The sequence below is a fragment of the Amblyomma maculatum genome, chromosome 5, assembly GCF_055883805.1.
Source record: "Amblyomma maculatum isolate TAMU_Amacu chromosome 5, ASM5588380v1, whole genome shotgun sequence".
In the NCBI taxonomy this organism is placed as follows: domain Eukaryota; kingdom Metazoa; phylum Arthropoda; class Arachnida; order Ixodida; family Ixodidae; genus Amblyomma; species Amblyomma maculatum.
In genome coordinates, this window is record NC_139348.1 from 48,786,158 (window position 1) to 48,858,246 (window position 72,089).

A 72,089-nucleotide genomic window follows, 5' to 3' on the forward strand; every position below is an offset into this window, starting at 1 on the left:
CCCGAATTTTTGCTGCCATCTCGAAACTGAACCCGAACCGCAACAAATCGGAGGAACCGTTTGATGGCAACTTACCTTCATTATTTTTTTCTTTTATTGCTGCTTGTAAAGCACTCTTCTCGCTTATTTCCAAAGCGCCAGTGCGCACCGCAAACGTCGCAACTATACTGAATAACTGTCACATGCAAAATGGTGACGAGAACAAATAGAAATATATTTCTTGATACATCACAACGGACGCGACAAGGGGGTCCGTTGGGCTGTATCAAGAACTATGAAACACCAACTCGCCCAAGTATCAACATTAGCGAAAATATATTGCTTCATGTCACCACTGCGTATCACCCTCAGACGAATGGCCTTACGAGGCGTCTTAACCGCACACTCACCGACATGCTCGCAATGTACGTATCCGACAGTCATCGCGACTGGGATATTAGTCTGCCATTTGTCACCTTTGCATATAACTCTTCGCGTCATGACACTGCTGGGTACTCTCCGTTCTATCTTCTCTTTGGAAGAGGCCCCTTACTGCCCTTCGACACTTTGCTTCCCGCCGCTGGCCCCGTCACAACCTATGCCCGCGATACCATCGCCCGAGCCGACGCTGCTCGCCTGATTGCTCGTCACAATCTCACCATCTCTCAACAAGCTCAAAAACGCCGCTACGACGCTCACCACCGCGATGTGCACTATCCTCCCGGATCTCTTGTGTTGTTCTGGCTTCCGTGCCGTCGTGGGGGGTTGTGTCAAAAAGTTCTGCCCCACTACACAGGTCCTTACCGTGTAATACGCCCAGTGACCGACGTGACCTATGAGATTTCACCGCTCCACCGAAAGTCACCGACTTCTACACCCACTTCCGAAATCGTACATGTCACCCGCCCAAGGCCATATTACTCCCCCTCCACATCGCACGCCTAATACGCACCGGGACGTTGCCTTTTGCCGACGGGGGTAGTGTTACCTGGAAACGCAGGACCAAAGTGATGTGCTCACTGACGAAGACGACGACCGAGGAACACGGGCATGACAAAGCGTTGAGAAAGAGGACGACGCTGGCAGAGTGGACACTGCACGGCTACTGAAGTCTCAGCGTCGAGTTCAGCCCATCGCAGTGCTGTTACATTATGTACACCCCGTAACAATATATTGCTTCATGTCTAGCACCATTGCAATCTCTGGTGTCGGGCTATCTTATCCCGAACACGGGTTGCCGCTGCACTGCTCAATGGAGCAGTTGTTCAATTCTAGAGCATTCCTCGACAGGGAAATAATAGCATATAATTCCTACGTTGATTTACATATTTAGAAAAATAATTATATAATCATGCACAACTCGAAAACAAAGTCATGAATCTGCTTAAAAATGTCACGCAAATCATTTTAATTTCCTATCGTTCGACGACGCCGCAATGGGTCGCATGGCACGTTCATAGCAGCCGTGAGCGACGCAACGCCATTATCTGAGGGCTCAACAATGACGCAACGCCACCAGATGCAATTTGGTTGACCGAGACTTCAGAATAACAAGCCGACGCTGACGGTGGGAAGGCCGCTTTGGGCAGTAATTTCCTGGTCTGTTCTTGAGTTGTATCTTAACTTAGCCCAAAGATGTATCCATACGTCGATTTCGCCTTTTGTAATCTCTCTCTTTTGCCCATAGCCGTCTATCCTGGTTTTATATCTTTTTGCAAGTTAAACTATGCGAGGAGGCAAGCTCCTATGTTCAAATTTGAAGTCTGGATGGAGCAAGGAACTGGGTGGAATTACCGGTAGGAGTACAAATTCAAAAGCTCTATTTTGGTTTGGCCCGCCGGGGTGGCGTAGTGGTTACGGTGCTCGACTACTGTTCTCAAGGACGCGGGATCTAATCCCGGCATCGGCAGCAGCTTTTCGAGGTAGGCGAAAAGCAAGGCGCCCGTGTGCTGTGCGATGTAGTGCACGCTAAAGAACCGCAGGTGATCGAAATTTCCGAAGTCCTCCACTACGGCATCTCTCATAGCCTAAGTCGCTATGGGATGTTAAACCCCACAAACCATCTATTTGGTTAGCTAATGATTCGGCCCCCACGTAGAGCTACGGTGTCGAACACAAAAAGTTTTTCATCGCTTTATCCGCTATCGCTGATGCGAATACCTAAGACCGTCTGAAAAGTGGCACTGAAAGTCAGAAATGCCCTATTGCGAGAAAACGTAAATAGCTTAGTTCACGGGATGCGCGGTGACGATGGAGGTCGGGACAAAAACCTTAGAGGGAAGAGGACAATCGGAGCGAAGGAACCTGCGACTATACTCCGTTTCATACATCAGGTGCAACGCAGCGAAAGCTACGCAAGTAGTCCGGCCGCAAGAAAAAAAGAAAGAGGTGTATCACTACGCGCTCATTTTGTGACCGAGTGGTTTCTGCCGAAATGGGCTTTAGTATTCAGACCATATACGTTTGCAATAACTTGCTTCGCGTGCCTGGACACCTTCGCAGTGCGGATCTTATAGAAAAAAATCCACCCCGAAGAGGCAGCCGAGATCTCTGCGTTGCGCAGCGCGAAGGGCACCGCGCGCTGGCATGGTTGCGGGCCAGCGAAAACGTGACAGGAACGAAAAGGACAAACAAAACATACAAATTCACCAAATCTGATCTTTTCTTCCTAGAAAAGGTGCGTTAATGGCGTTGATGGCAAATGCTAGATGTATTAAGCTTCCAAACAAAGCTACTATTATTTCCTGTCGTCAAGAGCAAGCACTATTTTTCATCGCGGATGCGGGGAGTGCAATCAAGAGCTATAGTTTGGCGGTGTTGCACTTGATGTATGAAACGGAGTATAGGCCCTAAGGCAAAAACACAAAGGAGGGATTGGTAACAATTGTGGAATCGGTGAACTGCAGCGTGAGGCCCTGGATATCGTAATACGTTGACCAGCCAGGAAAGATGTCGAGCAAAACAACATTTGGTCAGCACACGGAAGAGGATTAGTAGCGATCAAGTAGCGCTACAGGCGGAAGCACATTATTCCGCTAAGAGCTTACAAGCTGAGGATGAGCTGAAAGCATTTCTTAAGGAAAGAGAAGAAGACTGCCTCAAAGGACTCTGAGACAACAGCAGTTCTCTGAAAACTGAGGAAGTACAGAGGCTGCAGTAGGCTTTTGAAAAGGTGGCCAGAATAAACGAAGACTCGAGCGTTTTGAAATTTTGGGAGGAGGCGAAGTTGCAGCCCCCAGAACTGTATCCAATAGCTACAGTAGCGCTGCTGTGCCATCTATAAAAGTCAGTGTCGAGAGAGCATTTTCACGACTAAAGTATATCATCTCCTGTCATCGAACTAGGATGACCGTCAACAACTCTTGACAATGTCCTCTTCCTTCAGTATTTTTATCCTGGCAAACAAAAAAGCTGGCAGCATGTACAAAGCACATAATAAAATGTTTATGAGAAGTCATGATGTGATGACATGCTTGTTGTAAATTATGCGACTAATTATTATCATCATCATCATCATCAGCCTGATTATACCCACTGCAGGGCGAAGGCCTCTCCCATATTTCTCCACTTAACCCGGTTCTGTGCTAGCTGCATCCACTTGACCCTTGCGAACTTCTCAATCTCATCCGCCCACCTAACTTTCTGCCGCCCCCTGCTACGCTTTCCTTCCCTTGGAATCCAATTTGTTACCCTCAGTGACCATGCGACTAATAAACATCGCAAAGAAAAACACACCCGTATAGTCTCAAAGTGGTTCTAGAAGAAGTTGTATAGCGCGCCTATGTAGGCAACCATGACGCGCAGTAAAATATTTATCGCATCGCGTTTCGGCCACAGGAGCGAGACAATTAATCCGGTTTTCCGGCAAACACGATTGACTCCAACCCCAATACGTGGCGGAAGGGACTTTTGTCTGCGCTTTTCGGGCCACAACACACGGGTGCCTTTACGTTTCACCTCCATATAAAGGCGAAATGCAAAAGCGTCCGCATGCTGTGTGATATACAGTAAACGCTCGTTAATTCGAACTTCTACGGACTGTAAGATATGTCCGAATTAACCGAATGTCCAAATTATCGAGATAACAACAACAAAAAAAAGAAACATGCACGATTTTATCTCAACATACCTTTATTACTTAAAGTAATCACGGATGCTTGTCTGCTTTCCCGCAGAAACCCGCGCGGATACTATTTTCCTCAGTCCTTCCAGGTGCTCAGCAGCGCGCATGCCATCTGCAGTGCCCCAACAAAATTCCTCTAACACAACGAGGGCCTCTGCTGCTTCCTTCACAGTGCGAGGGGGCCGAGGCTGCTCCTCTCGTAGCCCCCCTTCCTCCTCCGGATCTTCGCCGTGCTGTACGTTCCGGACAATTTCTTCCTCAGTTAGAGAGCCGGCTGTAGCAACGCAGTCATCAATGCTGATGTAATCGACGAGTGTCGCCGCATCCGGCAGCACACCTCCGAAATCCGGGCAGTCATCTGCATTGTCGTCTGGCGACACTTCTGCCACTGTGTCTTTGCAGGGCTCAGGCAAAACGAAGCCACTGTGTCGAAAACAGCGATGACGTGCGCAAGCGTGTTCTTCCAAACGTAGGCAAGAATGTTGACCGCGCTCAGAAGATCCACGTCGTACTGCTTACCGACTTCATTGCACAGTAGCATGCGTTCCAGCACGCGCCGGCGGTATTTAGTCTTCAAATACTGAATTATACCTTGGTCCCTCGGTTGGAGGGCCGATGTAGTGTTGGGCGGCAAAAAAACAACTTCAATATTGTTCAGTCCGGTGGCACTGTTATGTGCACTACAGTTGTCAAGGACAATTAACACCTTGCGGTTCTTCGCGGAAAACTGTCGGTCTAACTTTTGTATCCAGCCGCGAAAAAGTTCCGATGTCATCCAGGCCTTTTTATTAGCCCGGTACTCCACCGGAAGAGCAGGCACGTTCTTAAAGCATCGTGGCTTTTGTGCCTTTCCAATGACGACAAGCGGCAAGCGCTCTGTCCCTGTCATGTTTGCGGCTAAAAGAACGGTGACTCGTTCTTTACTCCTTTTTCCTGCGATGCAGGGATCTCCTTTCATTGTCACAGTCTTGTCAGGCAATGCCTTAAAAAAAAAGTGCTGTTTCATCAGCATTAAAAATGTTATTTGGATCATATGCTGCGATATGTTCCAGCAGCTGAGCGTTCTTCCAGTTGTTGGCGACATCTTCGTTGACGGCACCTCTTTCGCCGCACACAGTCTTGAAAACGAGACCATGTCTGTCTCTAAAGTGCGCACACCACCCTTCTGATGCTTTGAATTCATCGATATGCATCGTCAGTGCAAATCTCTCTGCCTGCGCCATGATGAGGGGTCCACTCAATGGGAGGTTTGCATCACGCGAGTTGACCACCCACCGAAGCAAGGCTTCTTCCAACTCCGGATGAGCTGCTGTTCGCAGACGCTTTCTTGACGCTTGGAACTTCTCGCTGTCGAACGCCTGAAGAATTTGTTCATTTTTTACATATGTGCTTGAAGTACTCCTTTTAACGTAATATCTTTTCATTGCTTCTTGTCGGGAGAGACCGTTCTTAAGGGCCCGCAAAATTTCCACTTTGGTAGCCAAGTCCTTGGCCTCGTAGCTCTTCGGCCGTTTCGCCGGTGTTGCCATCGGGGCGAGTGCGGTGATACCAGCGCACAACAGAGAAGCAATGAGCCGCACTAAAGCGAGCAGTCTTCAATACAACAGCGTAGCGCACCGACAGCAGCAAAACGACAAAATGGCACCGCCAGTAACGTCGACTCGTGAAAAAAACAAGAAAAAGCGCCCATCCAACCACAAGTCGAGCCAAGTTGATTAATTGATGTCCATGGCGACGCTGCTTTTGGGTATCGCTATTACACCGCGTTCATCTTATTTTCGTTTTCGAGCCTCGGAAGCTGCCCGAAGTTGTCCGAATTATCCGTTGTGCGGTCAAATCCGTCCGAATTAACGAGAGTTTTGTCCCATAGACTCCTATACATAATTCTGGGGACCAGGCGCGAAGGTCGAATTAACCGATTTTCCAAATTAACGGGAGTCTAATTAACGAGCTTTTACTGTATAGTGACACATATGGTTTACAGATTGTTAGTTTCGGGGTGTATGCTTGGTTCAAGCTTGATCTGATTTCTTTGCACTGAAGTCCTTTGTGGAAGCCGGGCGTAGCATTGTTGTGCATGTCATAGTAGATGATTCCCTCTAGACTGAAATTCATAGGAAATTTTGTGTACCTGGAAAGTACAGGAAGCATCTTTTTATTTTTTTTTTTCAGTGCGTGAAGGCTTTAGTTTGTTGTGTGCCAATGAAGATGATCATTTTCCCTCATCTTGCTCCAATCATCGGTCACTCATTATAAACATTTTGCTGAGGTCTGTGAAACCAAGTGGAGCCCGTCACATCCGACGACAAAAACAATAGACGGACTATAAATTTCCAGCTTTTATTATATACTGGAGCAGGAAAAAAATTCAGTGTTAGTAAAGTGGATTAAAAAATACACCCGAAGTTTTTTTTTTTTTTTGAGCCCGTTTGAACCGGTTTCGGTAGGGCCGACCCGGTTCGAATCGTAACGGAATGTATCTCCGGACCCGAACCCGAAAGACATGAACTCGAACCTGAAAAACTTTCGGTTCGATACCCTGTGTGGTGCACGGAGTCGCGTTCCGCGTACGCCGCAGTTTGACTTCCAGCCACGTGATTAGCGACGCGCGGCCAAGCGGTCTGTTTTCAGCCCGCTTCTTCGCGCGTGTGGTGCACGGAGCGGGTGCCGTTCCATTCTTCTGCAGCTGCTTCGCTTCTTCACGACACACACCTTTTCCCACACACCTGGCAAACTTCATTCCTACCGGTACATAACTCCACATATATACAACATTGCCTGATACAATGCCACACAGCCTTCCAACCCCCAGCCTACCCTTTCCCCACACCACCACCGCTCACCATATGACTCGCCTCTTGGGACCTCTTCCTTTACAATGGCCTATACACCATCGTGTAGTCTAGATCTGGCTGTGGTGTCCTTAAGGCCCGCAGACATCCACAGAGGAGTAGTGCGCTTTCCCTTTGTCTACTTAGGTTTAGCCGTGTTAAACCTTTCGTCCAGTTTTATTTTTCGATTAAAATTTAAAATGCGTACTTTCCTAAAGCTAGACACTGTATGATGACGTGAAATTGGTGATTTCAGATCAGACCGAAATTTTCGCCTCCGACGATCCGCATAATACACTCTTACGTGGGCATATAAAATACTGGCTATTTTGGTGAAGCTCTTTAACGTAGCCGCGCGGCTAGTACAGCCATTGCGGTCACGCGTGTTCATTTATTGTTAACTTTCACAACGCGGCGCAATTCTGATTCCTCAACATTGCGGTGCCCCATCTTTCTCTTTTACCTCCATTGTCGTTACCATCATTTCTATGGCCCTCGCGAACTCCCTATTCTGTACTTTCTCCTATTAAAGGCACCATGTGTTTCTTGCTCTTTCCTTGCCCTCGAGTTTGCCCTTTGACACATTTCCTCCACTCAGCTCCTGCCTTCACGAGCTATTTCAGGCTTCAGGCGTATGTGCCACTGACTGGAATTACATGTGTTGATCTGGACTCCTTACCAATCGTACGGTCCTGTTATCTTCCAATGGGATCAATTCCTTTCAACACAAGCGCAGTGCCTCATTCGGCGGTGCTTCGAATAATGATGAAAAACATTTACTCAAACTTTGAAGGTATCTATTTATTTCCTGCATGAGATCAAGAAGCGCAGCACCGCCGTCCTCGTTCTGGCGGTACAGCGCGTGCGCCGTCTGCACCTCTTTTGTCAAGGTGCGGCATTAGTCCTGCACGATCGAGTTCTCGCCCATCGTATACACTCGCTCCGGAGGAGGCGCAGAAAAAAGTGCAGCGTGGCGTACGTGCCGCTCGCCAAGAGCAGACGACGCTGCGCATCGTTCTGCAGAGCTTTGTAAAGTCCGTCTCCTTCAGAACGCGGGCGGTTAGTCACTAACCAATCCGCGATTGGCTGCGTACACAGTGTAGTTGAGCTGCATGCGGTCATTAACATTTTGTTGTGGTCATAAGCAGTACTACATGTAGTTCTGGCCACATATATATTGCAGTACTTGGTCACGATACGGCACTTTCGCGCGTTCTATGCAGATTTTTCCTTTTGGTATCGCGTTGTATGGCACTGGTCTTGATCGAATTGATGGGTAGCTGCTAACAGAAAGCAGTTGAAGTCGAGTCGAATTACCGCCGTGCCAGCATGACTTGGCGGCTGAGTGAGTGAGAGACGCAGTCATGCTATAGCGTGAACGACTGTGCCACATCAAATTTCTCGCCAAAGATGTACACGGATGTTTGCGAGTCAGTGTGTGTACACTGCGCAATGACGCATGTGCATCATTTCAGCAGCGGTGCTTTTGGAGTTGAAGACCGGAACCCTGGAATTATCGCTGGTGAACCAGTCAAGCGTCTCGTTAGGCAGTCTGATTTAAACTCGTGGCAACTGCTTACAACATTCTCATATCCAGGTGCATGAATGGCATCTTGGCAGACCGATATAACGATCGTGCAGCCGCGCGTACGTTCATCAGTTGGTAGCAGTCAACGTCACTGTCGCCATAGTCGTCGTCAGTTTCCGAGTCCACGGCAGCTTCGAAATTAGCCATAGTGATCATGGCAGGCGATACATTGCTATGTAATGCGCGCGCATAGGCGTCTGCTAGGTTTCACAGTCCTACACTTGCATACTCGTTTTGGCACCTGCCGTCGCACGCCGTATCTTAACTGGCACTGCACACTCTAGTGACCACTTGGCACAGCCGTAGAACTATTCAGAACTAGTGCAATCTATGCAAGTCAAATCGAAGAGGCCTTTATTATCTGAGATAACAGAAAAGTTGACAGCAGTGCAGCTTTGCAAATCCCTAAAGTGCCACACCATTCACTTCTTCAAACTTATTTACATGTATTTGGGAGCTGGTGAGGTCATGGTCAAATCCTCTTCGGGCGGCGTCCAGGCCAGGAGCAACGCATACAGGACAGTCGCCAGCAGTGCGCTGCATTAATTCAGATGCTCTAAATGTGGCACACCGTGCACTTTCTTCCTGAAAAATTGTTTGCATGTTCCGGGGCGTGCTCAGGCTTGGAGACTACACTAATGCCTACATTACAGCTGACAGCAGCGTGGCTTTATGTTAATCCGGACGCCTTAAATGTGTTGCCACCTGGATTTGTTTTTTTTTTTTTTGTTTTGCAATTTCTCTCCGAGTGGCGCCTCAGGCCGGGAAACTAGCAAGAGCTACAAGTTTGCAGGAGTGTGGCTTTGTGTTCATCCGGGCACCATAACATATATTATGGTGAGGCAACCCAAAAGTAATAGAAAATAAAACAGTGGCACTGTTACGGAAAGAAAATGAAAGAGGCTTGTCCTCATGCACGGGAGATCGCGGCACCAATGGCGCACACAGCAGCAACAGCCGTACAGGCTAAAACGGCGCGAGAGGCAGCGGGCGCGGAGCGCGCAGCGAAAACCTATCCACCTCTATTCCCCCTATCCTGGGGAACAAAACCTTCAGGGTTAGGCAGACCTCTGAAAAGAAGGGTACTCGTCCCGTCTAAGTCAAAGCTGCACAGCTTGTTCACGGAACGAAGTCGCCAGTCTACTTGAACTAGAGCCGGCCCCGCCTTCAAGTCGCAGCTGTACGCGTCGCCACAACATGAGGCGAGTACCTAGCCCATCTCGGTTCACTTTAGTATGTTGCTTCCCTGATCAACCACGGGAAACTGCCGAGGCACTACCCGCCAGAAACTGCACCCCTGTTATTTATTTCTTTACAAAATACTGCACCCCGAGGGCCAAGCAGAGTGGGGAAGATTACAACAGCCAAGATAAATTCCATTCATGAAGACCGAGTAAACACGACTCGAAGTACATGCCGATCCCGGTTCGAACTCGAAGGGGGTCGTGAAATAGTTTCAATGTGTAAAAGATGTCTTCAGATGAGCTTCACTATAAACCGGCCAGAAATGTGAACACGTTGTATCGTATGTAGCGATGGGCTACATGAAGAGATGAGGTGTTCACCAGCATACTAGTCGCCGACCCAAAGTGCATGCGCGATATTTGGTAAGACAGATTGTAACGTCGGAGCTCGTGCCCCGCACACCTCACGTGTCTTGCGGCGTGGCAAAGTGGCACTCTTGTTAGGGATTAGAGCTGCTGCGGGCGGTAGAGAAGGCAGAAGCTGGTCACAATAGGTTTATTCCTTACACCGGCACACAACAGACGCAGTAATAACTCAGCTAAGGCGCCGTACTATTGATTTCTTCACCAGTGAAGCAGACCATGCTAGAGGCACCGCAAGTCTTCGGTCAGCAAGGCTTGTTTCACAGCACAACAGCCGGCGCATCGAATTCTGGCTTACCTGTATGACATTAGTGCTGGGTTGAAAACAATCCGCAGACAGAAGGGTGCTCTCAGTCTCCTCGTCAAGCGGTTTTACAGCGTCAACGCTGACAGCTGATGCCCAAGTCTGCGGAGCCGCCTTCTGCGAAAACTGAGGAGCGCATTTTGGAGAAGAGCTCCTTGTGGGGCACGGCACACAGTACGAAATGTCGAATGTTCCCTGAGAGTTCTGAGTCGAATTTTCATGGTGACATTCCGAGTTCGATATCATCAACAATTCGATATATCCGGAATCGACAGTATAATGAGAATAAAGTTGTAACACTACGCCACTCGTTTCTTGCAAACATTTGCATGCATTTGGGAAGCGGTGCATTTGGTGGTGGGTGGGGTAGGCAATTATCTTTGGGGGACGTCCTCCGGCCAAGGGACTAGCAAGACCTACAGGATAGTTGAGAGCAGTGTAACTGTTATTTCGGACACCCTAATCACAGAAAGCACCGAACATTAGAATACTATGTTTTAAGTTGCCTGTACATTGTCTGAAGTCAGTGTGACAAAAACAGTACGATTTGAAATAAAATTATACTATTGTTGACTTTTAAATATTGTTATTAGGTGTTCTGCGTTGTATAATAAACAACATTTTAATGTTATAAAAGGTTTGAATATAATCCTCTACGTAATATTTGAATATAACTATAAAACAGCATATATATTCCAAGCATAGAGTCCCAGCTCTTTTGCCCACTTCATTCCAGTAAATGTGTTGAATAACTTTTGCAAATAATTTGTTTAAATGACACCTGCCCTAGACACCTGCCCTAGAATGCTACAAAACCTTGTTTTTGTAATAAAGCTTTGCAGATTTATACATTCCCCACTATCACGGGACAACCTTTTTATGGACATAAAAGCTTGACTATGCTATTTGTTCAGAGGTGAGCGTACAGGAGTTGCGCTATACAATGAAGCTGAATATGTTTAGTTTTTATGCCACCCTCTTTGTCGGTTTTTTCATCTTTCTCTTCACGCTGTATGCCATCACGGGTGGTGGGTTTGCATGATCGTGGTGGAATGCTTTTATCATTTTCAAAAATGTTATCTTCCGTACACGTTTAAATGCTTACCGAAATATTATTGTAACGCTCATATGTAACATTAGTAAAAATTACAAAACGCACAATAATATCAATGAAATATTGTTCGACTAAAACAGACGTTGTAGCAATGTTTCAGTCCTACCTGGGACAGTGGCACTGTTACTTTGGTCCATGATGATGAGCATTTACTGAAACTTAATATTTAGGAACTGGTGAGGATAAGGTAGGTTGCTCTTCGGGTGGTGTCCTAAATTCGCGAGATTAGCAGTACCTAGAGGGTAGTTGACAGCTATGTGTTTTTCCAGCTGCTGACAGATCATATTCTCCAGTCCAGCATTCTACTTCCCTCTCACTGCACAGTGGAATGCGAAGGGGTTGTTTAAGTTATGCACAAATAGAAGTGGCATTTATTAAGGCGAACGACTTTAATGTTTAATGCCTCCTCATTGTCAGCGGGAGCTGTCGGCAGAGGGTGTCACGCTTTCGAGAGAGAGAGTTAAAAATAAATAAACCTTGCCTCCACCGAAAATTGTACGTGGATCCCTTGGATCCCCAGCCAAGCACTTTGCAAACTGCGCCACGCCCCAGATCGTGAAGTATTCATCATAATTCCCCTTGTCTACAGTGAGTATAGCGGGATTCCGCGAGTGACAGATACTGTGCCTTTAATTTCCTCTAAACGAATTATAAAAAGCAGGTGAACTTTGATGCGTTCAACGGAATGCTGATTGTGTTCGACAAGGGGTGCGCCATTTACCGTCACGACTGAAGCTGACCCCGCTGGGCGTTTATATATTTATTTATTGCAGTTTGTAGCAAAAATACAATTTTTTGCCGTGGGACCGAGGCTAAAGGTGACGTACAATTCACCTGACTGGGCCTTCGGCACCACAATTGACATGTGCAACACAACGCAGCAGGCACAGAGCAGCACAAAATAGTCATATGTGAGAATGTAATACAAACACAAACCAGGGGAAAAACACATAAAATTCAATCTTTAACATACATCAGGGTAACAGTGTCAACAGTAATTGGTATTACACAACGGAAATAGGAAACCAATAATCACGTATGTTCCAAAAAGTACATCTTAATTTTTTTTTAATGTTAACAAGGAGGATGATTCTTCAAGTAGATAAAATATGTCAGGATAGCAGTTCAAGAGGTTAGGGATTTGCCAGTGAATTAACTGCATACCATACCCGGTCCTTATGCGAGGTTTTATAAAGTTCACATTTCTAAGGACGTAATGTGGATCAGTGTTGATAAACGTAGTTAAAAACGCATTAGTGTCAGTTTGATATAGGCGTCCGTGCGGCCCCTTTCATTTGGCGCTTCCTCGATAGCCGCACCACACAGCACAGAAGCAGGCCCAGATGTCTGGGAGGCGTTAGTACATCAGGCATCAGCGGCAATTCAAAGTGATATACAGGACAGAAAAGACGCAGTGTCTGTTACAATTATGTGCAGACACATGTACCACGCCGTAAAGGAAAGGAGGAAGGTGGGAGTGAAAGAAGAGAGGGAGATAGAGATGCCGTAGTGGAGGGCTACGATCCACCGCGCTATAATGGCTTTCACCTCATAGCTCTTTAGTGGTGCAGAGTGCCCTCTCGAATGTTTTTTGAACAAGTGTCAAAAGTACTAAATTTTCTGCAAGGCAATGCACTGGAAGTGTTCGACTGCTAAAGCATGATTTGTTTTACTCAGCGTAAAGTTGTTTAAAAGAGCACTGAATCTGCGACTGCTTTTATGTCACTATCCTCTGGGCTTTATATCCCGAACTTCTATACAGATGTTAGAGCCAGCAAACAGTAAAATAAATTTCGGTAAGTAATCAGCTGCAGCAACTAATTAAAGGCAAGTACATGAATGATGAAAAAAAGCAGGAAGATCATATTCTCCGTTTATTAAAGTAAATTAATTCAAAACATTGCATCCATCTTCAAATATTTGGGACAGGTCTAAGTCCTTCCTTCCAGACACCCAAAATGTTGCCAAGAGGATGCAGTAGACAAAATGCTTCTTTCTTCTATAAGAATAAGTGCAAGAATCAAATATAATACTTTGTAATTATAAAATGTCCGAAATGGAAGCAAACTACTCCAGAAGAGCACTGCGTACAGCAAACTAACACATTTTCTTATTATAAATGTCAAACATCCTTGTGTTGACAAAACTAGCAAGCATAGAGTGTGCTGAAGTGCATGAACAGTGAAGTCAGGAGAAAGATGGCTAGCAACAATGATTTTATTTCTAATGGATCTCATTTCAACCAAAAGCAGTGCTCAGCCCAATTCTTATCCCAGCAGAAATAATGCACTCCAACTAAATGCTAAGAAACACGGCCAGTATTTGCGAACCAATACATATGGTTATGAAAAACATATGTTTAAAGAAGGAACTACTATAGCTGCAGGTAACCTTAGGGCCCCACATTAAGGCCTCTGCAGCACAAAAAGACGGATGGAGATAAATATTATCAGTCAGGAGCCACAACACACCCGTGCAAATGAAACTAAACATATGCAAAGTGAAACTGGAAAGCCTTGCAAAAATCCCACATAAATGCAAGATTCCTTGCATGTCACACGCTTTTCTTTTCAGCTTGAGAGATGAGACCATGCCTAATTTTTCCCACAAAAGGTCACCCCATGCAAATTTTTCCAGAGGCCAATTTTTCATTCCCTCAAGCCTCAGAAGCCAGAAGAGTGCAATCTACAGAGCAAGCAACTGAGGGACCTCTGAGTAATGATGCCGTCTATAAATTTACAAATTCACAGATGGTACTTCTACAGTTTCACTCTTAATGACTGAGACCACCTAACTAAGAAAGAATGCAAGCGAAGCGTCGCTGCTCAATAAATTCAAAGCAATAAGCCCGTGATCAGAACTGTGCAAACAAGAACGTTGCGGTGCCCCTACATGATGAAAATTAACGTATGGAAATACCTTGTCGTGTAGAGTTCCCACTTTTGGGAGGTCGCAAGGCCTTTGAAAAAGTGACGAACTCTACAAATATGAGTGCAAAGCACAAAAACAGCAGGACATATATTCACGTTTTTTTTTCAACTGAGCTAAGGAGTGTAGGCATTGGTGCCGATATAGTAAACCTAGCTATAAGGCCGGCACCAGGGTTGCCATAACGGACGATTCTGAAACAAAATCCATACCATTCCATCAGAATCAATGTCAGAATCATCTAATTATGCGGAGCCCAGATTCATCCTCGATATACCTCCACAAGTCTCAAGTCTAGCGCAAAGTCTAAATTCTGCCTCTTTTTGAGAAACTGCTCCGGATTCCCACACTCAGGGGTTTAAGCAGACTGTCCATTTGGAGCAGACACGGGACCAGAAAAATTTTCTTTTTGGAGCAGCAAAAGTCAGATTTCGGAGCAGGGCAATTTATAGGCTATATCGGAGTAGGCTGACGGTGTTAAATGTTACTGAGCACATTTTCTCCTCATACCTAAAGAAAGCTCTATTTGTGCTTCAATAAAGCAGAAAAAAAATGCTACATTTAGCCTGAAGTTCGAATCGAAAAAATTGCAGAAAACTGTTTGTACTACAGTAATTTTGCCTGCATGACAGCTGCCTGCATTTGAGATGAAAAACAAGTAAAAAAAAGATAGCTATTCCCTGTTTCGTCGAGTGGGAGGGTTGAAGGATTGCTTCAAAACGGTAAAAGCCTCCCTATCTGTCACATAAGGGGCAGCATTTATATTTTTATAATATTGCAATCAACCATATGTAGTATTCTAGAAGAGTTGATTCAGATATGTCATCGTATTCTGTGTGCCTCTGCCTTGTCGGTCATGTCAAAAGCACGCGTACGTGCGCGTTCTCGTTGCGGGGTAGTTAGACAAACCCCTTCGCAGTGCGCGAGCGGGGGCGTCCTTCTTGCTTGTTTTGCAAAGTGAGCCCTTTCAGGACCGAAGTTGTTGGCGTACGTGCATCCTCTTTTGGTTGTGGCTTACTTTTTCATCCGCAACATGGCGGCCATGCAGTGTGGAAGTTGCGGGACCTACGGGCCCATTCCTGTGTGTACACTTGTTCGTGTTTGTTTTTACGGACCCTGACTTGGGGAGGGACCTATTGAGTGGGCGTGTTTTGTGCACTGTCAATCGACGGCTAGAAAAGAAGCCGACTCGGACCCAACGGCAGTTTGCCTCTCGCCTCCAAGCACTCCGGGCTCCCAGAACCGCCGCCGCATCGTACCACGAAGACTTCGTCCCAGGACTCCGGAAGGACCATTGCCTTCGAGAGCTCCCCATCTACGTCGTCTTTGTGAGTGGAGGGCCGCCGCGCTCGTCGGACAATATGCTCGTTTCCTAATTTCCTTTGAACTTTTTTACACTCGTCTTATCCCATTTTAAACGTCTATGTTCAATTTGCATGTAGCTTGATAGTGACAGTTTTGACGGATTTATTTGTAATTGCTAGTTTTCCAGGTACGCTGCCTCAAATGTGTTGTTTTAAATGCCTGTAAAGGCTTGCGCCGTATAATCTTCTGTATAATACTGAGAATATATAGCTGTTTTTTCATCATTGACTTCGTGGCTCTGTTCTCATTCGCAACGCTGAACATAACCAGCTAACGCTGGACGTCAAAGTTCCAACCCCTTTGCCTCGGTTCGAGAAGGTGTCTCGCACCCCTTCCGGAACTGTGACACTATCATTTCGCAGTGCTACTCGGCTGCATTGATACTTCTGTACAAGCCGACCCTTTGCGTTTTGAGGATGCTTCACCGCATAATGCGCTGCGGCAAAGCGCGCAATGCGGTGAAACTGAGTGTGATCAACTGGAAGCAAAATGTGGACGCACACGTGGGACGTATGTGTTAGAACAGTGGAATTCCATCCTAAAATAAAATGAACAGCGACGGCCCGAGCAGCTTCCGATGAGCACGTCCATGGCAGCCGCGGAATAGCATGCAGTCAAGGCGAATCCAAAACTATAGGATTGAGCAAAGTAGAGTTCTGGGCTAGTTGGTAATACATGATATGTGGGAGGCTTAGCGCGGAGCAAACAAGGACAAGAGAGGCACACAGGACGAGCGCTAACTTACAACTGAAAATTGGAAGAGAAAATATACGAACTCGAGGAAAAACAAAATATGTGCGCATGCTCTATAAAGCCCTGAATTTGCATGACTGGAAAGATAATTCAAGATAATCTAGGGCCACCCAAAGGTAGATAAAACAGAACAAATAGAGAAGAAATACCGGAAGCATACAAAAAAACTTACACAGCATTTAAAACGATGCTTCCTTTTTCAACAGAATAACCGACGTTTCACTTACGCACTTATCGGTTCCTAATCTATGGATGAATGACGCCTCAAGAAGCTTCCTTGCTAATTGCACCTTAGACCGACCAAGAACTTTTGTTTGCCCGAAAAGTGGATGACATTTTCAACTTAAACAATGCCTAGGCAGGTTATTAGATTGGGACGATTGAAACGATGCAGCATGTTCCCTTAAGCGCTCATTTAGACATCGGCCAGTCTGGCCTATATAGGCGCGGTCACAGCTTAGAGGCACTTCATACACAACACCCACCTTACAGGCAACGAACTTAGTTACATGCTTTACACTACATGCCGGTTTCTGGTGGCTAGGGCTCGTCAGAGTATGAAGGTATGAAAAGAGCGAACCTGCACTCAGCACTGCCTCTGATATTAGACAGAAAAAGAAATACGTGGTGGTGCCTTACGTTCACCGCGTAACGCACAACCTAAAGAGAATAGCGGGAAAGTTCGATGTAGACGTTGTTTCCACGGCACCTCGAAAACTGTCTAGTCTGTGCGCTCTGATGAGCCTAAGCCACCAGAAACCGGCATGTAGTGTAAAGCATGTAACTAAGTTCGTTGCGTGTAAAGTGGGTTTTGTGTATGAAGTCCCTCTAAGCTGTGGCCGCGCCTATATAGGCCAGACTACCGATGTCTAAATGAGCGCTTAAGGGTATTTGCTGCATCGTTTCAATCGTCCCAATCTAATAACCTGCCTAGGCATTGTTTAAGTTGCAAATGTCATCCACTTTTCGGGCAAACAAAAGTTCTTGGTCGGTTTAAGGTGCAATTAGCAAGAGAGCTTCTTGAGGCGTCATTCATCCATAGATTAGGAACCGATAAGTGTGTTAGTGAAACGTCGGTTATTCTGTTGAAAAAGGAAGCATTGTTTTTAAATGCTGAGTAAGTTTTTTTGTATGCTTCCGGTATTTCTTCTGTTTCTTCTGTTTTATCTGCCTTTGGGTGGCCCTAGATTATCTTGAATTATCTTCCAGTCATGCAAATTCAGGGCTTTATAGAGAATGCGCACATATTTTTCCTCGAGTTCGTACTTTTTCCCTTCCAATTTTCAGTTGTAAGTTAGCGCTCGTCCTGTGTGCCTCTCTTGTCCTTGTTTGCTCCGCGCTAAGCCTCCCACATATCTTATAGGATTGAGCTTTGTTTCGGAAATGGCGAACTTCCGATCGTCATCACACCTGATACAGTGCGCACAATATGCGCGGGCTCAACAGTTACATGCAATTCAGGTTCAGAGAGGGTATTCGCTGGCGGAGCGAGGCGTACCTCAAAGTGTCGCCGAACACCGGTGTGTCTGCCCCGCGCCGCCCATGATTGACATCTACCCTGCTGGACGCAGGCGAAGAGCTGCGATCGCCGTTGCGCCGCATCTAATTGAACTCGCTTTTCGCACCTCATGGTGGGAACAGCGCCAACACAGGACGGAGCGAGAACACAACACAGGTGAATGTGTCCCCTTAAATGGGCATCAGCTGCAATCACGCTCCTATTTCAAATTATCTGACCTTCCAAATTAACGAGAGACGAAGCAAAAAGAATTTTCTTTGGTACAAAAACTGCATGAACATTTATGCTGTATCCCATTTAGCAGAATTATGTAGGACTGCAACAATTCGAAGGATTTTTGCTTGAGTTCATGCAAGAAAAAGAGAAATGATAGCTACTACAAACGGCAGTGGAATCGATTAACTGTTATTGATTTCAATTCGCATTTCTTCCGTGGAAGCCGTGGCGATAACAGCTTTATGACGAACACCTCGAATGAAAGAAATGTGTGGATGCGATTGCATGCTTTTCTATAGTGAGAGCCCAGTGTTGCTCAACTATCGATATTAGGCTAAATTTTGCGTTGTATACTTGCGATGGTAAATCATCGCGTAAAATGCAGTTTTGGCGCAGCTTGGTGCAACAAGTCAGATTGGCACAGAATGGTGCGATTGGCGCAGCAATTCCCCCCTTGAGCACTGTTGACACAGAGTGCAGGACATCTTAGCGTTCCCAGTTTTCTTGTGCAATGAGGAAGACAATTGCATAATATAAAACTGAGCTAAAGGAGCTTCAGTGTTAAAGCCGAATAAAGAAAACTTCACCCTTCGTACGACGGAAGCAGACAACACATGAGCCACAAATACAGGCACACACCGTGCAAGACTATTTACCCCAAAACCTTTCTCGAGTCTCGATATTGCACCACAATAAAAGAAACATTCAAAAGCCACCTGAACAAATAACTTTCTCTGCCCCTGCATCTCAATTATGAGACGCACTCAAAGTTAAAAAAGAAACACTCACAAACATTTAGTAGCACACAAAAACAATCAATGGCCAAGACAATGAAGAACTTGCTGAATTTACAATAGGACAGCAGATCGCTGCCGTACAAAACAGAAGAAAGCTCGCCCCTGCGACTAGGAAGGGCAAAAACTCAAGAAAAATGAATCGTCCCAGAACTCAGTGCAAGAAAGAAAACGGGTGTTCCACAACAGGTGTCCATCAACTCCCCACAATGCACCCAACTCCCTGGTGCAAGCGAAATTACGCAGGAGAGGAAATCCTGCTTCGGTGCCATGCTCCGGCCGCTTTTGATAGAGGGCCATAAACTTGACTCCATCTCGCAAAGTGGCCACAGTAGAGGAAAAACTACTGAGGGAAGGTGCCAGTGTTCGAGGAGTGCCCTCTTGCAACATCGCAAGCTAGGCACATGGATATGGCAGCTACCAGGATGACCACTGGAAAACGTTAAACCCCAGTTATGTTTGCATAGTAGAGAATGAGGTACCTAGAAAGCCAATAACTGCCACACAGCACCCTTTGAAGCATCATACATGACGCTAATTTACATCCACCATGCTTCACCTGCTGCTTTCCTGCCCTTGCAAGCATGCCTACTAGTTGGTAGTCACCTGTGCATGTTTCCCTTTATGTGATGTTATCAGACCATCGGCTTGCACCATTGGAGTTCCCACATTAAGACGCTCTTGTAATATGAAGTTGCCCTCTCACGTACCGACAGTATTTCCACTACCAATCTATCCTCCGAATATACGACAATCATTTTGCCTGCAATGATAAGGCCTCCGTAAAGGAAAGCTCCGACCCCACGTAATTAGCACTTTTGTTCCAGATCTACTGCTGATGCAGTGTTTTTATTTCTCTTTTTTTTTCTTTTGTTGTGGTGGCCACGAATGTGCCATCCTACCGTATATTCTCGTGCAAGGGCACCAGCTTTTATGTTGCAAAACCTGGATGTAGATGTAAATAAGCTGTTCAAGGCTGCATTCTATCAGGGCAACAAGGAATGAATGGCAAGTGTCCGCCATGAAAAGACTCTACCAGACACCTCAAAGAAAGCATCCTTTGCGCATGTGGAACTCAAGTGTCTTCAGGCAGCATTTTAAAGAGTTTAAAAGTGACTGGAGTCTCAAATGAACTTGATGGTACAGAAAATCAGCTTGCCTTCGAATACGTGTGCTTGCAAGAAAACGGACCAGCCGGTCTCTAGCACCGAGGCCACCGCCACTGACCGAGAGAAAACCTCAAGTTCGAACACCTCCATACGGCTACAATTAGTGTTGTCTTGCAATGCAAAAAGAAAGAAAAGGATAGTTGCTTTACGTGAGACACACCTTTAAAAATGACACCCAATTTTTGAAAAGGAACGACTTGGCCCTTGCACTAGTTTATACGGTATTTACAGAGGTGTGAGATGGAAAGCGCGCGCGTGTCTGACATCATAGCCGCTTCAGGGTGCGTTTCTTTTCTTTGGCCAGCTTGACAGCCTTGCTCTGTGGCGAGGAGCCACCCTTGTGCTTCGCAGGCCGGGCATGGATCTCAGTCATCATTCGTGCCCTCCGGCAGTAGTCGTCATACCTGCAGAGAAAAGGGGGCAGAAGGAGTGATCTAGAAACGATCAATGGTGGAACGACTCGAGCAACGGCATATTTAAAACCCTGAATGTTGAAAAAAGGCGAAAAATGTGACACTTTGCTTCAGACGTTCCTTATGGTTTATGTGTTTAACGTGCCAAAGCAACTCTAGCTATGAGAGACACCGTAGTGAGGGCTTGGGAAGATCAGCCGTAAGACATTCAGCTCAACACACCGCACAAACAATGCTGCAACATCGGTACAGGGCTGCGCTGAAGCAACTCTGGCTATGAGAGACACCGTAGTGAGGGCTTGGGAAGATCAGCTGTAAGACAGTCAGCTCAACACACCGCACAAACAATGCTGCAACAACGGTACAGGGCTGCGCTGTTGCCGTGCCGCTAGACATGCTCACAGGTTTAAAACATTGGACGGTACTATAGACAAGCTTGTTTTATGTGCAGTCCTTGAAAAGTGATTTTGCGTAAAAAACAAGTTTTTGAGTGGGCCAGCTTAATCTTACGCTTTACGTAATCGGGAGCAGGCACAGCATACACGCCAACATTCGCCAAGCTTGGTTCACAATAGTAGTGGTTAGCTTCGTAACGAGCACCAAATCCTTTAATGCGATATAAAGGCAGCGCAATATCAAAAAGACACTGTTAAGAGAAAATAGAAGACACGAAATGCGTCACTTCACGGCAAACCCGTGCGGCAGTGAATGGAAAGCATCTCTTGTAGCAAGTCCCGCGTTTGGTAGCTGCCTTTACAAGTCCTTCGCTGCACGTTTGTGTCTGCGTTTGTGTCTACAGTTACCATTATAGTTGCGAAATATAAATGTAAACTGAGGCATCCTCATGGTTACCTGTGGCACTCATCGCTCATGAAAGTTCAGCTGAGCGGGGTCTTTCGCAGTTGCGCTGGCTGCTACTACTGGTGTCAACAACTTCCACCATGCAAAACATATGTTGCAAGGGTTGCTGGCACGCTCAAACAAAACACAAAATAGAATCAAGGTGCCAGACAGCTTTCACAAGCAGCACGCAGCAGCCAGAGTACACTGCCACTACCGCACCACCAACGGCACACGCACAGCCCAAGATGTTGTCGAGTAGAATCTGTGTGGATTCTTCCTGTTTGGCTCATACAGGGCGCATCTAAAAAAGGACGATGGTAGCCCTCAGGCATTGAAACTAAAATCGCCTATAGACAGAGCTCCACTTGTTAGCAGGGTCACTTAATCTGCACAGCACCTGGGGCATTAGGGGACATTTTTGTTTACAAAATGGCCTTTCAGTACCCGTGCAACCACCTGCCATGAGTGTTGTCAATTTGCAGTAGATAAGCACTAGTGGTTGCAAACCGGACGCAGAATACTGCAACACAGAATAAGATGTCAGGAGCCAGGAATTACATTAGGCGACTTCTGACGAACTCTGCCTCGCCTAACTAGAGAACAGCACGGTACCCACAAAACCTCACGGCCTGATAAAGTACCTCTCGAGCAGCATGCAGCCAGCCTCCTAGTTGAGTGCCGACTCTGGGTTGGGGGCGATGAGCAGGCACTTGATGGAGAGCAGGATCTGGTGCAAGCCCTGGTCTGGCTTCCAGTCTTTCTTCAGGGTGTTGACGCAGATTTCTCCTAATGGAACGGCTACGTTCGGGTGGAAGATGCGCGTCGTGAAGAAACCCCGTGACGGCGACGCCGGGAAGTCCTTCGGCAGCACCTACACCGCACGACAACATGCTCTTGTTCCAATCTGTCTCACTGCTCAAGCTTGTGCCAATGCACTCTGAACAGACTCCATTTCACTTGGCTGGACACCATGTATGCATCTGAGTGTGTAACGGAATCGCGTGAAGCAGCAACAGGGTCACTTTTTTCCAAGCCCTCTCTAAAGGTTCTGAGCACGGGTAGAATTTTTCCACATGTCTACCTGTCGTCAGTAATCAAACATTCTGAGATAATGCAACGTGCTGGCAAAGTAGCAGGTAAAATGTCAACCTGTACAAGCTAACATTTGGCCAGTTTGCCATAACAATCACGTAAAACCAAAAATACTAAAAGTATGCACCTGCCAAGGCACACGATCAAACCAGGTTCACTAAAAGCCAAAGTGAAAAGATATATTCTACTAATAAAGTAATTATGCACTGAACGTAATCACTATTCCTTGGCGTCTTCACAAGGCTCGGTACGAGGCCTCCAAATAAACACTGACCCTGATGCTGCTGCAGACCCACCAGTGACTAACAAACTGGAGTGCTATGCGGACCATCTGAGCACCTGGCACTAGAGCACAGCTGAATTTAGCCCTCTATGCTTTAGTGCTGCCCTCACACCTTTCTTGTGCCCCAGTAATTTGCTCCTTACCTAAGCACCGCATAATGGTGCGACATCAAAGGGCACACTAACAGCATTCACTTGGAAGTCCTCCTTGCACTTACTGCTAGCATTCTCCCTTGGCACTGAAGGCTGCCCATTTGTGTAAAACTGGTTTCCGACAACAACAGGGTACACCAGGAAACATCATAATACATGCCAGTGGCTGGATGCAAGTAGTTTAATTCTGTCCGACCTGTTTCTCTGCAAGGTACATAACAGGTGTTGTACACCTACCAGCAATCACCAGTCTTGCTGGTGTTCGCTGTCAGAAAGTCAAACCGCTCACAACGCAGCAGCTATATAAAGACCTAGTTTTCAAATTAATTCCGATAAATCTTGCCAAGTTTACAGTCTAATATAACTCAACTACGGCTAATGGATGGGGCGAAATTACACAAAGTTTTAAATAAGTCCTACAGCAAACACTCGTCATTGCAGACCCTCAACGAATGGCACAGGCCAGTTATGTTGCATTTGATCACCTTGCAACTGCCATCCCCCTCTGGTAGCGCCAAAGTAATAGGTGCAAGGCAGCTGGCAGTGCAGTCATGACCACCTGCCAATGCCACTGGTAAGAGTACCTTCACTCACAGAACACTATTAGCGACGGTAAACGCTAGGAAAACTGGAATGACCCCTACCTGCCACCAGGAGATACAAGGAAAATCAAGTCGCAGCAAAATGGGCAAACAAGTTCACAAATAAAGTGGAGCAATGGTGTACGGTAGCAGGCGCAGTTTGAAGACACCGCAAGCGTAGGGGGTGCCCTGAGGTCCCTCGATGGTGGCCTGAATGTCTGTGACGTCCTCTTCCTTGACGATAACCCGGATCCCCTCGGGTGGTTGACGAACCAGCTCGCAGAGCTCCCGCGACACCTGCCGCAGAACTTGCGGTGGAAGGTTTTCGACGTTTGAGCTCTGCAGGTGACAGAGCAAAGCCATATGCCTCACTCCGGACCACTCGGAAGAAATGGTGTGCATAAGGGCATACAGAAAAACCAAAAACACTTGTGACACCACACAGTATTGTCAAAATGGTTTCAATTTAGTCTACTTGTGTCCTGAAGTTTTCCCTACAAATTTTGACATTATACTGGCTTACTGTGTTCTGGTTTGCTTGATGGGGTCAATGTCCCGAAGCGACTCTGGCTATGAGAGACGCAGTAGTGGCGGGCTCCGGACGTTTCAACCACCTGGGTTTTTTTTAACATGCACTGACATCGAACAGAACCTGGACACCTAGCTATTCACCTTCATGGAAAAGCAGCTGCCATGGCCTAGGTACAATTCCGCATCCACGAACAAGGTAGTCGAATGCCCTCACCCCCCCCAGCAGCACCCAGAGTGCACCACGCCAGCTGGGCGCCTAGTGTGATCTCCATGCTCTACTGAACTGCTATAGGGGCAATGACGATAGGTGCATAGAAAGGGCAGCTCCATCTAATTATATTTCTAAAATTGACTCTTTTTGCTTGCTTTAAAAACTCTTCCTGCCAGAATGCTCAAACCTGTGACATTCTTGCCAAAAACAAGGGCTCCTGCAATGTTAGAATGAATGACAGAGCAAAAGCCCCTGGAATACTGGCGAAAAATTCTCTAGCAACGCATGCAGTTTACTTGCAAAACTGGGCAGAGATGGTACCAACTGCATTTTTTTTTCCTGTCAGTGAGAAATAGAAGCTCGCCTGACTGAGTGTAAGTTTCAATCAAGAAGAGACCACAATTATCAAAAATTTGCACCTCTCAGCTAAAAGGGACTGAAAAATGAAACACAGGTAGTCATTCCGGACAATTCTAAGTATATCATCTAATTTGTCTTTATGGTCAGAAGTGCAGGTGAGAGAATATTTAGGGGGATATAGGTAAGAATTTACTGCTGGGTTGGGGAAGGAGCAGGTCTGTACCCATCGCAAAACGATTTTCTAGGCCTTCATTAGGGGTTTAGTTTGGTCATGAACGCCCCAGAGTGACTATGGCTATGAGGGGAGCCGCAGTGAAGGGCTTTGGAAATTTCAACAGCCTGAGGTTCTTTAATGTGCACTGCACAGTACATGGGCAGCTTGCTTTTCGCCTCTATCTAACCACCGCAGCCGGGATTTGATACCTCATCGTTAGGGATTTGTGCTGGTAACGATGCCTGCTGAGCAAATAGCAGTTGGTAATATAAAATGAAACTAATCTGTCTTGCAGACCACAAGGTAGAGGCGTCCATGGCCCGGCCAGCGCTTCCTTACGCGCTAGTGTGAGCTGCCCGTTCGCCGCGCTGAAAACCACTGCAGCTTCCTTTGTTGTTTCGTGGACAGATGAGTATATTTTTGCAACAGTGAGTGGGGTCCAGTTACTGTGGCCAGAGTGAGCATGTCCAGGGCGGAGGGATCGTGCCCTTATGGTGAGCGGGATGCACATTTTCAGGAAGGTGGCAAGGGTTCATGTTCTAACATGCTAATTAATTCTGCAGCCTTCCACTGCAAAGTCTTCAATCGCTGATCTTTAGCTTTGGGTCATTACACCCAATGCAGCACAATTTCTCATCTTCATGCAGCTTCCATGCTACCTTTCTCATGCATGCACGTTGCATATAAGAAATGTGCAGAGAATCAGGTAAGGTGCCCATACAGCATAAAAATTAAAACCGTGTTTGGTGCCCTTAAATTCCCCCAACCCATTTAGGAACCACAAAATTAAACAAAACCAACAACAAAGGGCATCACCTAAACAAAATTTTATGGCCAGGAGATGTTTCCATTCAGTACAAGATTTTTCCGTTCCACTGTGTCGATCAAAGGGGATTTTGTACGGGCATCACAGAATGTGGCAACATCACGACTCATACACCTGTCGATATTCACTCTGAACACGCTGAAGAAAAAAAAGTATACCTCGTCGTCATCATCATCATCATCAGCCTGATTATACCCACTGCAGGGCGAAGGCCTCTCTCATATTTCTCCACTTAACCCAGTTCTGTGCTAGCTGCATCCTCTCTCATATTTCTCCACTTAACCCAGTTCTGTGCTAGCTGCATCCACTTGACGCCTGCGAACTTCTTAATCTCATCCGCCCACCTAACTTTCTGCCGCCCCCTGCTACGCTTTCCTTCCCTTCGAATCCAGTTTGTTACCCTCAGCGACCATCGGTTATCCTCTCTTTGCACTACATGTCCTGCCCACGTCCATTTCTTCTTCTTAATTTCCACTAGAATGTCGGTAACTTGAGTTATTTCTCTGACCCACTCTGCACGCTTTCTATCTCTTAATGTTACCCCTACCATTTTTCGTTCCATAGCCCTCTGGGTTGACCTCAACTTAAGTAGAACTCTCTTGGTTAGCCTCCACGTTTCAGCCCCATAGGTGAGTACAGGCAAGATGCAACTGTTGTATACTTTCCTCTTGAGCGATACCGGTAAGCTGCTAGAAATAATCTGCGAGTACTTGCCAAATGCGCTCCATCCCATCCCAATCTTATTCTTCTTGTTATTTCCTTTTCATGGTCCGGATCTGCGGTTACTACCTGTCCTAAGTAGACATATTCGCCTACTACTTCCAGTATTTCGCTACCTAATGTAAACTGCTGTTCCTTCCCGAGGCTGTTGAACATTACCTTAGTCTTCTGCACATTGATTTTCAAGCCTACCTTTCTACTTTTTCTGTCTAGGTCTTCAATCATTATTTGCAGTTCATCCCCCGAGTTGCTTAGCAAGGCGATGTCATCAGCAAATCGCAGATTACTGAGGTATTCTCCATCCACCCTTATCCCTAACTGCTCCCATTCAAAGTCTCTGAATACTTCCTCTAAACAAGCTGTGAATAGTACTGGGGAGATTGTGTCTCCTTGCGTAACACCTTTCTTTATGGGAATTTTGTTACTTTCTTTATGCAGAACTATGGTTGCTGTGCAGCCACTATATATATCTTCCAGCACTTTCACGTACGGCTCGTCTACCCCCTGATTTCGCAATGCCTGCATCACCGCCGAGGTTTCGTAATCAATGAATGGTATGTATAAGGGCTGGTTATATTCCGAGCATTTTTCTATCACCTGATTGATGGTATGGATATGATCGATAGTAGAGTACCGTTTCCGAAACCCTGCTTGATCCTTTGCTTGATTGCAGTCTAAGGTTGTCCTGATTCTATTAGCGATTATCTTAGTAAATACCTTATACGTAACAGACAGTAAGCTGATTGGTCGGTAATTTTTAAGGTGCTTAAAGTCCCCTTTCTTGTGAATGAGGATAATGTTTGCATTCTTCCATGGTTCCGGTACCGTCGATGACTCCAGGCACTGCGTATACAGGGTGGCCAGTTTTTCGAGCACGACATCCCCCCCGCCCTTCAGGAAATCTGTAGTTATCTGATCCTCTCCAGCTGATTTCCCCCTTTTCATAGTTTCTAGTGCTTTCTTGACCTCGTCCTTCGTCACTGATAGAACGTCTGACTGTTTTTCCCTACCGCCAATTTCATTACGGTCCTGACTACTTTGGCTACTGTAGAGATCTGTATAGAACTCCTCGGCTACTTTGACTATCTTTTCCATATTAGTGATGACGTTGCCCGCCTTGTCCCTTATCGCATACATCTGGTTTTTGCCTATGCCCAATTTCTTCTTTACCGCTTTAAGGTTTCCCCCCGTTCTTTACAGCATGCTCAATTTTCTCCATGTTATACTTCCTTATATCGGCCACCTTGCGCTTATTGATTAGCTTTGATATCTCGGCCAATTCGATCTGGTCTGTTGGATTGGAAGCTTTCATATTCTGGCGTTTCTTAATCAAATCTTTCGTCTCCTTAGACAGCTTACCGGTATCCTCTCTAACTATCCTACCGCCTACTTCAACCGCGCACTCAGTAATGATATCTCTGAAATTATTGTTCCTTGCCTCTAGGGTAATGTCGCCATCCTCAGCTAGAGCTGAATACCTATTTTGTAGCGAGATCGTGAACTCTTCTTATACTTCGCATTCGACCTTTAAGAAGAAATAATGGCTGACACTGTCTCAAACTCACCAGTTAAGCCAATCAAGGTGCACCCAAGCTGTTTTGAAATATCCAGAACACCGCAAATTGGCCAAAATCACATGCTGATTTCAAGTGGCTCTTGGAGCTTTACAAGTGTTTTTCTTGTTACTTTGCAACGTTCACATACCTTTACTGCAGGGTTTCCCCCTTCTTCACCCTATCTAAAGAACTTTGGGAGCCGTGCGATATTTCCTTATTGCGCAAAAGAGATTAGTGATGCCGCTTCTGTGACCTCATTTCTGAAAATTTCTGTGGGTAATGGTGCTATTTTAACATTGCAAACATTATCCTTGCGTTATTGCCTGCTCCCGTCATGAACAACAAAGTCTGAGGCTTGTATTTGAACGACTTAGGCATTTTATAAACTCTATCATTTCTAGTGGCTATTTAGCTATTCAACCATTGTGCAAGTGTTTTACTAACAATGTACGTGATATATTCAATTCGTCAACCGGACCATCAATGGCTGCTGAACATGAACAGAGTTTCAGTTTCAATATGATGTTCCAGTCACTATAAAATAATTCTTGAAATTTTGGAAATAGCTTCTGTGCCGGAGACAGGTGACTCCAAATAATGTGATCACTTAACTCAATATCATGAAAACAAGGGGACTCGAAAGAATGCGACACAACACTTAACTCAATATGATGGAAAAACTACAGAGCTACTCTTTAAACCTTTTAACGAAACTTGAGCCAAAATTATCTTTCAGTGCCAGTACCATAACCTGTAGGCTGAAAAAAAAAATAAAAACAGAGACAAGCCTTACTCACTGCGAATCAAAATGCCACAAATCACATGAGCTGGGCTCATCAGAAGTCAGAAATTACAGGCAGCTTACGCGAGCCCTCAAGGATGTTAAGAGTTTAGACTTATTGGTAATGCATCAGAGGGCTGAGAAAACACACTGAACATACATACCGGGAGATTTGTGCGTTCATTCCTTAGAGACTTTTATATACTGGTCTGCATTAAGTTAAAGTGGTCTCATTTGCTGCCAATTCTTTAATTATTAGTATCGCCATAATTATGGGGCTGCATTTGTGCATTATATAAATAATGTAGTTACCTAAAACAAGTGCTTTAAATGATGTTGGTTCAGCTATTATTTTCAAGGGTCACTGCTGTTTAGCCAAAAGACCTGGCATTAGTGTGCAGAAAAAAAAAGTCAAGTTAGCATTCAGGGAGAAAATGAAGTTTACCTTTCCCAGAAATGATGGCAGTAATGCTACTCTCTACCTTGAATTAGCTGTTTTCGGAAGCAAGCAGTCACCATAACCTTCCTTCAGCTGTGAGCAGCTTATTCACTTCATTTTACAGACTAGTTCAAAATGCAGCCCTTTTAGTTGATCATAACTTTAATTTATCTAATATTTCGTCTTGATATTTGACGCATATTCCCCAGTTTCCTTGTAACAAATTCTTGGACCTCACACCCACTTTCATATCTGGCCCAAATTGGGAACTACCTGCTCAATCCAACAGGATAACAGGCTGTAGCACGTTTTTCCTGCACTTTGTCGGCAGAACAATATCATAATATACAATTAACAAATAAGGAAATGTCTCTAAATCTTCCCAGTGCTGAACCTCAGCTCTCAGTCTGCACATTGTTCGAGTTATTCCTGCCAACACTTGTGTACTGCTCTGTTATGAGAGGAGATATCAAAAAATCTGACATGCTTTTTCTGAACATTTGTTGCAAAGCTTTTAGGTAAGATGGCCGCAGAGGAGTACAAATGCACTGAATCGATTCAAGTCTAGTATTTGGAAGCAATGCTACCACTGGCCACGGGAAAAATTCAGTTAGGTTGCATAGGACATCTTGCTAAAATGTTGTGCCATCCTTGCCACCCAATAAAGGGAAACTGTCACAGAAACACCAAACACGACGCACCAACTGTGGACTGCATGAGGACTTCCAAAAAGCATGAAGCAATCAGTAGTCCATCAGCTTCCTTAGCTAATCTGGCTGCTCCACAAAAAGCGCTTTCATCAGCATCCTTGCAACGTATTTGAAACCAAATGGGATTCGGTTTATCACAAGGCTGACATGCGCTGCAGCAAATATGCTGACAAAAGATGCGCGCCAAAATTAATGCGACGAAGGTCAGGACGCGTAACGAAATATCGGGAAGTGAATGGCTTCGCAAGCGTGAGCAGCAAGACACAGACAATGAGGCGCAAGCCTTCAACAAACACTTTCGCTTGTACCGATGCGCTAAGGTTGATGCACGCATATTCTGCTGCGGCACTCTTCAGCTAGTTGGACGTCTTACGGAGAAAAATGTCGAAACTTAACACCGACGACCAAAAGATTCAGAGCAGACTGAGAAAACCGTTACAGCGGCCAACCCGACGACAGGCGTATTTTAAAACCTAATATGTTGAAACTTGACTGTGCAACAGCTGCAATCAAGTTTCAACATGCAATGCACTCGATACAACGGGGAAGGGACAGATTGGCAGTTTGAAGAAAAGATTGTCGGCGATTAAGCCTAATAAAAATCGCACATTACTCGCGCAGCTCAGTAGCTTCACGCGCGTATATCTACGCAATTTGGAAAAAAACAAGGACGCCCACTCACACTGGACATGTTGAAATCAGCCAACCAACGCACGACGGTCTGTTTTGGGACAAGCACCTTCGGTACAGCGAGCAGCTACGCTCACAGGGTCGGAAGAACCGCCAGCACCACCTGGCACGGGTGAAAGAAGAAACCGTTGTAAATCGAAGCGAGCCGAATACAGGAAGTTGAGTTTGAACCGAACCAATCTGATTGGCCGGTGAACACACCCCGGAAATCGTTGCTTAAAAATAGCACGCGCATTGAAATATGATTACAGAAACGAGAACGAAGCGCCTAGCGAGAGGACTGTGTAAGAATGTGGACTGACTGCCGACGACGGTTGGTGCTGCGAGTGCTGACGTAGAGAAGATATCCTATCCTGTGGTTCACTCAAGGTGTTCGGTGCCTGGTGCTTCTTCGTGGTGAGGCCTTGCCACGTTCAGGGGGGTTTTGGTCAGGTTTCAGGCTAGCTTCCTAGGAGTTGGTAATGTAAATGTTTCATTCCATTGCGTACAGGCATGTCTTTCACCTGCTCGGGAGAGGGCTCGGCAGATTGGTTCGCCAGTCTGCCGATTGAAAGCTTGCCTCTGGATTCATTTGCTAAAAAGGGTGTCGATGTGATTCCTGTCGCACTCATACCGATAGGCGATGGAATGCTGAAAATGAAAAATTCGAAAACTATTCAGCAGCAACTCAAGAGTCTGACGGATCACTATCTTGATATCTCTGAGATGCGACCTTTCGGGAGACGAGGTATAGTTTCCAAATCTGCAAACATTAATTGTGTGTCCAATCTGCTACGCTGCAGTTCTTTTACCTCGATTCCTGTCAAAGCCTTTATTACTGAACAGCTGGCTTGTTCGTGGAGTGGATCCTGCATCTAGAGCTCAAGAAATGTTGAAGGAATTTTAGGACGCAGGAGCCGGTGTTCTTTCAGTGTATCGCTGCTCTCGCATAGTGGCCGGGGTGTGTGTTGCTAAAGAGTCAGTTATAACAACTTTTGCCGTCTCATGTGTCCATCTGGGTTGAAAATTTGGGCAATTGTCTATCGCATTGACCCGCTACGTCCTCGCCTCATTCAGTGTACCAACTGTTGGCGATTTGGACACAGTGGAAGAGCGCGTAAGTCTGCGACTAGATGTAGGGTGTGTGGGGAAGGACACTCTTCTGATAGCTGTAGCGCTGCAAAGCCTAGCTGTTGCCAATGTAGTAACTAGCACTCGGCTGATGACGCCAGTTGTGAGAAACGTTCTCAGGAACAGGCGTTGCTATTAATTCAAGAGAATCGTTGCTTTCGAGCAGATGCTTATGCCCTTCTTGATCGGAAAAGGCACACTTATGCCAACTATGTGCGCCCTTCTACTCCAGACTTTGAGGCCACGTTGTCTACCGCAATTGTGACAACGGTTGAAAAAGCCCTTTCTGTTGTGGTTGACCGTATGCTTACCAGCTTTACTGAAACTTGTCTGGTATTGTTGGTAGCCAGTCATCTTGCCCACCTCAACCTGTGCGGACTCCAGCATCAATTTCATCTCAAACCTTTGCTGAAAGTTTAAATGCAGCTTCTCCTCTAGAGCTGGCTCAAGTGCAGCCTATCGACAGTGTCCCTGTAAGCATTTCTCGCAAAGGTGTTTGCTCTAATGATGTTGAATTGGCATGCCCTACTCAAAAGCGTCGCGCTTCTGCCTCACTCTCTAAGTCCTTCATTTCCCAGACCAAAACTAAAAAAGGGCCTTCAAAAGTTTTACCGCAAGCCGATGTGTTAAAAGGGGCTGTTACGGCCTCAATTTTAAGAAAGCAATCATGGCAAGTGTACAAGTTCTTCAGTGGAATCGTCGCTCTATTGTATCTTCACTTCCAGATTTATATCTTCTCCTTTCAACACATAAGCAAGACATAGTGCTCTTACAAGAAATTTGGCTCTCTCCTGTAAAGTCATTTACCTTAAAGAAATTTCGTGTTTTCTGCGCCGATCGGGTAAACGGTAGAGGCGGTGGCTTATTAACTTTGATATTGTCAAAATTATCTCACCGGGCAAAAATAAGCAAAACAATAATGAATCCTGAGTGTGGCCTTGCCATAGTCACTAACGTCTACTGCGCCACAGGTGTACGTAGCACAGACTATTTTCACAGATTACTTACAAATCCTAATAGGGTCGTTATTGCAGGAGATTTTAACTCGCACCATACTCTTTGGGGTAACTGCTCTGACTCATGTGGACAGCTGTTATGGACGGGGATGTCGGCAAATGCTGTGCGCTGCTGCAATTTTCGGGCTATAACCTTCATGCGCGGAAATTGGCGATCTGTCATCGATTTATCCCTTTGCAGCAGCTGGGATACGTATAGAACGATGGTCAACAGTAGACAGTGGTACATCTAGTGAACACTTTCCAATAACATGTACCATCATTATGAGCTCAACACGAGACAGCACTTTTGACCATAAACTAGTAAACAACGTCAAATATGCAGCTTCGCTACGCTCCTTCCTCAAATCAAACCGTTGTTCATGTAGGACCGACAAAGCACAACCGGTATTTTCCTCAATTGCGAACGCTACTATAGATTCCCGGTTCACTGTGCGGTCTGCAGTAAACAATAAGCCGCCATCCGCATGGTGGAATGATGCGTGTGTGAAAGCCTTGCGCCGTAGGAAAGCAGCATGGAAAAGCCTTTCTTATACCCAGAGCCCAGTAAACTGGATAAACTAAAAATTTTGTTTGGCGTCATTTAAAAGACCCATAGCTCAGGCAAACGACGAGGACAACGAAAATTTAAATACTTATTTGTCGACCCTTGAGCACAGGAAGGCTTTGTATCGTTTCATGGAACGAAATAGAAACTCACACATTTCTCAGTCACTAAGTTCAGTTGTATTATCTCCACAGGAGGCAAAGGATGAGTTGGAACAAATTGCACAAGGGCTAGCATCAGGTTTCAGCAGTGCAGAGTTCGCTTGCACACTCCCACTTCCTGCTCAGACTATGTTGAGGCTGAAAGGTCAGAACTCCTATCTGTGACTTCTTCCATGCAAAACTCAGCTCCAGGTTGGGACGGGGTTACGGTAGGTGTGCTCAAAATTTTAGCAAATGAATTCACTCAGGATCTCCTTGATCTGGTTAATGAATCATTAGAATCTGCATGGCTGCCGCACGTCTGGAAAGTGGCGAAAATTATATTGCTCTTGAAAGACCCAGGTAAAGGATTTCATGCTGAAAACATTCGGCCGATAGCTTTGACTTCGAATCTAGTAAAATTAATAGATGAATTGTGCATGGGCGCCTCTCAAAGCATATTTCAGAGGTTAATGTTTTGAGTTCTTCCCAGATTGGTTTCCGCAAAGGATGCTCAATATGGTCGGCACATGTAGATTTAGAAAGCAGGATTCGCCTTTTAATGTGCAACAAGGAGGTATCAGCGTTAGTGACGCTCGATATTGCTAAGGCCTATGACAGTATTGAACATTCCATTCTGCTAAACAAGTTGTCATTATTACGTCCTCCGTTCTACATTTATGCGTGGATCAGTGAATTTTTGAAAGGACGAGAATTCGTTTGCACTGATGGCTCATTAATCTCAGATACCTATGCCCAGACAAGAGGGGTGCCCCAGGGCTCTGTGCTCTCACCCCTCCTTTTTAATATATTAATATGCGATATTCCGGTTCATCCTGATGTCACTGTATATGTTAATGCAGATGACATAGCAATCTTCGCCTCTTCAAAACATATTTATGACCTCTATCGTTCACTACAGGCTTACCTAAATGAACTTGAGGTCTGGTTGGGCAAAATTAAATTGGTTTTAAAGGTGCCCGAAAATAGTGTGCTAGTTTTTAAAGCCAAAACCTCCTTATATGTTTCGTTAAACTACCGCTCAGATGTCATACCTGAAGTGGAATCTGTGTGGTATTTAAGCATTACTTATGATGCTAGTATGAATTGCAGGCCTCACATCAAGTCTAATGTTCGGAAAGGTGAGCGTGCCCTTGGTAAGCTCATATGGATAAGTAATAGGAAATTTGGTATTCGTCGAGATATTCTTCTACTTTTGTACAAAGTCTACGTGGGACCGATTCTGGAATTTGGCTGCATTCTTTTTTCTGGGTGTCCAAAGTATAAGCATCATCCTTTGCTGCTTTTAGAGACGGGCGCTGCTCCTCTGCCTAGGGCTTTCACAGTGAGTCTCTACCACTGTTCTGTACTTCCGGACCTTAGCTCCCGTTTCCGCCTTCTAACTGTTAGATCATTCTTGCGATAATTGGAGGCTACTCCCGGTGTGGCTATACCTATTTTTGTGTCAAATCCCGCCTTCATTCTCATTCACCAGTGGCCAAGGGTCTGCATGCCTCAGGTTGTTTTCACGCAGAGCATTTTAGCAAACATTGGTGTGAACCTCGGTTCTATATGTCCTATTGGTTGCTCAAGTCCTTTGTAGATATATTATGATTCTATATTTCCATCTAATCTGAAGCACTTACCTTCAAGTCTAATATCCAGTTTCCTATGTGATCACCTTGAAAAGTGCCCTGATGACACTATGATTGTCACTGATGCGTCTGTGACTGCGCAGAAAGGAGCGATTGGAATTTTTTCAGTCTCTTTCCTGGTGTTTTTCGGTGTGTGTCCCGGATTACACGCCGATATTTTTAGCAGAGTTTAATGCAATTGGCTTAGCACTATCAAAAGTTCCCTGCAGTCAATCAAAAATAATTTTTTGATCAGACTCTCTTTCTGTTTTGTTGTCACTGGAGTCAGCACGGAATGCTCTCTTGAGCCGCTCACTAAAGTATTTCATACCGGGGTGGGTGAAACAAACACGCTTCATCTGAGTCCCCGGTCACAGCGGTATTTTTCAGAACAAACCGGCAGATTTCCTTGCTAAATCAGCTCTTGATGAATCTGTTTCATGTACCATCCCTAATGTCAACATTTTAGGAATGTCCCGTTTCCATCGTTATCAATACCTAGCCGCTTCATGCAATGATCCCTTGCTATCTACAGCCGAATACCAGCATCTCAAATACTCATGGAAAGTTCTTTCATGTAAATCACGGCAGTGTGAGGTAACGATAACTCTCATGAGATGCAGGATTCCGCGCCTAAATCTTTATTTATGTAGATGCGGGATCAGCCCCACAAACCTTTGTGAGGCTTGCGGTGAGATTGAAAATATTGATCAGTTCCTCCTCGCTTGCCGAAAGGTTTCACAACAGAGGAGGGTGCATTTAGAAACTCCAATTGCACGCTTGGGTTTTAAGTTGCGGTTCCGCTCCTACTCTCCTTCGGTGCGATGGCAGAAGGACTTGCGTTGCCTCAAATTTGTCCGTACTTACATAACTGCATCAAAGCTGCGGGCAGATTCCCTTGCTAATTGTATTCCAAATTTACAAACTTCCAAATTTTTGCTTCGCATTTTTCTTTCAATCAATTTTGTGATCTTAGATCTTATGATTTTGTTTAGTTGACAATTACTTTAATGCCCTAATTCAGTTTGTGTAGGGCATTTGGCAGTCCGCACTGAACCCTGGCCAATCCCCTTTTGTGGGTATATGCAATATATAAAGGCAGAAGAAGAAGGAAGAAGAAGGCTGGGTGTTGTTGTTTCTAGCAGCCTCCTGGGCATCGCATCGCCCAGTGCATGTGAAACGGGCGTTTCGCTAAGTTAAAATGTGACAATCGGCTGGTTCTCAGCTGAGCGCAGGAGTGCGGATCCTCCCGCGAGACCTTGGAAACACTTGACAGTTTGTTCGAGGAGAGGAAATGACGCAGTTGTAGGAAACGTCTTAATTGACTTCCGTCTTCTAAGATCCGGTACCTTCCTTATGGGGCCAATGCGTGGCCTTCGCTGAAATGAGTGCACGGTTCACCAGAAATTTCTGTCGGGCAGGGCTGGGCCGGCGCTCCGCATGGTGGCCTCAGTCTCGGGGAGGAGGGTTAGAGCTCTGCAGTGTGATCGTCTTGTGGCACAACAGGGACGACGACAGAAGCGGAGATAGACAGAACAGGTGCTCTGCTATCAACTGACAAACTTTTATTGGGACATGTAATATATGTGTCCCTGTGGTGCCACAGCAAGATGAATCCATACCAACATGCCCAGTATTCAACCTTCTTACAGTAGCTTGACTTCTAAGGCCTGGGTGCACCGACATCGCACAATAATTTTCAGGCAATCGAAATTATGCACTTCGCTGGCTCACGGGAGGTAAAAGTGATCGACAGCGTGACGCTGTTATAGTAGCCCTGATCGTCGATATCAACGCACTTCAAGAATCAGAGGTGGTCAGTATTTTTTCTTTTTATTTATTTGTTTATTTATTTAAATACCCTAAAAACCCAAGTGGGCATTACAGGGGGTGGAGGGGGGGGGGAGCGGCACGAAAACAGCACAGTACATATCCTTCACGCGCGTATTGATTAACAAAAATGCACTTAAGAATTATACATAACGTACAGATCGAAGTACACAGCACTACATTCACTAGTGGATACATAGGTGTGCAGGGGACAGCACGTAACGCTTAAGAAGACAATAGTGGAAACAATACAACGGCGATTACAGACAGCCAAGGTGCCCTGAATGTTTTATTTGAAATTGTGATAAAGAAGTTTCACTAGCTATATCACTCGGTATTGAATTCCAGTTTTCTATAGATAACAGTAAAAGTGAAGTTTGGTATTTTATCGTTCTTGCGAATATTGGCTGTACTTTGTAGAGATGATCAGTCCGGGATAAAATATGATGGGCAGGAGCGATGCGATTAGCCGCAAATGGGCAGTCACCATGATATAAGGAATGAAAGAGCGATAAACGAGAGAACTTGCGTCGAATGACAAGGTCGGGCATATTGAGAGATTTTTTAAGATTAGACACATTTTGATACGTTGAGTATGACGAAAGGATGAACCTGGCAGCTTTATTCTGGACAGACTCAAGACAGTTAATTAATGACACACTACTTGCATTCCATATTATGGAGGCATACTCTAGAGCTGACCTTATGAGAGTAGTGTACGCGTGAAGTTTTGTCTCGGAGTTGGCAAGGTGTAAACGACGTTTAATGAGTCCCAGTTTTCGAAATGCTTTATTCGTGATATAATCTATATGGGCGCTCCAGCCTAACTCAGAACTGAAAAAAACACCAAGGTACTTGAAGCAATCTGTTCTTTCAACTAAACTGCCATTAATTGTGTAAACATTAGAAGGCGCATTATTGCGCGTGGAAAAGGTCCTTAGCTTGGTTTTTTTTATATTAATTTCCATCTGCCACATGTGACACCACTCATTTAGATGCATTAGGTCAGTCTGTAGGATAACTGCGTCAGTGGGGTCAGCTATCTTTCTATAAATTACACAATCATCAGCGAAGAGTTGTACGCTAGATGATATATTAAACGCTATGTCATTAATATAAATTAAAAATAGCAGAGGCCCTAAAACTGATACCTGTGGAACTCCGGATATGACGCGTGAACTGTCAGACGAATACTCTTTAATTTTGACCCGTTGGCAGTGATTTCTTAAGAATTCTTCGATCTACGTGTGATGTCGCGATGCAGCTGAAGGTAATTAACTTTTTTCATTAATCTTTTATGGGGAACGCGGTCAAAAGCTTTTGAAAAATCTATAAATATGGCGTCAGTATATATTAATTAGTGTACCGATTCATGAAGATCTGTTACAAGCTCGAATAATTGTGTTTGACAAGATTTCTTTTGCCTAAAGCAATGCTGGTTGTCAATAAGCAAGCTGTCGTTTAGATGAGCCAATATGTGCGAGTAAAGAATATGTTCAAGTAGTTTACAACAAATCGAGGTTAGTGATATGGGGCGATAATTTTCCGGAGATGTGATGTCACCGGATTTAAAAACTGGGCTGACGTTTGCTATTTTCCAGTCGTCTGGAATGCATCCGGTATCTAAAGACTGCTGAAATATGGAAGTTAATATGGTAGCCGACACGTGTGTTGTAAGTTTTAGAAGTTTAGTGTTGATACCGTCTGGACCAGGGCTGAAATTAATTAAGTGGCAATCGCTCAATAGCACGGGCAACACCAGCTACGTTAATGAAGACCGGTTTTGATGAATGAAGAACTAATGGCCTCAGAGGTTCAGGAAAGTTAAAAGGCACTGATTCTGTAGTAAAGATTTCTGTAAAGTGCTTGTTAAAAAAATCAGGTGTTGCCTCTGGAGCCATCACAAGTCCGCCCAAATCTTTCAATACAGGAATCTCGTGGCTATTCTTGGGGTTAATTACGTGCCAAAATTTCGCAGGGTTGCTTCTGAGCAAACTCGGTAATGTATGGTTCAAAAAGTTGTTTTGAGCCTCCTTAATAGCGACTGCAGTTATAGCTGATACGGCTTTGTACTTCTTCCAGACCTCGTCGGAGTTAATTCCTTTTGCTCTGCTGTACACTCTTTTATTTTTGTTAAGATATTTCTTAACATATTTTGTAAACCCGGGGACATCAGTTCTCTGCTTTATGTGCAATTTTAGAATGCAGGCATGCTCAATTTCCTTCAGCTTATCGCGAAATAACAGCCAATTTTCGTTCGTCGTGCGAATCTCAAAAGCGGCTTCGAAAATCTGCGCAAAGTCTTTTAGCATGCAGTTCATTTTTTCATTGTCACACTTTCGGTAGTTCAGTATACATTTGGTAGATATCTGCTACTATGAAATTGTCATGAAACTGTGAACGAATCTATGATCGCTTATTTCTTCGAGTACGTAGGTGCGAGAAGGAGTGGAGAGGTTTGTAAATAATAAATCTAGAACATGATTACCTCGGGTAGGCTCTTGAACCAGCTGGGTTAGATGGAACTCAGCCATTGTATAAAGAAGGCGTGAACATTCGTGGTGATTGGGTCCAGCTTTGACGGATGGTTTTATCCAGTTAATAGCAAGATAATTGAAGTCCCCACCTAATAAAACAATGCTTTGGGGGTAAGCAGCAAAAATGTATTCTAATGCATCGTGCAGATGATCAATGAAATCCGGACGGCTGTTTGGGGGGCGGTAGCATGCACCTATGATATATGTGGCACATTTGAGTCGAAACATGACCCACAACAGCTCGAGGCACGTGTAGAAGGTGACCTGACATGGCTGATAATCGATTCTTAAGGCGATAATTACGCCTCCTCCCCTTCTCTCTTTCCTGTCTTTACGAAAAACACATGGATTGTCAGGAAATGATAGTTCACTGTTAGAAATTTCAGTAGTTAGCCATGTTTCAGTGCCAAGAATGACATCTGGACAGCAAGTGAAAATCATGCCTTGTACGGTGTCAAGTTTAGGAACAATACTACGGAAATTAGCAAGAATAACAGAAATTTCGTGAACCTTTTTAGATGATCCTTTGCTTTGAGTTCTTGGTCATTTAAGACTCTGTACATCTTGTTCGCTTAACTTCACGACTTGTTCCAAAGTGGGGTCATATTTGTAAATTACACCACGCAATTGAAGCTTATTAAACCGAAGTTTGAATTTCTAGCTTTCTTTACGAACAGTTTTTGCATATTCTCTCAATGTTTTCCGTTCTAGTTGGATTTTAGGCGAAAAGTCTTCTTCTAACCATACTTCCATACTTTGGGTTTGACGTCTTTAAGGTTAAATGCATTCCGCAGTACCTGTTCCTTTACCCTAAAATTAAAAAAACGATGATTATTGGGCGATTGTAGTCATTGTGACGCTGACCAATGCGATGGGCTCGTTCGATATCGTTTGCGTCCAGTTTAACCTTTAGGTGGGTGGAAATGAAGTCCAGCATTTTGCTTTCTGTGTTTTCATAGTCTTGACCTTCTGTTTCAGGCATGCCTTTTACTAGGAGGTTGTTTCGCCTCATTCTCTTATTTGCATCATCAACTACGTTACCAAGGTTCTTGCTTGTGCTTGCCACTGCAGATTTGACTTCATTAAACCTGCCATGAACAGAACAGACATTTTCTTTAATGCCGGATACACCGCTCGTGTTCTGTTCAATAGCGCTAATCCGAGATTTGATGTCAAAAACATCGCGCTTAATTTCTTCTAACGTTACTGTCGCGGCCTCAAAATTTTGCTTGTTTTCTTCAATGAATCTTTCAGCAGGTTAAGAACGTCTTCCACCTTAGGTCCAGGATTTGCCTCAATGTCTCCAGCAGAAAGAAGTAGCAGGGCTAAGCATACAGATGCAAGCACATAAGAAGGTCTCTGCAAAAGTACGCAAAGAAGCGCAGAAACTGCATTTGCTCGAACAGTTATTGCACTGCGACGATGAGAACATGGTAGAAATGTACCTATGCGTGCGCGTTACGTGTTTACGTCAACGCCCATATCACAGGTTGACTTTACAGCATGTGTACATCTAACAGACCAGAACAAGATCAGCGGCCACAAAGTACTAACACGTAGGTGTAAATAAAAAGACAAAGCCCTACCTACGACGAGGCAGGAAAAGCAACTTAGCACGTGCAAACAGTGGCCGCAAATCCCAAGGGTCCAGTAGTTGTCCGCTCCTTTTATACGTCCAGGTGGCACGGCGAGCAGTGATGACGTCACGAAGACGAAGGAAGCACTGCTGTCCACCACCAAGGGCTTTTTTGTGGGTCGATAAGGCGCAGATAGCAGGGCTGGCAGGCGCGAAGGACAAGCACACTCGGCAGGAGCTCGATACCTACGACGAGGCAGGAAAAGCAACTTAGCACGTGCAAACAGTGGCCGCAAATCCCAAGGGTCCAGTAGTTGTCCGCTCCTTTTATACGTCCAGGTGGCACGGCGAGCAGTGATGACGTCACGAAGACGAAGAAAGCATTGCTGTCCACCACCAAGGGCTTTTTTGTGGATCGATAAGGCGCAGATAGCAGGACTAACGGGCTGATGGCTGGCAGGCGCGAAGGGCAAGTGCACTCGGCAGGAGCTCGATACCTACGACGAGGCAGGAAAAGCAACTTAGCACGTGCAAACAGTGGCCGCAAATCCCCTCTGTCTTTTCACTACCTTCACTATACTACCGCACAGCGTGCTAGAGTTCATCACGATACGCCCACATAACCGATATCAACGGTTGGAAGGCTTCCTTTAGATGGGCATTGCCATCGATTCTCGATGGCAATGCCCATCGAGAATAGAGTAGTACCCTTGTGCATAAAAGTTACAACGCCCATCTCAACCTGTGCCTTTCCATCGTGAGGGAATAGATGTTCACACAATTCTGGGGTGGGCTTACGTGCCAAAGCTACTATGACCGTGAAGGACACTACTATAAAAAAAAAAAACTAGATATGGTCAAGGCTTGGCGCACTGCTGTTTCATCGCATTTGGAATACGGCCGCAGTTCAGTCTTGAGAACCCCTGCACCACCGCGGCAGAGGACATCGAAAAAGCACTTGAGGACGTTACATGATAGTCTGTCATCAGAGACCTTGTTATCTACCATATTTCACAAAGGGGCCATGCATTAAAATTCTAGAATTAACTCATCCAAGCTGGCATTCTAGACACAGTAGAACAAGTCTACCTATTTAACTAAAAATGAAAACATCAGCAGCATAGCTGGTATGGCATAATATCGTATATGGGACATCAGTTACTAGGGATGCAGCTGAGAATATCTCTTATAATTTCTACCACTGCAGATTCCTTAACGTGCACCAACACTCCACGGGGCAAGGTCGCCTTGCGTTTTGCTGGTTCCAAAAAGTGCATGCACTGCAAGGCTACTTCTGCTGAATATATGCATAGCAACCTGTGCAGCAGTCGATTTGGCTCTCTGGTGCAATTTTATGAAAGAGAACTGAACAAGGATAAATGGGGTACGCCTCAGTTCGCAGATAAGCCAACGTTTCGACAAGTGGACTTGTCTTCGTCTGGGCAAAGCGATAATCACTGGCAGGGGTTAAAATACGCTTTTGCTCCCGAAGAAGAAAAGCTGGGGAAAGTGGGTGCGAAGAAAGTAGGTGTTAAGGAGTGGGGAGGAGAGGATGAGTGAGAAGAAAGTGGGTCATGGAGTGAAAGAACGAAGAAAAAAAAGGAAAAAAAAACTAGAGAAAGAAAACTAATCATGTAAGGAAGAAGATGATACAGCGCCGAAGCTAACGACGATGAAGACCCCGATCAGCTGGCACGCGCTCTGAGAGCTCGGACCGTCTTGTTCGGACGATATTGTGCCTCGCTCTACGATCGCCTTGTGTCACCGGTAGCCGTCTCAGTCCTCCGAATAACCCCCAATAAACCCCCCTTCATTTGGTGGAACATGCCGAGGTACGACCCTTAAACGATCACCGTGGAGCTCCGCAGCCGTACGATACCTATGGCGACAAACGAGGTAGGCCAGCAGCCGGTGGCAGCCCCTTCGCAGTCCATCTCATGCACCGATGCCATTCGGCAGCGATATCCCGCAGTTTTCAGCGGGTAGGGCGACCAGGACGTTGAAGATTGGTTGGCCTCGTACGAGCGGGTGAGTCGCCATAACAACTGGGATGACCGCATGAAAATCAACAACGTCATCTTCTACCTGAGGGAGGTTGCTAACCTCTGGTATCGAAATCATGAGGCCGACATGCCAACTTGGGCATGTCGGCCAAACTTTGCCTTGCCAACTTCAATGCAAAGTTCACGGACATTTTTGGTCGTCCCACAGTTAGGAAACTACGGGCTGAAGAAGCCCTGCGCGTACGAGTTCAGCATGAAGAGGAAAGCTTCACAAGCTACATTGAAGACGTCGTTAATTTATGCAAGCGTGTCGACCCGTCTATGAATGAGGCTGCCAAGATAAAATATATAATGAAGGGCATTGATGTCGATGCATTTCACATGCTGTGGGCAAAGAGCCCAACTACGGTGGCATCAGTGTACAACCTTTGCCAAAGTTTCGAAGAAATGCTCAAGCAACGACTCTGCACTCGTCGCTCTCCCGCACCTGCTGCGTCCATCTCTGGCCTGGCTGTGAGCAGTGATCTTTTAGCTGACATCAAAGACTTCGTTCAGGTTGAGGTCTCCCGACAGCTTGGGCTTTTGTCTGGTCCACGCCCGTCGTCTACAGCCCGGCTACGTACCCCTGCGATCCGACACACCATTACGCAGGAGGTTGCCGATGCACTTCCCAGTTTTGGCCAGCCAGCGCCTGTTACACCTTATGTCAACCCTGTTCCACTGCAGCCCACACCTCTTGCTGCACCATTGAGTTGCAATCACCCTATGGTTGTGCCGCCTCTACCTGTACCAGTACAAATGCCTCCCACATATGCAGAAGTGACCGCCCGCCCTTCGCCGCAAGTCTTTTGCGTACGTGCCGACTAGGTCGCCACCGACTGTCGCTCCACGGTACCTATCAACGACGCCTCCCTACAATACTTGGCGCACGAATGACAACCGGCCTATTTGCTAGGCCACGTCGCCCGCCTGTGCCGTCGTACTCTACGCTCTGCCCCTGCACGCACTATGGCTGACTGCAATTATCAGTACGAAACCTTGCGCCCAACTCCGGTGACACCTCCAGGGCAGCAGCACAACTCGTCTGGCCGCTAGCACATTCCACTGCACCGCTCGCCGTCCCCTCGTCGTCGGTCCGTGTCTCCAATGCGGCGTCGCAGCGTGATACAAGACTCGGAAAACTAGCTGCCGCAGTTCCTGGGGCACGAACTGCGCACATTTCGCTTACCTCAAGTCCTCGTCTGTCTCCGCCGAACGTTCTCGAAGTTTTTGTTGATGGTGTTCGTACCCTTGCACTCGTCGATACAGGGGCCACTCTCTCTGTCATTGGCGAAAGTTCTTGCCAATCGCTTCATAAAGTCACCACCCCGCCTTCTGGACTCTCTCTTCGCACCGCCAGCGCCAATTCCGTTCGTCCGTCTGCTGCTTGCACAGCGCGTGTCGTTATCGCGGAAGTCTTATACGTCGTCGAGTTTTTATTGCTTGCGTCATGCTCGCATGACTTAATTCTTGGCTGGGGTTTCCTGTCCTGCCACAACGCTGATATTGACTGCGCCCGCGCCCACGTCGCCTTCTCTGCGCTCTGTGATGCGGTTCTTGACAATTCGCCATCTTTTTCTTGCGCCAAACTTGTTGTCACTGCAAACACCGACATTCCTCCCAAATGTGCTGTGATTTTTCCCGTGTGTGTACCCTTTTCTTTCGATGCGAGTGTTCTTTTTACGCCTTCTCCCATGTTCGCCTCTCACCGTCACCTCCTTCTTCAGTTTGCTATCATTGATATTAACTGCGGTACCGCTGACATAGGTGTTGCGAATGCCTCCACCGCTGTGGTCCCGCTACTTCGTGGAGAATGCCTTGGTCATATTGAACTTGCTGACCTGATCTCGCCGTTTGAGGTTGATGGGTATCCACCACAAAGTGCCCACGTAGCCTCCGTAACGCCGATTACTGAATCTTCCGATGTACCAAGTTGGAACATTTTTCAATCGTCTGTGGCCAGTGACCTCGACCCGACTCACCGTGAACAACTGTTTGCTCTCCTCAACCAGTTCCGTTCTTCGTTTGACGCTCAGACGATTTCCTTGGGCCGTGCGACCGAGGTTGTTCACCACATGGACACCGGCAGTCAGGCCCCTCTTCGTCAGCGCCCTTACCGTGTTTCGCCTACAGGGCGCCGTGTTATTGCTGACCAAGTCGACGACATGCTACAACGTCGTGTAATTCAGCCTTCATCTAGTCCGTGGTCGTCTCCCGTGGTACTTGTGAAAAAGAAGGATGGCTCCATAAGATTTTACGTTGACTACCGCCGTCTTAACAAAATTACTCGTAAAGACTTATTCCCACTACCCCGCATTGACGACGCCATCGATTGTTTACAAGGAGCCAAGTTCGTTTCGTCCCTGGACCTGTGTTCTGTCTATTGGCAAGTCCATATGGTTGAGTCTGACCGACCCAAGCCAGACTTTGTTACACCTGATGGATTATGTGTGTTCACTTTGATGCCGTTTGGTCTTTGCAACGCTCCTGCTACGTTTGAGCGAATGATGGACAACATATTACGCGGCCTCAAACGGAACATTTGTCATTGTTATTTGGATGACATCGTCGTTTTCTCTCCCGATTTTCCGACGCACCTCGTGCACTTGCACCAAATCCTAAGCTGTCTCACTGGCGCTGGTCTCCAACTTAACCTGAAGGAAGGTCGTTTTGGCGCCCGCAAGCTTATAATACTGGGTCATGTCGTGTCCAAAGATGGCGTCCTGCCCGATCCGGACAAACTGCGTGCGGTCACTGAATTCCCGAAACCGACGTCTGTTAAAGAGCTGGGCAGCTTCGTCGGCCTATGCTCATATTTTGGCCGTTTTATCCACAATTTCGCTACCATCATTGCACCGCTTACAAAATTGCTGAGTGGTCCCGCCGACTTGTGGTCCCGTGGTCCCGCCGACTCTGCGACGATGCTTTCAGTACAATCCGACGTCTGCTAACTTCACTGCCCGTTATCCGCCATTACGACCCATCCGCTCCTACAGAGGTGCACACTGACGCCAGCGGCATCGGCCTCGGCGCTGTCCTCGCTCAACGCAAGCAAGGCTTTTCCGAATATGTGGTTGCTTACTCTAGCCGAGCCCTAACGAAAGCTGAATCTAACTACACCGTCACAAAAAAGGAATGTCTTGCAATCGTGTGGGCCTTAACAACGTTTCGTCCTTACTTATATGGCCGCCGCTTCAACGTCATCACCGACCACCATGTCTTCTGCGGGTTGGCTTCCCTGTAAGACCCTTCTGGGCGCCTCGGCCTCTGGGCTCTTCGCCTTCAAGACTTTGACTTTGACGTGATATATCAATTGGGACGCAAACACTCCGAGGCTGACGCCTTGTCGCGATCGCCGCTGCCTTCTCCTGCACCCTTGCACTCGATATCCGAACCCTCCGTTGCAGCCCTGACTTCCGACGACCTGCCTTTTGAATAACGCCGGGATCCCTGGATATCTTCGCTCCTAGACGTCCTCACCGCGTCCTCAACGTATTCACTCCCGCGAGCCCTTCGTAGCCAAGCTTCCCATTTTACGATCCGGGGTGGTCTGCTGTATCGCAAAAGCTATCGCCCGGATGGTCGCAAATGGCTCTTGGTCATTCCCCGCCATCTTCCCACAGAAATTTGTGCCCATCACCATGCCGACTCGCAAAGCGCCCATGCTGGCCTGTTGAAGACATACGAGCGTCTTCGCCAGCGGTACTACTGGCGGGGGATGTACAAATTTGTCCGCCGCTATATTTGGTCCTGTACTGCTTGACAGCAGCGGAAGTCGTCTCCGCGCCCCTCCGCCGGCCCATTACAGCCATTGCCTTGTCCAGCGCGACCCTTTGATCGTGTCGGCATCGACCTCTATGGCCCGCTTCCATCTTCGATATCAGGCAACCGCTGGATAATAGTCGCCATGGATCACCTAACTCGCTACGCGGAGAGTGCAGCCCTGCCTATGGCTAGAGCTCCGGACGTCACCTCCTTCATCCTGCGTCGCTTCGTTCTACGTCACGCGGCTCCTCATGAACTTCTCAGTGACTGCAGCCGCGTTTTCCTATCTCAAGTGGTCAACGAGCTGTTGGAAGCTTGCCAAACAATACATCGAACCACCACAGCTTACCATCCTCAACCCAACGGCCTCACAGAAAGGTTTAGCCGACCGCTTGGTGACATGCTCGCCATGTACGTTTCTTCTAACGCGTCTAATTGGGATCGGGTGCTTCCCTACATCACTTATGCCTATAACACAGTGTCTCAGGCAACGACTGGATTTCCCTATTCTTTCTCCTATACGGTCGTGAGCCTTCCTGTCTACTGGACACCATACTTCCTTACCACCCCGACAGTTCAGAGTACACTTCTCTTTCTGCTGTTGCCCGAAATGCTGAGCAGTGCCGTCAGCTGGCGCGCTCATTCACGACGGGCATTCAAGATCTTCGCCGACATGAGAGCGATCACGGAAAGCCCGCTGCTGACTTTCCAATCAACATCCTTGTTTGGCTCTGTGTTCCGGCTGATTCAAAATTCTCTGCAAAGTATAATGGCCCTTATCGTGTATTGCAGCGTACATCGCCAGTTAACTACGTCGTGGTGCCGGCAACGCCTTCTTCAGACCACCGTCGCCGCGGGCGAGAAGTTGTTCACGTCAGTCGATTTAAGCCATACTACGACCCCCTTGTCATACCCTCGCCCTAAGTCGCCAGGATGGCTCCCTCTTTCCGCCAGGGAAATTGTAAGGAAGAAGATGATACAGCGCCGAAGCTAACGACGATGAAGACTACGATCAGCTGGCGCGCGCTCTGAGAGCTCTGACTGTCTTGTTCGGACGATATTGTGCCTCGCTCTACGATCGCCTTGTGTCACCGGTCGCCGTCTCCAGTGCTTCGAATAACCCCCAATAAACCCCACTTCCTTCAGTATGTATTTATCAAGCTGGAACCAGGGATTCTGTGGCCTGCAAAAGAAGTAAAAGCAGTAGTACCAGGAAAAACTACAATACCGGGTAGGTGATTTGTCACCACTTAAGCGGGTTTGGTGCAGATACACCTTACAAAGGGACAGTCTATGGAAAGGGCCCTGATAAGGCATTTATCTAGGGGGACAATTCTTAAAAGCTGGAAGGGAGTACAAAGTCACGGGATAATAACCGCACAGTGAGCCACAACTGACAAAAAAATAATAATAATCTTAAGTATGTATCTCAACCTGGAACCAGAGATCCTGTGGCCTGGAAAAGAAGTAAAAGCGGCAGTACCAGGAAGAAACACAGTACCGGGTAGATGATTAGTCACCATTTATGCGGGTTTGGTGCAGATACACCTTACAAAGGGATACACTTTGCGAAGGGCCCTGATTAAACATATATCTAAGGGGGACAATTCTTGAAGCTTTCTCCAAAGGTTTGGGGCGGGGAAGAGAAGTACAAAATCACAGGATAATAACCGCACAGGGAACCGCAACTGACATGAAAAAAAATAATGAAAAAATGAGGACAAATTCAAGCAACAAGTGATAAGGAGGAAATGTATTTAGTGGAACATGTAAGGTTATGCTATTGCGGAAGGGAATAGAGTGTACATGCGTTGCGAATAAACTGTACAGTTAACGCTATGTGGGATTGTTTTCCCGAATGGTTATGATGCAGAGGGAATATACTTAAGGAATTCTAACGTTCCCTAAGATATATTTATTCCTGCTGATTCCAATGTTCTAAATTTATGAATTAGATATGGCTCTCTATATTTTCTGTCCCTTGAAGATTTAAAACCTGACTGGAGAATATATAATTTGATTTCTTCAATATTATGGTCTTTCTAATTGAAATGCTGGGAAACTTCTTTCGGGAGGTTTTTGCTTACGTCTGCCTGAAGTCCATTAAGCCGTATGTTCATTGGTTGCCCTGTCTCTCCGATGTACTGTTTATGACAAAAGGACCATTCTAGAAGGTAGATAATGTTTGAAGATGTGCAGTTAAAGGCTGATTTTATGTGAAAAGTGAAATCGCTTGCATTACGTTTAACCGTGGTGTCTTTTTGTATAATACTGCACGTTTTACATCTAGGTCGAGAGCAAGGATGTGGTTATGTTGGATGCTTGTTGTCGAGTTTAGAATGTACTAGAAAAAATTGGAGGCTTATCAAGGTTAAGCCCAGTGGATGCGAAGCATGTTAAGCAGCTGCCTCAGTGTGGATGGGGCTAAATAACGGAGACGTAGTTTTAGGTTAATCGTCGTACTTTATTCTTTGCAGCCAGACAAACACACTCTTATGGTCCGTAAATGCATGACTCTTAGCGTTTGGAGGCATCTTGACCGCATACACGCCCGGCGCAAAGACGCTGGCGCGGTTGCGGGCACAGAGACTGACGCGACGGCTGGCGCGCGCCGCTTCATTCCTGCCGTGACGTCACATATCACGTGATGCAGCGATGGTGGCGCCGCCGCCGCATCGCGCGCGACGGCGCGAGCCGAAGCGTGGAGGCCTCCGCCGGGCGACGTCCGACGGCGCGATATGAGGCCCCATCTTAAAGTCCGGTGCGACGTCATCACGTGACGTCACATCATGTGATCTCACTTCAAGGTCAATGGTGGCCACCGCCGGGAGGCGACCGACGGCGCGATATGAGGCCCCATCTGCAGCCGGTGTGACGTCATCACGTGACGTCATGTCACGTGACCCCACTTCAGGGTCAATGGTGGCCACCGCCGGGCGTCGCGCGAAGGCCCGAAACCTAGGTTAATATGCTTCGCATAATATCTGTGAGGTTTGCGTTACGTTTCTATGTTACCCTTGATGCCTCCGGAAACATTTTCTTGAGGCGTTCATTACACGCTAGCATGGAATTGTATTTCCGCAGAATATTCCTTATGTTTAGAAGGGCATTGGAGTATTTAGTTACAAAAGAAGGCTGGCGTTCAGTGTTGGCCTTTGGTCGTCTCGTGAGCACATCGTTGCGCTTTAAAGTGCTTGCTTTTTCGATGGCCATATTAATTGAGTTACCAGGATAGTTTCTCTGAATTATTGTTGCTCTCAATGAATGTAAGTTTGTTTAGGTAGTCACTATAATCGCTACATATTCTTCTAAGCAGTATCACCTGTCCTACAAATATTCCTTGCTTACAATGTCCCGCATTATGACTCGTAAAATCTAGGTATTGTTGCTTATCTGTTCGCTTTGTCTACAAACAAGTTTCAAGTTTTCCACTGACACCGTGGAGTCGAGAAAGTCGACTTTAAATTGCGACGACTGACAAGTGAATTTAATACTAGCATGACGATTATTAAGATGCGAGACGAACGACTGAAGTGATTCTAATCCATGCTGCCATATGATGAAAATATCGTGAATATAGCGAAGGTATATAAGTGGCTTTTCCAGGAATGAATTTAGTATATTGGATCCTAGAATTCCCATTGTAGTGCCACACCAACGCTCTGTGACTGTCGACGGTGACAAAGACGACAACCGTATGTCAAAAAGGCGCGTGCTACGAAGAAGACGGCAGACAAAGAAGAAGACGCCAGAGACTGACCCGCTAGTTAAACGTTCGACCAGAACACCGACCTCAGACTGAACGTACTCTTACACCATGAATATATTCGAGTAAGTCGGCGCGAATGGAGTACCCATGCTGGTTCCAAATATCTGCAAATAATAGGATGAATCTAACTCGAAACAATTTGAAGTTAGGACTAGTTTAAGCAGCGAGAGATAAACTTCAGAGGCATGCGGATGGATGGTGGTTGTTGATTAATACGTGGAAGAGGGCGTCGGTACCTCCATTGATAGGAATATTAGTGTTGTCGTGACGCTGGGGCTACGTCGACCCGGCCTTCACTTGGTAGCGTGCAGAGACTCGGGGTTGAAGTAGGATTGAATCTTCGAAGTTGGTGAAATATGTACAAGCAGGTTTAATGGCACTTTGAGAAACTTATTTACAAGATTATTTACACGAAAAAGAAGGGTACATCAGCAAAATGGCAAGCGTTAAGAGTTCATAGCGAGAAGCGACTGGATGAGCCGTTTACCCAGGGCCCAGAGCGACATTTCGTGCTCTGCAGCGTCCTTAAAACCCCCTATGTCCAGCCCCTCTCTGAAGATGCTGACCAACCAAATCCAGGGCACGCCCCTCAGATATCGGCATCCAATCGAACACATCACTGCACTGATGGTCTGAGGCACTGACTGGTCCGGCATTGTTTCGTTGAGCCTGGTCACTTGTTGGCGGGAAAAGCTTGGGAACGGCGAGGAGGTACATTTCTATTCTTCAGCCAAGAATCGATAGGCAGCTGGTTCCGGCAAGTGGATTTACTTCTCAGAAACCCAAGTGCACGTGGGCGCCGCATACGCTCCCAGCATTATCCGTTTTCGACAATTGCAAATCTTTCCTGCATTCCCGGGAAATCATTTAATGGCCGTATGCGTCATGCTCCTTTCTTGTCCTGCACGTCAGCAGACATGTCACTCTGTCGTCTCCTTTAGATAGTAGGCATTCCTCACTGGACGATGGCACTTCTCGACTGGAAGGGTGAACAGAAAGAAAGCACTTCCTGCTATTTCCCGCAGGGGGACGTTTCTTTGTGTTTTTCCAGACGTTCTCTTGACAGGGTCAATTTGGCATTTGCAGGGTGTCCACAAAGCAAAACAGGCTTACAAAACAGGATTCCTGGAAACAGGCTCACTTAGAGCCATTGGACCATCACCACATATCCACAGCACTTATTCATGCCCACAGGCGAACAATAGAGCGCGCCAATGCGGATGCACGGTCGTAACAGCCTCCTCCCCCGCCAGAAGAGTCTCGGAGGGCAGCAGTCGCAGCTGCTGCATGAAGAGACGACTTAATGGCCTGCACGTGAACGCTTGAAGCTCGCTGTTGCTTGTCGCGTTGTCTTGATTGTTGTAGGCCAAATTGCTCGAGCTGTCTGAAACTCAACCACATGTCTAAACAAGCACTCGGCTCCCGTCTGAAGAGACCAGGTTAAAAGAAAACTGCCATTGTTGTTCGAGAAAAGCCCACTCTCAAGACGTTCAGGACCCACGGATGCCTCGAAAACCAAACTTGCTGCTTTACATAGTCACATATATTCAAGCGCACGAAAAAAAAAAAGAAAAAAAAAGAACCTGAGTATCAATTTGGATACATGGTGAGGAACATCTCGGACCGCTTAGAAAGAGCGGCTAAGCGCGTCCGCATTCCCATTTAGCTTCCCCTTTTTGTATCTTATTTCAAAATTGTACTGCTGTAAAATCAAGCTCCACCTAAGAAGGCGACTGTTTTTCGATGTCGCAGTTTGCAGCCAAGCCAGGGGACAATGGTCCGTCTCTACGGTGAATTTGGTCCCTCCAAGATAGCACTGCAATTTTTGAATGGCCCATACAATGCAAGCGCACTCTTTCTCTGACGCGCAATAAGCCCTCTCTCTAGAACTCAGTTTTCTGCTCAGGTAGAGCACAGGGTGCTCATTACCGTCGTCATCTCTCTGGCAGAGAACAGCACCTAGCCCTCGATCACTGGCATCACACTGGACCGTGAATTCTCGGTCATAGTCTGGAGCTCGCAATACCGGACGGCTAATCAGCACAGCCTTCAGGTTTACGAAGGAGGCTTCCTTTTGTTCGTCCCAGACTACATTTGTCGGTTCTGTCTTGCGGAGAGCGTCGGTCAGAGGGCTGGCCAAAGCTGAATAGTTAGGGATGTAGTGATTGTAGTACCCAGTCAGACCTAGGAATGCTCGAATTTCCGTCTTCGTGCTCGGCCGCGGATAGTCTGCTACCGCAGAAATCTTAATCTCGCTGGGTTTCCTGAAACCTTGACCTACATTGTGACCCAAGTAGTCCACGGTCGCCCTTGCCAGGCAACATTTCTCGGCCTTTACGGTTAGTCCAGCTTGACGCAAAAGGCTCAGTACAGCTCTTAGATGTACCATATGGTCCGCCCATGAGTCGGAAAAAACCGCAATGTCATCTAAATAAGGCACTGCGAATGTTTCACACCCCTTTAAAACCCTATCCATGAGTCGGGAAAAACAAAATGGAGCATTTTTGAGCCCGAAACTCATCATTGTTGGCTGGTAGCTGCCCGTCGGAGTGACGAAAGCCGCGTATCTGCTGGCGCGTTCAGTGAGCGGTACTTGCCAGTATCCTCGAGTAAGGTCCAGCGTAGTCACATATGCCGCTCTACTGACCTGTTCTACTCTCTCCTCAATATTCGGAATGGGATACACCTGATCCCTGGTGAGAGAATTTAGCTTTCGGTAGTCTACCACAGGCCTAGGGTCTTTACCTGGAGCTTCTACTAAGATCATAGGCGAAGCATAATCGCTTTCCGAGGGTTTTATTACTCCCAATTCCAGCATGCGAGTTACTTCCCTATCCAGAATTTCTCTTTGCCTTGGAGAAAATCGGTAGCACCTTGATCGCACTGGCACGTCTGAAGTCAGCTCAATATCGTGCTCAGTCAAATCAGTCCTGCCTGGCCTGTCCACAAAGCAGGCCTCAAACTCTGTTATTATTTCGCCCAGATCGGACAGCTGGGATTTCTTTAGTTCTCCTCTCTGCTCCGTCTTTTTGAGAAGCTCCTGAGCGTTGCTTCCCTTTCCGCTGAGGCAAATCAAGTTGTCCCCCATCTCCTCGGGAAGGTTTAACGTTAGATTTACCACGGCTTGCTCCATAGCTAAGTCCTCTCGGGTTCCACTTAAAAGTCTCGTGAGATTACTAGACACTGGCGGCAAGAGGTTACTCTCAAGAACGTCCTCATTCTGTGTCTTATCAAGCTCACTTTCATGTTGACTTATCTGAAATGCCTCGCTCTCAAAGTTTTCTGACCTGCTATCTTCCGCATTTACCACTGTTTTAACTGCCGTTTCCTCCGCTGTGGATTTTTCTGGAATGAGCAGTGTAGCTAGTTCTCGCGCCTTTGAACGTGTTAAGGCTTGCACAACTCTGTCTCCGAAAAGGATGCCCCTCTTTTGCAGCAGCATGTCCGATTTGTTGGAGAACAAATACGGATAGCACTTAGGAAGCTTTCCTGAAACGGCAGCCTCGGTTGTTAATTCGCCGAAAGGGCCCTCGATGACCACGTTCGCGATCGGCAAGCACACACTCTGTTCCTCAACTACCTGTCGGATCCATGCACACTGTCCTGTATAGTCGGAAGGCGATACATACGCCGGATGGACAACATCCATCGTTGCGGCCGAATCGCGCAGTACCTTGCAAGGCTTCCCGTTGACTACTAGGTCATGCAGGTAGGGTTCTAAAAGCTGCATATTTTCATAGCAGTCACTGACATACGAGAAAGCAAACCTTTCTTTCCGGCAGTTGACGGCAATGTGACCCTGCTCATTACACCTAAAGCATGTGAGCGGCTTCCTAGCCTCAAACTTACTCTTTGTGTTCTGCGCGTTGGTCACTTCCTCCCTTTTCTCACTGCCGTCCTTTCTAGGGAGTTTGCCTGAAGAAACCTTCATTTCTTCGTTTCCAACTCTAGCAAAGTGCTTTTCCTGACGGTTATTCACACTCAAGCTGGGATTGCGGGGCCTATCCACTGCTGGGTTGCTGAATTGTCGGCGCGAAGCATACTCCTCAATAAGTTCGGCAGCTTCAGTTGCCGACTTAATTTCGCCTCGGTCCTGTAACCAATTTCTTTCTTTTTCTGGGAGGCAGTTATAAAACTGCTCCAAAAGAATTCGCTCGACTACAGCGTCCCTATCACTGTAGGAATCAGTGCTCTTTAGCCACTCGCCCAAATTAACTCTTAAATTGTACAGGAATTCAGGGTAACTCTCGTCCCTGGACTTAGTAGCGTTCCGAAAACGTTGTCTGAACGCCTCGGCGCTAAGCCTATACTTTCTCAGAAGGCAAGCTTTGACCTTCTCGTAGTTGTCCGCGTCCTCCTTGCTTAGCCGCGCGACAACCTCCGCTGCCTCGCAGGGCAGAACCGTCAATAATCTCTGAGACCAAGTGTCTCGCTGGAAGGACAGTTTTTCGCAAGTTCGCTCAAAGTTAGCCAGATACAGACCGATATCCCCTGATATCACATATGGCTGCATGTACTTTGACATCTTGAAATCTGCCTCCTTGTTGAGAAGACGCACCGCTAGCTGGGGACAATTGCCCGACCTCTTGCTCAACTCTAGTTCTAATTTCCGGAGCTCAATTTCTAGCTCCAGCCTTTTTGCTTCTCTTTCAATTTCACGCTTCTTTTCCTCTTTTTCCCTCTCAAGTTCACGCTTCTTTTCCTCTTTTTCCCTCTCAAGTTCACGCTTCTTTTCCTCTTTTTCCCTCTCAAGTTCACGCTCACGCCTCTTTTCCTCGTTTTCCCGCTCTTTCTGCTGTCTGAGCTGCTCCTCCTTTTTTTGTCCGATGAGGTTCCATGCTTCACTGAGCTCCTCATCATCTGTTCCCAAATCAGTGATTGCCTTTATAATCAAGGGTTTTCGTGCCAAACCACTTGTATTAATTCCCAATTCCTCACACAATAGCAACAGTTCCGGTTTCTGCAGCTTTTGTAGGTCCATGATCGCTCCGAGTGTCGGCTACTTCCAAAACAACAGTGCAAACTACCAAACCTAAAGGCGTTTCAACACTTTTTACCAGTTCTAAAATCTAACCCTGTTCTAGAACCTGGTCCACATCAGAAGAAAAACCAAGCACTCACCCACATATGCGATCGATGTTCCGAGCTGCTCTCTTGTTGGCCGATTGTTGCGCCTGCTTGTTGCTTGAGATGCCACCTCCGATCACCAGATGTAGTGGCTTGTAGATTCAGATCCCACCTCGAATCACCAGATGTTGTAGCTTGTAGATCCAGATCCCAACGCTGGTCACCAGTTGTTGTGGCTTGTAGATTCAGATCCCACCGCTGCCACCAGTTGTCGTGACGCTGGGGCTACGTCGACCCGGCCTTCACTTGGTAGCGTGCAGAGACTCGGGGTTGAAGTAGGATTGAATCTTCGAAGTTGGTGAAATATGTACAAGCAGGTTTAATGGCACTTTGAGAAACTTATTTACAAGATTATTTACACGAAAAAGAAGGGTACATCAGCAAAATGGCAAGCGTTAAGAGTTCATAGCGAGAAGCGACTGGATGAGCCGTTTACCCAGGGCCCAGAGCGACATTTCGTGCTCTGCAGCGTCCTTAAAACCCCCTATGTCCAGCCCCTCTCTGAAGATGCTGACCAACCAAATCCAGGGCACGCCCCTCAGATATCGGCATCCAATCGAACACATCACTGCACTGATGGTCTGAGGCACTGACTGGTCCGGCATTGTTTCGTTGAGCCTGGTCACTTGTTGGCGGGAAAAGCTTGGGAACGGCGAGGAGGTACATTTCTATTCTTCAGCCAAGAATCGATAGGCAGCTGGTTCCGGCAAGTGGATTTACTTCTCAGAAACCCAAGTGCACGTGGGCGCCGCATACGCTCCCAGCATTGTCCGTTTTCGACAATTGCAAATCTTTCCTGCATTCCCGGGAAATCATTTAATGGCCGTATGCGTCATGCTCCTTTCTTGTCCTGCACGTCAGCGGACATGTCACTCTGTCGTCTCCTTTAGATAGTAGGCATTCCTCACTGGACGATGGCACTTCTCGACTGGAAGGGTGAACAGAAAGAAAGCACTTCCTGCTATTTCCCGCAGGGGGACGTTTCTTTGTGTTTTTCCAGACGTTCTCTTGACAGGGTCAATTTGGCATTTGCAGGGTGTCCACAAAGCAAAACAGGCTTACAAAACAGGATTCCTGGAAACAGGCTCACTTAGAGCCATTGGACCATCACCACATATCCACAACACTTATTCATGCCCACAGGCGAACAATAGAGCGCGCCAATGCGGATGCACGGTCGTAACAGTGTAGAGTGCCGCGACGTCAAGTGTGACAAGTATGCAATCATCTGCAAGACCAACCCTAAGTCAGCTACGTTCAAACACGTAACGCCTGTAAGGAAGTCCACTCGGAACAACAACAAGAAGAAATGACTCACTCCTAGAGCCGAAATCCCCCAGCATAAACGTCGCCCTTTTCTTGTTGCTAGGAAATTAGACGCAAAGCACTATAACTACATATCGCATCACGGTGGAAGAAAGAGAGAGGTGCTCCGACGGCCGCTTAGTGTGACTTTTACGCATGACGCGGCCGCCAGGGGCAGCACCGGTGCTGGGGCCTACTTCGTCGCTCGCATTGCTGGCGCTCCTATGGGCGCGCCTGACACAGGCGCTTGATTTAATCTGCTTGAAATTATTATTATTGCTTGGAAGGATGTTCTTACATATTTGTGCCCGCATTCCGGGTTATAGTTCGACTAGAAGCCTCATGAGTGACCACTTTATTGATATGCAGCTTTGCGATTTACCACAAACACGAGTAATACAATATTTCCTTAAAACACTCTTTTAAGCGGTGCTAAAAAGCATCCAAAGGATTGCAAGATGACTATGTGAGCCTTCACAGCTGCAAACATATGTTAAGTTTTAGGTACTGTCGCGCTGAAAAAAAAAGAAAACACAGTCACGTTCGTGCACTCCGCTGTTTGAATTTCTTCTCGCGTTCTTTTTTTCGATTGATAAAAAAACATGCTATTCTTCTAATTTATTGCACGACGGACAATTGTAGAAGGCTTTTGCTGCAACCCAAATGTAAGCATGATGCAAGAAATTTAAGCAGCGAAACCCGTAGGCGCGCCTTTGCTCGCATTTCTATTTATTACCATGTACACGTGCGTGTAGTGCATTACACCACAACTTGAAGGTAGGATGCTAAAAGGTGAATCCATTTATTTAATTTTAATGGTTTATTATAATCATTCGACGACGCACATCCCTTTCATTCCTGTACAGTTTCTTTAATGCTTCCAGGCTATGCGAGCCGGCTTGAAGTGCGAACCGTAGATCGAACGCGCAGCAAAAGACCCAATCTGGCCATGTGACTGCCGTCATCTGAGATAGGCCCGCGCATTCGGCTACAGATAGCTTTCCTTTTTTTTTTGGCCTTCGGTACTTCGCTTTGCCACTGTAGCGCCATGTTCATTCTGATACCGATACCATCTGGCGCAGCGCAGTTTCTCATGTGGCAAGGCTGTCACGCCCGCAAGGATGCAGCGGGCGCTCAAACCTCGCCGACAGAGCTTTGATCTTGCTTCCTTCACCGCCGCGTTATCGGCGTCTGGTTGCGGTGCGAACAAGGGCCGGATAGAATAGCGAAGCTCCATTGCACACGCGTCGAACAACTACCCAAGAGGATCCGAGGACGCGAAAACGAGATCTCACAACGAGCGTCTGCAGTGTGCATGCCGCCCGCGCTCATGGTCGCTCCGGTGACCACATCATCCCGAATATAACGTCCTAAGCACAGCTGACATCATTTCTGTGCTTCTTAGTTGTTTTTAAGCACCTGAAATCCAACCCTGCCTGCATTTAATGCATTAGCGGGTAAGAAGTCGGATCGACAAGAATTGCGAATCCTTGCGTAAGGGCCTTAATCGGCTGGCTATAACTACAAGTTCATCAATATTGTGAAATATGTTTTAATAGTTTTGTAAGCTTATGCAGAGGAGAATAGATGAACAAAGTTTAAGGCATAAAAATAAAATATTTTTCATTGTCTTCAGAAATTTGCATTGCTCGTTGTTACCTTGAAATTAATGCGATCATATCTCTCCAATGAAACGTTATATAAATAACAGTTATAGCAGTTTAATTGATAGACATGTATGCTGAGAACATAGCGTGGAATTATTGCCGCTCTACCAGAAACTTTCTTTGAGATAAAGGCCTCCAAAGAAGGTAACATTGTTTCATGGACCGATTTTGAGGAGTTTTATAAGATCTACCAGAAAAGTCAAAATGACTGAATACAAATAAAAATACGCATATATTCAGTGAGACAATTTTCAGCTAACTGACTTTACTATATTTTGTATAATTCGTAACCAAAGTTCGCCAAGACAGCAGAAAAGATAAGCGTGGCACTCCACATTTTTGTCATTATTAATTCTCTCTACCTCGAAAAAAATTTCGGCTGCAAAACCAATCGTAGATATCTTCTTTCCAGTCATTATGCAACAATACATAAAATTTGGAAATAAATATAGAAGGTCGACTGATCATTCTTTGTTTGATCTTACTGGAAAACACCCTGCAATTGATTGTTTTACATGTATAGGTGATTTACCAGAGAAAGATTTGTGGTCCTTCGTAATTTTTATTATAAAATTGAAAGAAACAACAAGCCGTATAAAGCATGTCTCTGATATCATTTAATGCAAGTGGCATCATTGTACTTGAACACTTAAACAAAGCTGAAAATACACAGAAAAACAAATATCAAAACACAGAAAAACGAGCAGCACCACACGCCAATTTTCACTTCGGTAGACGCACGTACACTGTCATACACGTTATCACCGCGCACACTACGTCAGTTCCGTCAAGTTGCTCCAAAGATGTTTGGAATCGCGTTACCGCGCAACGCTGGACACATGGACCCTTGTAGAAGACACAGGAGATGTGCTCGAAGACCAGCTGTTTGTACCAGGCTCTCCACCCCTAGCTGCCAGATCCGCGTACGCGGCTTTCCCGGCTTACACAAGCTTCGCGAGCTTTCTAAAGTTGCGAGACTTGCTGTTGTCCGATTTTTTCTGCTTTCTGAACTGCCGCATCCTCATTGCAACGTAGTAATTTAGAAGCTGTGCTGCCATATCTACTTTGTGCTCAGCACATGGAAATGCAAAGCGATGCGTATGAAGCATTTCGTCGACGGTGAGGTTATAAGCATCGGGTTTCGCAGCGTATTTTCGGAAAATTGTTTCCGCTCTCTCCAGCATTTGAAAAATATGAGATGCCGAGTGCAGCAGTCGTCCTTTTGTCTTGAGATTTACAAGAGCAGCCTCCGGCTGTTCAGAAATTGAGACCAGCTTTACCAGCCCACTTCGACATTCTTCTCATGATGTCGATTTGAGAAGTTTGCGGCAGAGGTATCCTGTCACATAATAAATTATTCAGTCGGCTTCATCTGGCTTTGTGTAGTCGTGGTCGAGCACATTTTCGCACTCAATTTCACTTCCTAAAAATCCGTCAAGCTTCTTTTGAGGCTCATCCAGCTTGTTCTCTTTAATCTGATTACAGCTGAAAGAGGACTTCAGGTCAGAAAGCGACAAAACTCGTTGCTCCTTGCCATCATCTCCAACTTTACAGTTTCCGAATTTTGGGGGCTTTACGAGACTATAGATAATCAACATGTTGTACAGCTGTATGAATGTCGGCATGGACGGGTGATCGTTCTGTCCACCTACCTGCCGGATGGTACCAAAGAAACGCTCTAATACGTCCTGATTAAATTTTGTTGTCAGCCCGTATTTGTACCCGCACTTTTCTAACAAATATGTTGTGAGTTCCTGCGTTGCATGCACTGTGACTCGGAGGCCTTCAGATGTTGACTCCGTAAGAAAAGCGGCTTTCGAAATTCGGCCGCCGGATACTTCCTTCTCCCATGCGTCTAACCACTTTAAAAATGAATAAAGGGTGTCAATGTCACGGCTGCCTGGTTTTATTCCTTCGGCAGGGAAACTTCGGTAGAGTGCGTCAAAGAGGTTGTTGAAGATGAGTGTGAAATTTATTGTCCCTTTCAGATTCTGTAGACCATGGACGCCGCGCTTGGAATAATTTTCAAGACCATCCGCGACACTCCTGCTGAAGAGCTGCGTTGCGAGCTTTACTCTCATCTCGGAAGTAGTCGGATTCAAGTGAGATTACGAAAGCTTGGGGCATACTCTTAGGCACCCTGGAACCTTGGTGTCCGCTATATAAAGCCTATCGTAGTGGGCCCAGAGGATTAGCTCACTGTTGATCTTGAGTGCTTTTTGAGCTAGAAGTCGATTTCGAACGCATTTTAATAAATGCGGAGCGTCCGAACAAACCAACACTTTCCTACTGTCGTCAAGGCGGTCTACGAATGAGTTGCAGGCGTTTTCACGGCTGCCGCTAATCCCGAACTCATTCCACACACGGCGGTTCGTCGCAGCGCCATCGCATACAACAGCATCCAAAAACACGCCTGAATCCTCCAGACTATTTATTGCCTTCGCTACAAGCTGGGCAAGGACTGTTCCTCGTGTTGGGCCTTTACTTGCGAAAACGGCGATTGGTTGTGAATTTGTTTCGCCGAAGGAGTGGAACGTAAGCACACGAGCCCATGGTCAGCAAATACTTCGCTTGGCGGTGCTTCCTTTCCAAAGTCAGCAAAACCAGCATAAATCATCCTTTTCGACTCAACCGCCATCTCTTTTCGCACCTGTATCTCGTCAAATACAAGTATTCCGTGTCGCTGAAAAGTATCCTTTGTGGCCATCTTTTTTTTAATGCAGCAAAGAAATTTTGATCCAATCCACATTTTGTCTTTACCATGCTCAATTCCCCTTGGTGACCGAAAATTTGACCTCATCGGAAAGTGACCAAAATTGATGTCTAAACTATTTCGAGTATGGCCAATTCAATGGGGATCTCTAAATCGGGATTGCTCATTCCGAAAATTTGGCCCCGTAGATACCGAAAATTTGACCTAATCAGAATGTGACCAAAATTGAGGTCTAAAGTAATTCGAGTATGGCCAACTCAGTGGGGAACTTCAAGCCGGGATTGCTCACTCCCAAAATGTGGCACCGTGGACACCGAAAATTTGACCTCATCAGAATGTGACCAAAATTGATGTCTAAACTTATTCGAGTATGGCGAATTCAGTGGGGATCTCTAAATTGGGATTGCTCACTCCCAAAGTATGGCCCCGTGGACACCGAAAATTTGACCTTATCAGCACGTGACCAAAATTGATGTCTAAACTAATACGAGTATGGCCAATTCAGTGGGGATCTCTAAATCGGAATTGCTCACTCCCAAAATTTGGCCTCGTGGACACCGAGAATTTGACCTTATCAGCATGTGACCAAAATTGATGTCTAAACTAATTCGAGTATGGCCAATTCAGTAGCGATCTCTAAATCGGGATAGCTCACTCTCAAAATTTGGCCCCTTGGATACCCAAATTTGACCTTTTCAGAATGTGACCAAAATTGATTTCTAAACTATTTCGAGTATGGCCAATTCAGTGGAGATCTCTAAGTCGGGGTTGCCCTCTCCCATAATTTGGCCCCTTAGACACCGAGATTTTGACCTCATGAGAATGTGACCAAAATTGATGTCTAAACTACTTCGAGTATGGCCAATTCAGTGGGGATCTCTAAATCGGGATTGCTCACTCCCAAAATTTGGCCCCGTGGACACCGAAACCTTGACCTCATCAGAATGTGACCAAAATTGATGTCTAAACTAATTCGAGTATGGCCTATTTATTGGGATCTCTAAATTGGGATTGCTCACTCCCAGAATTTGGCCCCGTGGACACCGAAAATTTTACCTCATCAGAATGTGACCAAAATTGATGTCTAAACTAATTCGAGTATGGCCAATTCAGTGGGGATCCCTAAATCGGGATTGCTCACCCCAAATTTTGGTCCCTAGGACACCAAATATTTGACCTCATCAGAATGCGACCAAAACTGATATATAAACATTCGAGCATGGCCAATTCAGTGGGGATCTCTAAATCGGGATTGCTCAGTCCCAAAATTTTGCCCCTTGGACATCAAAAATTTGACCTCATCAGAATGTGACCAAAATTGATGTCTAAACTAACTCGAGTATGGCCAATTCATGGGTATCTCTAAATCGGGATTGCTCAGTCCCAAACTGTGGTCCCTTGGACACCCAAAATTTGACCTCATCAGAATATGACCAAAAATGATGTTTAAACTAATTCGAGTATGGCCAATTCAGAGGGGATCTCTAAATCGGGATTGCTCACTCCCAAAATTTGGCCCCATGGACACCGAAAATTTGACCTCATCAGAAAGTGACCAAAATTGGTGTCTAAACTAATTCGAGTATGGCCAATTCAGTGGGGATCTCTAAATCAGGATTGCTCAGTTCCAAAATTTGGCCCCTTGGACACCCAAAACTTGACCTCGTCAGATATGACTAAAATTGATGTCTAAACTAATTCAATTATGGCCAATTCAGTGGGGACCTCTAAATCGGGATTGCTAACTCCTAACTTTTGGCCCTTGGACACCCAAAATTTGACCTCGTCAGAATGTAACTAAAAGTGATGTCTAAACTAATTCGAGTATGGCCAATTCAGTGGGGATCCCTAAATCGGGATTGCTCACCCCAAATTTTGGTCCCTTGGATGCCCAAATATAACCTTGACAGAATGTGACCAAAATTGATGTCTAAAGTATTTCGAGTACGGCCAATTCAGTGGGGATCTCTAAATCGGGATTGCTCTCTCCGAAAATTTGGCCCCGGGAGACCGAAAATTTGCCCTCATCAGAATGTGAACAAAATTGAGGTGTAAACTAATCGAGTATGGCGAATTCAGTGAGGATCTCTAAATCGGATTGCTCACTCCCAAAATTTGGCCTTTGGACACAGAAAATTTGACCTCATCAGAATGTGACCAAAATTGATGTCTAAACTAATTAGAGTATGGCGAATTCAGTGGGGATCTCTAAATTGGGATTGCTCACTCCCAAAATTTGGCCCCGTGGACACCGAAAATTTGACCTTATCAGAATGTGACCAAAATTGATGTCTTAACTAATTCGAGTAGGCCAATTCAGTGGGGGTCTCTAAATCGGGATTTCTCACTCCTAAAATTTGGCCCCGCGGGCACCGAAAACTTGACCTCATCAGAATGTGACCAAGATTGATGTGTAAACTAATTCGAGTATGGCCTACTCACTGGGGATCTCTAAATCGGGATTGCTTAATCCGAAAATTTGGCCCCTTGGACACCAAAAATTTGACCTCATCAGAATGTGACCAAAATTGATGTCTAAACTAATTCGAGTATGGCCAATTCAGTGGGGATCTCTAAAAGGGATTGCTCACTCTCAAAATTTGGCCCCATGGACACCGAAAATTTGACCTCGTCAGAATAAGGCCAAAATTGATCTCTAAACTAATTCGAGTAGGGCCATTTCAGTGGGGATCTCTAAATCGAAATTGCTCACTCCCAAAATTTGGCCTCGTGGACACCGAGAATTTGACCTCATCAGAATGTGACCAAAATTGAGGTCTAAACTAATTCGAGTATGGCCAAATCAGTGCGGATCTCTAAATTGGGATTGCTCACTCCCAAAATTTGGCCCCGTGGATACTGAAAATTTGACCTCATCAGAATATGACCAAAATTGATCTCTAAATTAATTCGAGTATGGCCAATTCTGCGGGGATCTGTAAATCCGGATTGCGCACTCCCAAAATTTGGCCCCGGGGACACCGAAAACTTGACCTCATCAGAATGTGACCAAGATTGATGTGTAAACTAATTTGAGTATGGCCAACTCAGTGGGGAACTTCAAGTCGGGATTGCTCACTCCCAAAATGTGGCTCCTTGGACACGGAAAATTTGACCTCATCAGAATGTGACCAAAATTGATGTCTAAACTAATTCGAGTATGGCCAATTTAGTGCGGATCTCTAAATCTGGATTGCTCAGTCCCAAAATGTGGTCCCTTGGATGCCCAAATATAACCTTGAGAGAATGTGACCAAAATTGATGTCTAAACTATTTCGAGTATGGTCAATTTAGTGGGGATCTCTAAATCAGGATTGCTCACTCCTAAAATTTGGCCCCGGGAGACTGAAAATTTGACCTAATCAGAATGTGACCAAAATTGAGGTCTAAACTAATTCGAGTATGGCCAAATCAGTGGGGAACTTTTAGCCGGGATTGCTCACTCCCAAAATGTGGCACTGTGGACACCGAAAATTTGACCTGATGAGAATGTGACCAAAATTGATGCCTAAACTAATTCGAGTATGGCGAATTCAGTGGGGATCTCTAAATTGGGATTGCTCACTCCCAAAATATGGCCCCGTGGGCACCGAAAATTTGACCTTATCATCATGTGAACAAAATTGTTGTCTAAACTAATTCAAGTATGGCCAATTCAGTGGGGATCTCTAAATCGGTATTGCTCATTCCCAAAATTTGGCCCCGTGGATACCGAAAATTTGACCTCATCAGAATATGACCAAAATTGATCTCTAAACTAATTCGAGTATGGCCAATTCTCTGGGGATCTGTAAATCCGGATTGCTCACTCCCAAACTTTGGCCGCGGGGACACCGAAAACTTGACCTCATCAGAATGTGACCAAGATTGATGTGTAAACTAATTTGAGTATGGCCAACTCAGTGGGGAACTTCAAGTCGGGATTGCTCACGCCCAAAATGTGGCTCCTTGGACACGGAATATTTGACCTCATCAGAATGTGACCAAAATTGATGTCTAAACTAATTCGAGTATGGCCAATTCAGTGGGGATCTCTAAATCGGGATTGCTCAGTCCCAAAATGTGGTCCCTTTGACACCCAAAATTTGACCTCGTCAGAATGTGACCAAAAATGATGTTTAAACTAATTCGAGTATGGCCAATTCAGAGGGGATCTCTAAATCGGGATTGCTCACTCCCAAAATTTGGCGCCATGGACACCGAAAATTTGACCTCATCAGAAAGTGACCAAAATTGGTGTCTAAACCAATTCGAGTATGGCCAATTCAGTGGGGATCTCTAAATCGGGATTGCTGACTCCTAAACTTTGGCCCCTCGGACACACAAAATTTGACCTCATCAGAATGTAACTAAAAGTGATGTCTAAACTATTTCAAGTATGGCCAATTCAGTGGGGATCCCTAAATCAGGATTGCTCACCCCAAATTTTGGTCCCTTGGATGCCCAAATATAACCTTGACAGAATGTGACCAAAATTGATGTCTAAACTATTTCGAGTATGGTCAATTTAGTGGGGATCTCTAAATCAGGATTGCTCACTCCTAAAATTTGGCCCCGGGAGACTGAAAATTTGACCTAATCAGAATGTGACCAAAATTGAGGTCTAAACTAATTCGAGTATGGCCAAATCAGTGGGGAACTTTTAGCCGGGTTTGCTCACTCCCAAAATGTGGCACTGTGGACACCGAAAATTTGACCTGATGAGAATGTGACCAAAATTGATTCCTAAACTAATTCGAGTATGGCGAATTCAGTGGGGATCTCTAAATTGGGATTGCTCACTCCCAAAATATGGCCCCGTGGACACCGAAAATTTGACCTTATCAGCATGTGAACAAAATTGTTGTCTAAACTAATTCAAGTATGGCCAATTCAGTGGGGATCTCTAAATCGGTATTGCTCATTCCCAAAATTTGGCCTCGTGGACACCGAAAATTTGACCTCATCAGAATGTGACCAAAATTGAGGTCTAAACTAATTCGATTATGGCCAAATCAGTGCGGATCTCTAAATTGGGATTGCTCACTCCCAAAATTTGGCCCCGTGGATACCGAAAATTTGACCTCATCAGAATATGACCAAAATTGATCTCTAACTAATTTGAGTATGGCCAACTCAGTGGGGAACTTCAAGTCGGGATTTCTCACTCCCAAAATGTGGCCCCTTGGACACCGAAAATTTGACGTCATCAGAATGTGACGAAAATTGTTGTCTAAACTAATTCAAGTATAGCCAATTCAGTGGGGACCTCTAAATCAGGATTGCTCACTCCCAAGATTTGGCCCCTTGGATACCCAAATTTGACCTCATCAGAATTTGACCAAAATTGATGTCTAAACTATTTCGAGTATGGCCAATTCAGTGGGCATCTCTAAGTCGGGATCGCTCACTCCGAAAATTTGGCCCCGTGGTTACCGAAAATTTGACCTCATCAGAATGTGACCAAAATTGATGTCTAAACTAATTCGAGTATGGCGAATTCAGTGGGGATCTCTAAATCGGGATTGCTCACTCCCAAAATGTGGCACCATGGACACCGAAAATTTGACCTCAACAGAATGTGACCAAAATTGATGTCTAAACTAATTCGAGATGGCGAATTCAGTGGGGATCTGTAAATTGCGATTGCTCACTCCCAAAATTTGGCCCCGTGGACACCGAAAATTTGACCTTATCAGACTGTGACCAAAATTGGTGCCTAAACTAATTCGAGTATGGCCAATTCAGTGGGGATCTTTAAATCGGAATTACTCACTCCCAAAATTTGGCCTCGTGGACACCGAAAATTTGACCTCATCAGAATATGACCAAAATTGATCTCTAAACTAATTCGAGTATGGCCAATTCAGTGGGAATCTCTAAATCGGGATTGCTCACTTACAAAATTTGGCCCTGTGGACACCGAAAATTTGACTTCATCAGAATGTGACCAAAATTGATGTCTAAACTAATTCGAGTATGGCCAATTGAGTGGGTATCTGTAAATCAGGATTGCTCACTCCCAAAAGTTTGGCCCCGTGGACACCGAAAATTTGACCTCATCAGAATGTGACCAAAATTGGTGTCTAAACTAATTCGAGTATGGCCAATTGAGTGGGGATCTCTAAGTCGGGATTGCTCACTCCCAAAACTTGGCCCATTGGACACCGAAAATTTGACGTCATCAGAATGTGACGAAAATTGATGTCTAAACTAATTCATATATAGCCAATTCAGTGGGGACCTCTAAATCGGGATTGCTCACTCCCAAAATATGGCCCCTTGGATACTCAAATTTGACCTTGACAGAATGTGACCAAATTTATTTCTAAGCTTTTTCGAGTATGGCCAATTCAGTGGGGATCTCTAAGTCGGGTTTGCCCTCTCCCATAATTTTGATCCTTGGACACCGAAAATTACACCTCATCGGAAGGTGACCAAAATTGATGTCTAAACTATTTCGAGTATGGCCAGTTCAGTGGGGCTCTTTAAATCGGGATTGCTCGCTCCGAAAATTTGGCCCCGTAGATACCGAAAATTTGACCTAATCAGAATGTGACCAAAATTGGTCTAAACTAATTCGAGTATGGCCAACTCAGTGGAGAAATTCAAGTAGGGATTGGTCACTCCCAAAATGTGGCACCGTGGACACCGAAAATTTGACCTTATCAGCACGTGACCAAAATTGATGTCTAAACTAATTCGATTATGGCCAATTCAGTGGGGATCTCTAAATCGGAATTGCTCATTCCCAAAATTTGGCCTCGTGGACACCGAGCATTTGACCTTATCAGCATGTGACCAAAATTGATGTCTAAAATTATTCGAGCATGGCCAATTCAGTAGTGATCTCTAAATCGGGATAGCTCACTCCAAAATTTGGCCCCTTGGATACCCAAATTTGACCTTTTCAGAATGTGACCAAAATTGATTTCTAAACTATTTCGAGTATGGCCAATTCAGTGGAGATCTCTAAGTCGGGGTTGCCCTCTCCCATAATTTGGCCCCTTAGACACCGAGATTTTGACCTCATCAGAATGTGACCAAAATTGAGGTCTAAACTAATTCGAGTATGGCCAAATCAGTGCGGATCTCTAAATTGGGATTGCTCACTCCTAAAATTTGGCCCCGTGGACACCGAAAACTTGACCTCGTCAAAATATGACCAAAATTGATCTCTAAACTAATTCGAGTATGGCCAATTCAGTGGGGATCTCTAAATCGGGATTGCTGACTCCTGAATTTTGGCCCCTCGAACACCCAAAATTTGACCTCGTCAGAATGTAACTAAAAGTGATGTCTAAACTATTTCAAGAATGGCCAATTCAGTGGGGATCCCTAAATCGGGATTGCTCACCCCAAATTTTGGTCCCTTGGATGCCCAAATATAACCGTGACAGAATGTGACCAAAATTGATGTCTAAACTATTTCGAGTATGGTCAATTTAGTGGGGATCTCTAAATCAGGATTGCTCACTCCTAAAATTTGGCCCCGGGAGACTGAAAATTTGACCTCATCAGAATGTGACCAAAATTGAGGTCTAAACTAATTCGAGTATGGCCAACTCAGTGGGGATCTCTAAATCGGGATTGCTCACTCCCAAAATTTGGGGCCTGGACACCGAAAATTTGACCTCATCAGAAAGTGACCAAAATTGGTGTCTAAACCAATTCGAGTGTGGCCAATTCAGTGGGGATCTCTAAATCGGGATTGCTGACTCCTAAATTTTGGCCCCTCGGACACCCAAAATTTGACCTCGTCAGAATGTAACTAAAAGTGATGTCTAAACTATTTCAAGAATGGCCAATTCAGTGGGGATCCCTAAATCGAGATTGATCACCCCAAATTTTGGTCCCTTGGATGCCCAAATATAACCTTGACAGAATGTGACCAAAATTGATGTCTAAACTATTTCGAGTATGGTCAATTCAGTGGGGATCTCTAAATCAGGATAGCTCACTCCGAAAATTTGGCCCCGGGAGACCGAAAATTTGACCTCATCAGAATGTGAACAAAACTGAGGTGTAAACTAATCGAGTATGGCGAAATCAGTGGGGATCTCTAAATCGGGATTGCTCACTCCCAAAATTTGACCTTTGGACACTGAAAATTTCACCTCATCAGAGTGTGACGAAAATTGATGTCTAAACTATTTCGAGTATGACCAATTCAGTGGGGATCTCTAAATCGGAATTGTTCACTCCCAAAATTTGGCCCCGCGGACACCGAAAACTTGACCTTTTCAGCATGTGACCAAAATTGATGTCTAAACTAATTCGAGTATGGCCAATTCAGTGGGAATCTCTAAATCGGAATTGCTCACTCCCAAAATTTGGCCTCGTGGACACCGAGAATTTGACCTCATCAGAATGTGACCAAAATTGAGGTCTAAACTAATTCGAGTATGGCCAAATCAGTGCGGGTCTCTAAATTGGGATTGCTCACTCCCAAAATTTGGCCCCGTGGATACAAAAAATTTGACCTCATCAGAATATGACCAAAATTGATCTCTAAACTAATTCGAGTATGGCCAATTCGGTGGGGATCTGTAAATCCTGATTGCTCACTCCCAAACTTTGGCTCCGGGGACACCGAAAATTTGACCTCATCAGAAAGTGACCAAAATTGGTGTCTAAACCAATTCGAGTATGGCCAATTCAGTGGGGATCTCTAAATCGGGATTGCTGACTCCTAAACTTTGGCCCCTCGAACACACAAAATTTGACCTCGTCAGAATGTAACTAAAAGTGATGTATAAACTATTTCAAGTATGGCCAATTCAGTGGGGATCCCTAAATCAGGATTGCTCACCCCAAATTTTGGTCCCTTGGATGCCCAAATATAACCTTGACAGAATGTGACCAAAATTGATGTCTAAACTATTTCGAGTATGGTCAATTTAGTGGGGATCTCTAAATCAGGATTGCTCACTCCTAAAATTTGGCCCCGGGAGACTGAAAATTTGACCTAATCAGAGTGTGACCAAAATTGAGGTCTAAACTAATTCGAGTATGGCCAACTCAGTGGGGAACATTTAGCCGGGATTGCTCACTCCCAAAATGTGGCACTGTGTACACCGAAAATTTGACCTGATGAGAATGTGACCAAAATTGATGCCTAACCCAAGCAGCACACCAGCATTTGTCCAACAATGGTTCATCACTGGAAAAGAATGGCATCAATATTGGACTGATATTGGCATTTGGGCATTTTACTACATTCTCCATTCTTGGCCCATCTTTCGTTCCAAGATTGGTCCAGTGTTCAACCAAGCTGGAGCCACCAATGTAGGCACAATATTAGACTTTACATTCATGCACCATGATTCTTGCCAATACTGTCCAGCATTATACCATCATTGTATTACCAATATTTGTTTAATACCAGCTATTCCATTGATGGCCCATTGTCAATGCCAATATCATACCAATGGTTAGCCATTGCAGGTGCACTGGCTACTCCATTCATGCCGCATATTGTCGATACCAATATTAATCGAATGGTTTATGGGTACACCGGCTACTCCATTCATGTACCATTGATGATGTCAAGATTACACATTTTGTGGCACTGCCTGTGCAGGCCATAAAATGCAGCCTTTTTCATTCTAGCCATATTAGTGACAGCACATCGAACTTGCTGGGACAATAATGGCCTTTCAAATAGGAATGGCCATAATAATTCAAATTGTCGCTCATGAGCAACCAGTAGATATTCACAAAACAATGGCATGGTCACAAAGAGATATTTATTGCAATTGTTACTATAGACGGCAGTTGTTACTAGCCAGCGCTGAGGGCACACACAGCCGCAGTTAGCAGGGCAGTGGCAGGGTTGGTCAGGGCAGGGCGGGCTCTCGGGAAGTGGAAGGGGCCAGGGAGCTGGAGGGCACACTCATAGGCGTAGTGAGGGGGCTGACCCTGGAATTGTATTCACAGGTGGCATGCTTGGTTCGCCAGGGGAGGTTTCAGCAAAACGCCTTTTTCTTCCACCCCCCTGTCACAGGAACCAGGCAGCCACATGCGAATAAATGCGTGTGCCTCCAAATCGTCCACCCCAACTTTTTCGCAAAAGGCACCTGCACAAAAACAATGAGGAAACAAAATTTACAACACTATTACGAGGCATATAAAATCGCGTGCATTATTTTAGGAAGATGTAGAAAATTCCAGAATTCATGTACCGAAATTCATGGTCAATGAGAAACACTATACTGATGAGTTCCAGATTAGTTTCAGCTGCCTTGGGTTTATTAGGATGAAAGACGCACATACATTGCATAGCATGTGCCCTGTTGTATTTTGATCGCCTCCACAGCAATACGGCTATGACAGCCAGTGTTTCATCCCACACTAGGAATTAGTGCTTGATTGTCGGCTGTCTCCGCATATGACTGGCGCGCTAGTTTTTTGCCGCTTCTACGCTTTCGGCGATGTGCAAACAGTTTATACTAAACATCGTTACCAAGAGAGTGTTCGGCGACCATTTGCATTTTTTTTAAATGGCTAGATATAATATACACAAGCGATCTAAGCCCACGACTGCTGCACTGGCCGCTGGTTAGCTGATATACGCTTTTGACTGGTTTTGTGGGTAGTTCACTTAAACGGGAGCTCACTTAGACGGGTAGCTCACAGGT

At 45.7% G+C, this 72,089-nt stretch overlaps 1 pseudogene; it reads right to left on the reverse strand.

Annotated features, from left to right (window-relative positions):
- Positions 1 to 20,486: 20,486 nt before the first annotated feature.
- Positions 20,487 to 25,968, reverse strand: LOC146188275 (ubiquitin-conjugating enzyme E2 S-like; annotated as a pseudogene).
- Positions 25,969 to 72,089: the final 46,121 nt, after the last annotated feature.